Source organism: Hemiscyllium ocellatum, chromosome 9 (assembly GCF_020745735.1).
Source record: "Hemiscyllium ocellatum isolate sHemOce1 chromosome 9, sHemOce1.pat.X.cur, whole genome shotgun sequence".
Classification (NCBI taxonomy): Eukaryota; Metazoa; Chordata; class Chondrichthyes; order Orectolobiformes; family Hemiscylliidae; genus Hemiscyllium; species Hemiscyllium ocellatum.
The window spans coordinates 39,342,610-39,414,698 of record NC_083409.1 but is presented as its reverse complement, the minus strand read 5'-3'; the positions used below and the strand labels follow the sequence as shown (position 1 = coordinate 39,414,698).

General features: G+C 40.2%; 1 protein-coding gene across 1 annotated transcript; it reads right to left on the bottom strand.

Annotated features, from left to right (window-relative positions):
* Positions 1-17,841: 17,841 nt before the first annotated feature.
* Positions 17,842-60,003, bottom strand: LOC132818973 (regulator of G-protein signaling 5-like). The gene is made up of 5 exons (XM_060830165.1): positions 59,871-60,003; positions 37,551-37,661; positions 24,989-25,050; positions 20,360-20,526; positions 17,842-18,232 (listed from the first exon to the last, which is right to left on the bottom strand). Exons 1-5 carry the CDS (start codon positions 59,912-59,914, stop codon positions 18,071-18,073), a joined length of 546 nt encoding a protein of 181 aa, XP_060686148.1. The 5' UTR covers positions 59,915-60,003; the 3' UTR covers positions 17,842-18,070.
* Between the last annotated feature and the right edge of the window lie 12,086 nt (positions 60,004-72,089).

Here is a 72,089-nt window from a genome sequence, read left to right as displayed (position 1 = left end):
ACAAACACGCTTTTGTCAAGGAAAGGAAAGAGGAAATCTCTTGATGGTACGCTGATGAATTGGTTGACCTATTATAAGACAATTAAAGGGCATAAATAACCTCAGGTGGGGTTGGTACATTTATTACTCTATTCAATTATGCTGACACGGCTGCCATCATTTTGGATAGGCTCTGAACACAGTGTCCCAGTCAACCATCCATTTCCAGCAACAGTCACTTCTCATTAATATTTTCTGCATTGCTCAGTTTTTAAATCTCTCTCCAGGCTGGTGGCAGACATCTGCTGGGGAATCTGCTCATCTGCTGGGGAAACTGAGTCCACATTTTACATCAGGTCCTCTACTGCTGCCTCTGGAGAAGTTGCAGAAGTTGCCAATTAGTGTGAGCAGAGGGCTAGAGATTCAGCTTCTGTCTCCCCAAACATTTTCTGCACCTCCAAGGCACGTCAGGGTCCACCCATCTGAATGAGTGCAGCTCCAACAGCATTGAAGAAGCTCAACCCACTTGATAGACATTTCACACGTCAGCGTGACTCCTTCAGTGTCTGGTCGCTAATAGCTGCTGTGTGTACCATCTCTTTGATGAACTGCAGCAACTCACCAAAGTGTCTTTCATAGTACCTACGCAATCCTGTCATCTACCATAGGATAAAGGTGGTCATAAAACAGGTATAAGGATTCATTAGCAGAAGTGCGCTGCTTTCTTTGCTGGCATAGATTTTGAACAGTGTAATCAGAGTTTAATTTGAAGTGGATTCAGTACTGTGTGAATACATCTTCACCCTCGGGCCTGCATGTAAGATGACGTCCAAGTCTCTTCAGACGATAAGAATGTGGATAGGAATTCATTGCTAAGCCAGAGAATCACGCACCATGAAACCATTTTTTAAAAATCCTTTCACATGAACCAATTAAATCTAAGTGAAATAAAAATGTACAAGCAAGAGTGGGTCATTCAATTCATCTGGTACTTCTCCATCATTCAGATGGCTCATGACTAATCATGCAGGTCAGGTGAATTAGCCGTGCTAAATTGCCCATGGCGCTAAGTGCATTAGTCAGAGGGAAATGGGTCTGGGTGGGTTACTCTTCAGAGGGTCAGTGTGGACCGGTTGAGCTGTTTCCGCACTGTAGGGAATCTACTTTGTCTCCATCAAAGACATTTTCCTGCACAATCTCCATATTCCTTGATGTCAACAATTTCCAGGATTTAATCAAATTCTGTCTTGAACATTCTCAGCGTTTTAGCTTCTACAATGCTCCAGCATAGAGAATTCTAAAGATATACCACATGTCAAGTCAAGAAATTCATTTCTATCTCAGGCCTATCTCTTATTGTGAGAAATGTCACCAGGTTCCAGACTCACCAGCTAGGGGGAGCATCCTATTTACATTCCTGAGGGAATACAGGCCAGGTCAGATCAGTCTCTCCTCACAAGATGACCACACTCTTCCAGGAATCAGTCTGGTAGCTCTGTTACACTCCCTCTATGGTAAGTATATCCTTTCATAGCAAGGAGATCAAAATTACATCCAGTATACTGGTATTGCTTTTACTTCTGTACTGAAAGGCCAACATGCCAATCACTTTCCTCACTGATTGTTGTATGTGCGTGCTAGCATTTTGTGAATTCTAATTTTGCTCTTTACTTCTCTAGCTTCTGTCACCACTTTTGCTTCATTCCTATTTGAACTCCTTCTCAGGTTCCCATCCTCTTGCCAATCTATTTAAAAACTGTAGCAAACCCTCCTGCAAGCATATTCATCCAAGGCCTCCTAAGATGCATTTATGCATCTTATACAGTTCTCAACTGTTCGGAACCAGCCCCAAAGTCTCAGAAATCTGATGCTTTCCCATCCTACACCAATTCTCCAGCCAAGTGTTCAATGCTCAGTTCTCCAGTTTCTATGCGCACCATCATATGGGACTGGAACTATCCTGAGACCACTGATTTTGCACTCTTTAAATCACCTACTGACACCAGGAAGTCAAGATGTCATCTTAGATTCATGTCTAATGCCACAGAAGTGCCTGTCTGTTCTTGAAATTAACAAATCCCTTACCATTATTGCTTTTCCCATGTCCTTGCTCCCCTGCTGTGCAGCTGAGCCATCGATGGTGCCATAGACTTGCCTGCCAGCATCCGTGAAACTATTGCCTCACCAGTTTTCAAAACAGGGAAACCAGCTCGGGAGTGAGATCATTTTCAGGGGCCTCTTGAAATATGTGTCAGCTTCTCCTGCTGCATTTTCTACATTTTAACAGTGACTATGATTCAAAACTACCTTCAAACTTGTAAAATACTGCAATATATTGTGAAGGATGCTTTCTTCATCCAAAACTAACTAATCACCTCCATCACCCAGCCTTACAGTTGGTAAGAAACATTGATCCTTTAGAATTATCCTTTCTGCTACTACCAGCACTTAGCTAATGAGATGGTGGAATGCCTTCTTTCTCTCTCTTTGGCAAATGCATCGGTGCACATAATATAAGCGTATTGCTAACAACATGGAAAATAAACTTTATTCATACAATTCATTTGTGTCCCATTGCGACAACAATGGCTCTTTATAAGGCAGAGTGATTTCTCAATAGATAGTGTCATGTTGATTGCCCAAAGAAACTTTATCAACACTTCACCGTTGAAAAAAGGAGTCAAGAATTTCCCAGGGCTATTTGCACATTATGTCGTGGGATCTGGTTCAGTTGGCCACTGTAAGCTGCTACTGCAGCAGCTGGGCAGCTGTGTTTGCCTGACTGATGTTCCAGATGTACTCCCTGTCATCCCGTATTTCAGTTGTTTTGGTAGCTCCCTGTGGGTTCACCCTTTCATCTTCATCACTTGCTTCAAAAACAAGGCATAGGATTACAGTTGAGAAGAGATGGGTGGGGAATCATTACTGATCTTGTGTGCTCTTCTGTTTCTGACAACCTTTTTTCGGAAACGCTTGCATTTATATAGCATCTTTTGCAACTTCGACATGTCCCAAGGTACTTTACAGCCAATGAATGGACAATAGGTGCAGGAGTAGGCCATTCTGCCCTTCAAGCCAGTACCACCATTCATTATGATCATGGCTGATCATCCTCAATCAGTATCGTGGTCCTGCCTTATCCCCATAACCCTTGTTTCCACTATCCTTAAGAGCTCTATCCAACTCTTTCTTGAAAGTATCCAGAGACTTGGCCTCCACAGCCTTCTGGGACAGAGCATTCCACACACCCACCACTCTCTGGGTGAAGTAGTTTCTCCTCAACTCTGTCCTAAGTGGCCTACCCCTTATTTTTAAGCTGTGTCCTCTGGTTCGGGACTCACTCATCAGCGGAAACATCCTGCCTCCAGAGTGTCCAATCCTTTAATAATCTTATACGTCTCAATCAGATCCCCTCTCAGCCTTCTAAACTCAAGCGTATACAAGCCCAGTCACTCCAATCTTTCAGCGTAAGGTAGTCCCGCCATTCTAGGAATTGACCTCGTGAACCTACGCTGCACTCCCTCAATAGCCAGAATGTCTTTCCTCAAATTTGGAGACCGAAACTGTGCACAATTTTCCAGGTGCTGTCTCACCAGGGCTCTGTACAGCTGCAGAAAGACCTCTTTGCTTCTATACTCAATTCCTCTTGTTATGAAGGTCAGCATGCTATTAACTTTCTTCACTGCCTGCTATATCTGCTTTCATTGACTGATGTACAAGAACACCTGGATCTTGTTGTACTGCCCCTTTACCTATCTTGACTCCATTTAGGTAGTAATCTGCCTTCCTGTTCTTGCCACCAAAGTGGATAGCCACACAATTATCCACATTAAACTGCATCTGCGTGGCAACAGTTGTAATGTGGAAAGCATGGCCCTGAATTTGTGCACAGCAATCTTCTCCATTCATCCATGGTTATTTACATAGGATTACGAGGTCTGAAGTGGGTAAAAGCTTCAGATATTGAGCATATGAACGAATGTGCTTGATTGACAGCTTTTTGTGAGATCATGAGAGCCAATATAATTCAATTGGAAATTGAATGCTTTTCGTTGTCGAGTTGATGGCTCTGGACTAAGCTTGCCCTATGGTTCCCAGCTCATCTGAGAGACTGGCAGACAAACCTACTGAGAGAGTGGGACTGACCACACACAAAAGTGCATGGGAGTTTGAACTGACCATCCCACGCTGGAACCAATTTAGGGTGAAGTGCAACATGTGAATTGGGTTAACCACACTCTGATTTCCGCTCCAGTAAAAATTGCAGGAAAAGGGAATGGGAAAAGAATACCAAAGCTCAGGCCCTTTCACTTTGTTTGAAATTGTAAGGGCTTTCGTGGTTATTAAATCATTTCAAAGTTTATGGGATTCAATAAGGATTATTCATCCACCAGTGTGGGATGTTGGAAATAGATTTTCTAGGATATTGCGCTGCTGTTTTTGTTCAGAGTGGGAAGTTTAGAAAGGCAAAACAATTATTACATTGAAGAGATTTGGAAACCAAGCAAGAGGACCTAGTACATAAAGGGTTCAGAGCCTCCGGCTTTTCCAAATGGTCATGCTCTGAACGTCCAGTTTGGGCTGATAGCGATAAATTGTGAGATTATTTTGTTGAAGCAGTTCTCACCAGAGTTTAGTCCCACAGGGCTTTTATCTAGCCAAGGGTAGATGGTAAATCATAATAAACACTCCACAACCTGAAGACAGCAAAAAAGAGAAAAGTCAATGAGCATATGTAGACCAGTGGGTGCACTAATTATAACATTTTACATGATAGTCAATCCAAGCTACATTTAACTCCACAGCTTCAGGAGTTAATACTGCAATGTTTCCTCAAAACATTACTAATCAAGGTTTCATTATCATCTTATGATTTCCCGTTCTCTTCGTTTCTGGTAGTGTTAAAATATTCTCTTTCTGCACATCTGAGAAAGAAGAATCAAACCAGTCTCTGACTGCAGGGATTTAACACTGTGCTTTAGTCATTTATTTCCATGATCTTTGGCACATGTCTTCCTCTCTCAACTGTATCAATAAACCATTTCAGCAGCTTCAGAGAATTGCAGTGACTTTTTCACAATGATTAAATCGGTTTAGTTTACTACTGCAATAAATATCCTAAATGTCATACCCACGTCTATTGCGCACACACATCATGCGGCAGCTCATGATGCTCTCACTGTAAACCAGGAGGAATAAATCAATAAAGGAATTGTCTTTCATTCCGTTTGTGTTTATTTTCTTCAGAATTAGCCAGCTGTTCACTTTCTGAAAACACAAATTTCCATTTGTGATGTCATGTTTTATCAGCTTGAGTCAAAAAATGACACATTGGTGACTAAGAACTTGACAATGAGGTACTGATGATTTGGAGGGAGCCTAGACCCAGCATGAAGAATAACACAAAGGTTTAAGCTTCATGAAAGAGCTTAACTACAGTTGTTTTCATTAGTGCATGGAAAAGTGAGATGGTACACATTGATAGAAATGGTGAAAACAAATAATACACATTCCAGTGGCTCAGTGGTTAGCACACCTATCTTCCAGCACCAGGGACCCGGGTTCAGTTCCACTTTTGGGTGCCTGTGTGGTGTTTGGACATTCTCCCTATATCTGTGTGGGCATCCTCACACAGTCCAAAGGTGTGCAGGTTAGGTGGATTAGTCACGGGAAATTGTCCAGGGAGGTGGAGTTAGATAGAGTTCTCCATGGGAAATGCAGAGGTAGGCGTTTGGGTCTGAATAGGATATCCTTTGGAGGGTTGGTGTGGACTTGATGGGTTAAATGGCCTGTTCCACACTGTAGGGATTCTACAAGAATTATACTGTAGGACGAAAGGAATAAAAGCCACAAAAGCTGATATTTCCAAAACCAAAGGTGGTAAAGGACATGGACAGCAATAGATAAGTGGATTATGCAGCAGCAGATTATATTGACTTCAGTAGAACTGACTATCAGTCGGAGTCTAGAATTGGTCATTTTTCGTTTGCTTTTATGTCATCGCTATTACTTTTACCACAGGCAAGATAACCACACGCCAGACATCTTGAGAGAGAGAGTTATATTCTGTGTTTATTAACATCTTTAAAAATGAGAGCAGTGATTACCTACCTTACAGCTGGCATGAGTGTTACAAGTAAGAATTTATGTACAGCAATACCAGGGGTGGTTTGGTGATGGGAAAAAAGAACAACTGTGCAGTTGTGTGCGAGAATTCTGAATAGAGAAAAAAACAATAAACATCAAGGGAAGTGGGTCAGTAATGGTGCAGTGGCAGTGTCCCTTCCTCTAGTCCAAAACTAGGTTCAAGTTCCAACTGCCCCAGAAAGTGTGTCATAGCATCTAACATACAGGGGGTGTTTCTCAATGATTAAATTTTAAAATTCTTCATTCTGTTTAATATCAGTTGTTTGTGCTGTTTGACCAATGCAGCATTAAATTATATGATAGGTGTTGCACAAAAGGCAGTCATTCCCCATCCTGCCATCCCAACGATGCCAAGCTGATTGTTAGTGACAGCAATTCAGCCTGTCCCATAGTCTCACCTTTTCACAATAGCCTTGCAATCCTCAGGTGTTCATCTAATTCATTTTGAAAACGACATGTAATTCTGTGCTCACTCCACTTTCTGGCAGCAGATTCAAAATTCTAGTTACTTGCTACATTAAAACAAATAATTTCCCCTGTAGCCTTTGGTTTTTTTTGCCAACTACTTTAAATCTGTTCCTTCTGTTTCTCAGCATCTCTGCCAAAGGTAATGACTTCTCGGTCTACACTGTCTACATGGTGTAGTACACGTTCCTTCCCACGGCACTCCCTTGGATCATGGGTTAAACATCTAGCACACCCTCAATCATCGTCCCTGTCCCCCAACTATCTTCCAGACTATCTTCCAGGCCTCTATCTATCACCAACTACCCCCTAGACCTCCAACAGCTACCTTCCTTACCTTGGCTACCACCGCAATGCCCTATCTTGCTTCCCTGAGCTCTGGTATGTCTTATTTGTATATTTGTTTCCCTTTTTCTACAAACCCAGTCTCTAGAAGTGACATACACTTTTAAACATTTAACATTTGTTTGATCAAGCTGGTTATTGTTTGTAATTCTAAAGCTTTTTTGTTTCACATTGCTGATATTGAGTCTTAGTATCTGCAATTTTGCCTAATCTTTATGTTGGCTTGTCACATGAGCCTAAACGGTGTTGGCTGGTCTGCTGTGGTTAGGTTTCTCTTCACTGCTCAGGATTTGGCAATGAGTCTGTTTTGAGTATAATTTGTATTGCTTTCTCCAAAATCAAAGCTTCATTTAAAAAGTAAATTTGGAAAGAGCTTGTCATTATACCTTCAACAATTTTGTCTTTGATGAATTCTGATTTCAAAAATCCACAGTCACGTTCTCTGCTACTCTGTGAAAATTATTAATCATCAATGGATTTCCCTGATGCTGTATACTTCCTTTTATTCTTACCTGTTGAAACATTTTATTTGTTCCCAGGTTGAAGTAATCTGCTAGAACATTGTCAAAAGTACCTGTCTTCTTTTAAATGTTCATGATTTTCTCAAGGTATCTGGTGTAGAACCTATAACCATAATAGTGTATTTGCTAGCTCTGCTTAGCATTTTGATTTGAAATAGTTCTATATTTTAATAGTTTTCTCCAAGATGTCCAATCTTGTGTTCTGTTTGGCCCCTTTCTGTCAACAAATCTCAAATAAGAAATATCACTTTTCCTTTCGTTTTGTCTTGGGTTGGTTATCTATTCTTATTACTTTAAAGATATTTTAAAATCTGTAGCAACTCAATATTGTTTGTCTCATTTTCCACCAATATGGAATGATTTTACAACAGATAAATGCTGATAGCTTTCAGGATATTTTTTATTAATCATTCTTGGAATGTGGAAATTACTGGCAGGCCTGTATTTTCTGCCCATCCATAATTGATCTGGAGATGGTATTGAACTGTCCTTTTGACCTGTCACAGTCCTTGGACCATACAACGTTTAGGAAGAGTGAGCCTGGATTTTATGACAATGAAGGAATAATGATGTAATTTGAAATCAGAATGGTGTGTGGCTGGATGGTGTTTTGCTAGTGGTGCCATTTCCATACATCTGCTGTCCGTATCCTTCTAGGTAGGAGAGGTTATAGTCTAGAAAGTGCAGTTGAAGGACCTTGGTGAATTGTTGCAGTGCATTATTCAGAAGATAGACAGCATTATCACTGTGCATCAGTGTTGAGGGTGGTGGATGAAGTGCATTCAAGCAGATTGCTTTGATATGGAAGGTGGTCAACTCCATGAGTTTTTTTGGAAGCTGGTGGAGAGAATTGCATCCAACTCCTCTCACACATCATGGGGAGACTTTGGGGAGATATAATGGATTGCCTTTCACCAGCTGTTATTGTTCTTGTTTTTCTATGGTATAGGTCACTACTTTGCAAGTGTCACTTGATAGCACTGCCAATGACCCCTTCCATTGCATAGTTGCCAATAAAGATGGGTGGAACATGACCAGGACATACTGGACAAAGCATTAATGGAATGTTGCCAGAGTGCGTTGCCTTTGCAGTATCCAATGTCTTTAGGTGGTTTTTGATATAACATGGAGTGAATTGAATTGGTTGAAGATTGTCATCTGTGATGCAGGGGGCCTCAGGAGGGATCAAGATGTTTCATCCATTCAGCACTTCTAGCTGACAATGGATGCTGAGGTACTGGACGCCCCATCATTGAGAATGGGAGTCTTTGTGGACCATCCATCTTCAGTTCATCCTTCGATAGTGCACCATCTTCCATAAATCAATGTGGCAGTAATGCTGAGCTTAGATCCATTGGTTGTGGAGTCATTTAGCTCTGCTTACTGTATGCTGCTTTTACTGTTTGGCACGCAAGTAGTCCTGTGTTGTAGCTACTCCGGGTTGAAACTGTTTGGTATGTCTGGAATTACTCCTGGCATATCTTCATTGGACTCTTCATTGAACCAAGTTTGGCATTCAGCTTGATAATGATGGTAGAGTAGGAGATACGGTATGAGGTTGCAGGCTACAATTGAATTCAACTCTTTTGCTACTGATGGCCCAGAAATGCCTCATGGATGCCCAACTTTGTGTTGCTTATATTCAATCTATACCCAGATATTATGTACACTTGTCACCTTGTGTGCTTGCTCCAATTCATTAGCCAAGGAGGTTGGTAGGTAGCAATCAGCATGATGAATTTTTGTTCATGTTAAACCTGATGCTATGAAATTTCATGAGACCTGGTCTCCCACGGCAACTGTGTCCCGCTTCTTTACCTCCATGTTGCCACCTCTGCTGGGTCTGGTCTGCCAGTGGGACAGCACATATACAGAGATGGTGATGGTGCTATTTGTGCCATTTTCTGTGAAGTATTATGCTGTGAGTATGACTATGAACAAAGAACAAAGGAAATTTACAGCCCAGAAACAAGCCCTTCGGCCCTCCAAGCCTGAGCAGATTGAAATCCACTGTCTAAAAATGTCGCCCAATTCCGAAGCATCTGTATCCCTCTGTTCCCCACATACTCATGCTTCTGTCCAGATGCATCTTAAATGAATCTACTGTGCCTGCCTCTACTACCTCTACTGGTAACGTGTTCCAGGCACCTACCACCCTCTGTGTAAAGTACTTGCCGCATGTATTCCCCTTAAACTTTTCACCTCTCACCTTGAAAACATGACGTCTCGTTACTGAATCCTTCACCTCTATCTACCCTGTCTATACTCTTCGTGATTTTGTAGAACTCAATCAGATCCCCCCTCAATCTCCTTTTTTCTAATGAAAACAATTCTAATCCACATGGCCTCTCTTCATAGCTAGCACCTTCCATACCAGATAACGTCCTTGTAAAACTTCTCTGCACCCTCTCTAAAGCATCCACATCTTTTTGGTAATGTGGCGACCAGAACTGTACACAGTATTTTAAATGCGACCGAACCAATGTCTTGTACGATCTTATCATGACCTGCCAGCTCTTATACTCAATAAACTGTCCGATAAAGGCAAGCAAACCATATGCCTTCTTGACCACTCTATCCACCTGTGCAGCAACATTCATGGTACAGTGGACCTGAACTCCCAGATCTCTCTGCTCATCAACTTTTCCCAAGGATCTTCTGTTTACTGTATAATTCGCTCTAGAATTAGACTTCCCAAAATGCAGCACCTCACATTTGCCTGGATTAAACTCCATTTGCCACTTCTCTGCCCAACTCTCCAGTCTATTTATATTATCTATATTTTATCCTGTATTCTTTGACAGTCCTCTATGCTTTCTGCTCCTCCACCAATCTTCGTCATCTGCAAACTTGCTGATAATACCAACAGCGTCCTCTTCCAGATCATTTATGTATATCACAAACAACAGTGGCCCCAGCACTGATCCCTGTGGAACACCACTGGTCACCTTTTTCCATTTTGAGAAACTCCCTTCCACTATGGTCGAGAGTGTGATGCAGGAAAAGCACAGCAGGTCAGGCAGCATCCGAGGAGCAGGAAAATCGATGTTTTGCACATAAGCCCTTCATCAGAATTCTCCTGTTCCTCAGATGCTGCCTGACTTGCTCTGCTTTTGGAGCACCACACTCTATACTCTGATCTTCAGCATCTGCAATCCTCACTTTCTCCCTGTACACATGACTATGTCATGCTGTTTGCTTGGTTCATCTGTGCATGGGCGGAGATGTCTTCAATATCTATGCAGTCGTGAGTGGTACTGAACACTGTACATTCTTCGGTAAGCATCCCCACTTTAGACCATCTGACGGAGGGGAGATCATTAATGAAGCCATGTTTTCCACCTGTGGAAATTACCCCTCTAAACATTTCCTGTCCATATACCCATCCAGATGCCTTTTAAATGTTGTAATTGTACCAGCCTCCACCACTTCCTCTGGCTGTACATTCCATACGCACACCACCCTCTGCATGCAAGAGTTACTCCTTAGGTTCATTTATGGGCGGCACGGTGGCACAGTGGTTAACACTGCTGCCTCACAGCGCCAGAGACCTAGGTTCAATTCCCGCCTCAGGCAACTGTCTGTGTGGAGTTTGCACATTCTCCCCGTGTCTGTGCGGGTTTCCTTCGGGTGCTCCAGTTTCCTCCCACAGTCTAAAAATGTGCAGGTTAGGCGAATTGGCCATGCTAAATTGCCAATAGTGTTAGGTGAAGGAGTAAATGTGGGGGAATGAGTCTGGGTGGGTTACTCTTCAGAGGGTCGGTGTGGACTTGTTGGGCCGAAGGGCCTGTTTCCACACTATAAGTAATCTAATCTAAATCTTTTCCCCTCACCCTAAACCTATGCTCTCTAAATTTGGATTTCCCCTTCCCTGGGAAAAGATCTTGTCTATCTCCCCTATCCATACCCCTCATGATTTTGTAACCTCTATAAGATCATCCTGCAGCTGTGAACTCTCTGAATCCTTTCAAGTTTCACAACATCCTTCCTTTCGCAGGGAGACTAGATTTGCATGCAGTATTCCAAAGGTGGCTGAACCAATATCCTGTACAGCTCCAATATGACCTCCCAACTCCTATACTTAATGCACTGACCAATAAAAGCAAGCATACTAAATACTATCTTCTCTATCCTATCTACCTGCAACTCCACTTTCAGGGATCTATGAACCTGGACTTCCAGGTTTCTTTTTGTCAGCAACACTACCCCAGGACCTTACCATTAAATGGGTGAGTCCTGCTCAAATTTGCCTCACCAAAATGTAGCACCTTGCATCTGTGTAAATTAAACTCCATCTGCCTCTCGTCAGCCCATCGGCCTATCTGAGGTATCCTATTTCGCTGTCCACTACACTTCCAATTTTGCCATCATCTACAAACTACGAGCCAAACTTGGCCCTGGGGTTGTTGCTGGGTACCTAGTCCACACTTGACTGGTTGCTTGGAGTGCACAGAACACTCCAGTGATGGCTGTCTTGATTTTTTTTTCATTCTCTAGGTGGAGATATGTTTGCCAACAATACAGTTAGGATTTGAGTTTTTTGATGAGGTAACAGAGAAGATTTATGAGGATCATGTGGATGATGCAGTGCCCATGGAATTTCAAAAGGCAGTTAACAAAACATCACATAATCAGTGTGCCAGCAAAGCTAAAGTTCATGGAATAAAAGGGTCAGTGCAACATTGAAATAGCGTTGCCTGAATGGCAGGAATGGAAGACGTTTTTTGAACTAGAGGAAACTGAGTAATTGTATTTTCCAAGGATTGGTGTTCAGGCCATTGTTTTTCTGGATTTGTTTTATTAACCTAGAACTGGACATAAAGGGTACAGTTTCAAAACTTGCAGGCAACACTAACCTTGGAAAATTGTGCGGACAATAGTGAAAGACTTTGAAAAGAAACAGGCAGAAGACAACTTTTTATACTGTTAGGTGGTTGGGATTTGCAATGCATCACTCTTTCACAATAGTGAAAGACTTTGAAAAGAAACAGGCAGAAGACAACTTTTTATACTGTTAGGTGGTTGGGATTTGCAATGCACCACAAAGCAACACTTGATCATTTTCTGAAGCAGAGAAAAGTTACAGGCCTATGGGAATGGGCAGGGAATAGGACTTGCCTGCTAAATTGCCCTTATAGAAAGTAAACGCTGACTCAATGAAATATTTGCAATTGTTCTGTAAAGGTTTCAAGGCATGTTTGAGTGATCAGGTTCTTAAACACAAAAACATTAGCTGCTTTTCCCCTTGTTCTTGTCCTTCAGTCTCCAAGTGTTGCCCAGTTTTAGACCACTTGAGGTAGATTTCTATGCAATGGCTTACAAACAAAAAGCAAGATTTCAAAGGGTTGCATAAATGCTTTTGATTTTACAATGCTCCTTTAATTCTTTACTGAATACCACTGATTCATAATGGATTCAATTTCTGTCTTTGTTCTTTGTCCCAAGTGGTGAAGTGCCTGGAAACTGAAGATTGTGGGTCAGAATAAATCTAGAAGAGAGCTTTATACGTTACACTTGACATTGGAAGAAATATATTTCCTGCTGTGTGACTTCAATTCTTTATTTTCCATTCAAACACAAAGAAAGTCAATCTTGTCCTTTGAGATTACATCATAACTTAAGCTTTATTTCTAAAAATAACGGTTGTTTGTAAACTTGATTAATTTTTGGGTATGCCAGACCTGATAGAGGCAGTGGGGTCAATTTGTCAACCTTTCAGATATGGCTCCTCAGTGAGTGAGTGCCATTGGTGATTTGTGTGTTGAAAATATTGACAGAACCGACAACATCATATAAAGCCCGAATATCTGTTATTTCTCAATGTGTCATCAGTGTGTTGTTTATAAACCCATCATATTATTTGAAGTGTGTAGAAAATACTACAAAGTGATATTTATGTAATGTAGGGAGTGGGGAAAGCTAACCTTACCCCCTACCCTGTGTATAAAACAGATAGGGCAGCAACTCGAATTGCTCAGATTTAATTACCTTGTTCAGGAGATTACCAGGGTGAACAGTTGCCAATTTTGACCACAGCTACGGAGCAGATAGCAAAGATTGAAACCTGACTTGTCAGTGGTCTACTTTTCCACATGGATGCTGGATTTCTGGTGACACCATTTGGAGCTAAATGCAATTATGACTCAAAGGTCTTCCCAGGAAAACCCCCAGCCTTTCCTAACAGGTAAAGGTGGTTGTATTATTTGCCTCATAGAGAGGTTCAAGGAGTTTACAAGGCTAACTTGTTTCTCTCCTTTGTGAACCCTATCCAAGGTGTCCTCTTGGATATATTCCTCACTTGTGGACTGTGTTCAGACTGACACACTCGAATCTGCAGCAAATGATGGATGCTGTGTGGGCCCCATCAAGTACTCAGCTGCTTGTCACCTGAACAGTTGTGAAGACTTAAGTGAAGGGGTTACAACAGACAGATTTCATTGCTGGATTATGCGGCATAATTTCAAACTCACCTGGCAACCATTGGCCACTGAGGCAAAACTGGGCTCCATGATTTTTAGTTCCCTCAAGAAACTCACTCTTCATTTTTCCTCCCTCCTGAATTTTAAAATGCACCACCATTTTGTTAGGGTACTGACAGCCGTCCACTGTCTTACTCAAGAAACCTTGCTTCTTGATTTAGCTCTCCAAACAGTGCTACCATCACAACATCCTGGTGCCCATCCACTCATAAACCTTCCAGCACAGGACAGTGGATTGTGATCAGCGGTCAGAATCATGGCGGAGTTCCCTCCCTTTACAACCCACCAATGTCCACCTTTCCAATCAAAATATTGCCTCTCCATGAGCTTCTGTTGTAAATAATGTAAGCATGAGAAAACCACACAAGAATATGGATTCATTTAGGGACTGCTTGAACCCATCTGGAGCAGTTTATGAGAACATCCATCAAGTTATGCAGAAAAGAAATAGGCGAGCTTTGGTAGAGTGATACATGTTTACTTCATTCGGTTCCGAACTCTTCCAGGATAAGACAGTATGCACGAAAAGGCCACTGCTGTCATTTTTTTTAGCTTTACCAGTACATTAATGTTCTGATAACAAAAGAGGGAAAAAAACGCAACACCCATATTACTTCAGATATTTCACTCCCGATGGCACACTTTATAAAATCAACATTTGGTTTTGATAGTTAATGGTTAAATGCTTGCTTCTGAGTTGGATTAAGATTGAAATAAAGCATTGTTTGCATTATTGCAGTTGCTGGGTTTAAAATCACCATTTAATAGTTAAAATTATTGCTAAGATGATACAATGCCTTGAGTAACATGTATGTAGTAGAGGGCTGCATTTCTCATCATGTTATGAATAAAATTTTGACTCTCTATAAATGAAGATGTTGATGCTATTTTTGTTCAGTTGGTTACTCAGATCAACGATTCCTCCATTTTTAGGGAAGAAAAGCATTATAAGGAGGAGAAGTGGCAATGATAGAATCAGTTTGGTCGTAATCACATTTGGACAAGCTCCAACGTCTTCCCTTTGAGCAAGCCAGTCATGGCATTATATCATCGATAGCAGCTGTCAGACCATGAAGAGTTCAAACCATTGGAAAGAATATATGTGATGCACAAAGCAGAATAATAATGAAAATGTTCACTTTTAATAATGAACAACACTTTGAATTTCAGTATCTGCTTCATTTAGGTGTTGAATTGAAATAGCACTTTGGTAACAACTTGACTTTTACCATTTGGTACCACAACCTCCAAACATGATTCTTTTATGATTTTGCCTTCAGAAAAAAATTCTGTCAGTTAAAATGTTAAAAGTTAATGCATTAATTTTGAAAGGCACAACTTTCTGATTTTACTGATCCAGCCCAGAACAAATGGATCCTCACCTTTAAGTGTCAAGCTAAATAATCAATCTGTATAATTATCAGTTAAAGTTATTTGTGACAAGGTGGCATCCATATTGAGTCAACTTATTCTTATTTCCCAAGACAAATGGAGGGAATAAAGCTGGCTTACAGTTGATTCGATAGAGCTTAGCATGATCTTTTGACCAAGAAAGGGAGTTATTAATATAGTTTAATCAGAAATGGAATTGTTTTCCTCAGGCAGGAATGACAGTATTTTGTATTAACGGCAAACCTTTAACTTGGCATTACTTAGTCACTGTTTCTCCATTGGATCCTCTCTGTTTAACCTTGGTAGTGTCCTGCACTGTGGGCTTTAGCCCTCACCTAGGTTTCTCACTGATTTCTTATGATAACAATAGAGGTCATGAAGCATTTACTGAGACTCTTGGTATGAAATTGTCTTTCAAGATAAGACTATGCACGCTCAACTAAGACTATTAACACTCATGCATTACATGGAATATATTTAATAATGTGCATGCACTGGTTATACAATTGGCAGTACAGGAACAATTCTTAAGCATTTACTTTAAATGTTTTGACTAATTTTAGAGACATAGTTTATGAGATGGGCAAGGAATACAATTCAGACAAATCATTCCATTTCAATTGTTTGAGCAAACAATTTTTCTAGGATTTTCGTTTATGGTTTAAGTATGTGTTTATGGTTTATCTTTTCTGTGACACTATATCATATGTTTTCATTATCAGGATTACACGAGGACAGTATAGAACCTCATTAGTACAGTGTATAAGCCTATATTAACTTGCAACAAAGAAAACTTAAGTCATTGTTAAGAAATTCATAGTTCTATATTGAAGCTCATCTAAGCATAATACTCCTTATTATGACAGTACAATCCCTCTTAAATTCAATCGACTTAGACAAATGATTGATGCACAAATTGAAATCATTCAATCAGACAGTTCTTGATAAGTGCTGCTATGTGGGCTAAGCAGCATTTCTATCAGATTGTTTGACTTCCTTCAGACCTTTCCTTTCTTAAAACGCTTCACTTATTCCAGCAAAATACAATACGTATCAAGTTGGTAAGTGCTACTCTCTATGGCTGTTTCACCTCCATCCTCTTTTGTTTTCCTTCAAGTCATCCAACACATTCCAGCCATTCTGTGACAGAGTTGGTATAATCTTGGCATCGCTAGCAGATGCCCATCATCTGATGGAGAAGTACCAATATTTCCAGGTAGAAAAGTGTAAGAGAAAAATAAGTGTCACAAGTCTCTGTGATGATGTTGAGGCTATTCTGTTTCATGCTATTGTCTGCTGACACCAGTAGATGACAGAAACAACACTCTTGTATAACTTTAAATTATATTTGGAAACTTTGGCACAAAACCATGTGGACCTATTGCATTATGTATAACCTGGATTTGTTAGTCAAGATTATAATTGGATATATCTCAGCATGAACTGTTTGGATCTTTTACAGTAGTGGAAAACCCATGAATTCAGGCACTTTCTGGTTTACTGAGTTATTTAATTTGAATGTAAAGTGTGTATTAAGGGCTTGTGTTTATGTTGAATTAACTGATTATAATAGTTATCATTTAGACATATTGTCCAAAATGTGTCTCAAGGTTCATCGTCCTTGCTTTCACGTATGTTTGAACTAAATCTATCTGACATGATATGGTTAAAAATCCACTACAGTAAAGTGCCTATGCTCACTCTGCTTCTGTCAGTGAAATATCTGTGATACAATGTTGTGTTGCCACTGAAATATCGTTAATTATTGAGGAATTAATGTGCACACTCTTACTGAACAATGTGCTAGTTATTGGAAGTTACTTTTCAGGTGAAAAAGGGAAATTTGTTTTTTATACCTAAATGCTTTAGTGCGATTAGATGAATGATCGTATGAACTTGTGCAAGTCTTTAACCGAGTGTACCAGTGCAGTCTACAATTTAGTTGGAATAACCACACCTCACCACAGTAAAGATGATGATCTGTATGAGCAACATAAACTGCCTGAATGAATGGTTTATAAAGACCCTTATCTACGTAAAGCTATGAAAATGTATGGGCTGCATCTGCTGATATATGTATTGCATACTCTGCCCACTGGTATGCTTCTGTAGGTTAAAGTAAACTCTCAAAATATTTACTGTAGATTAAAAGCGTACCCTTAGTGAAGTGTGATATATTCGTAGTGGGCTTCAATAGTAAGTATACAAACTTTGATAACCCCAATTAAAAACCTTCCTTAACATTTGTTCCCTAAACTGTTACAGAGATTCTGTTTTCTCAATATAGGAATGATGAAAGGTGCTTGCTTAGAGGAAGGTCTAGGATCTCTTTACTTTCTGTCTTTTATCTACAGGTGTTTTTTTTTCCCCAATTCTTGCCCTGATGGTGACAGTAATACTAAAGGAATGATTTGAATTGCCCAAAAATTTATTTGAAGCCACATGGTCATTTATCATTGGATATAATCTTTGGAAAAAATAAAGAAAAAAAAAGCACACATGAAAGACAAGCACAACATTAAAAGGTACACTTTCCCATAGATGGTACCTGTTTATTTCAGGGCTATGCAAAGACAAGTGTTAGATTTAATTGATGCCAGCATGGTGCCCAAAGCTTTAAAGAAATAACACTTGGAATATTTTGTTTTAGCTAACAGCAGTGAGAGAATATTCAGTTAGCGACTATGTGGGAGATATCAATGATTTTATTCCACCCTCCCTTTGCACAGCCCAGCTACATTGTTACTTTGTCAGCTCCAGATACAGTTCAGATTTCAGAAACCTGCTGAATGAATCCTTCTCCATCAAATTCAGCACTTTCTTCTGAGCCAGTTCAAAGGTTGAAGGTGAAGGATCAACAAGGCTCTTCAGGGTCATCTCCTTGGTGTAGTGATCAACATTGATCTGCAGAACAGGAGGCGAAAACTCATGATGTGTACTTGTTAGATTGTGAAGCATCATTTTTGGAACAGGAATGCTCATTAAGAATCTTTGGGTTAAAGTCAGATTTTTTTGTTGTGGTATTATTTTGTTTGATGCAGTGCTTTTGCCTGAAACATCGATTCTCCTGCTCCTCGGATGCTGCCCAACCACCTGATGATGCCTGCCACCTCTGCCAGTGTGTGGCACAGACTAGAAAAATTATTTGTAAAAGTTCACTCCCACGATTCCTCCTTTGTCTATATTGTGTCAAGCTGCTATCAAAAAATCAGTGGCCGAGCACAGACCACTAATGAGTGAGTCTAAGTAGAAAAGGTACATGGCCAATTAACAAGATGAAAATGTGTTGCTGGTTAAAGCACAGCAGGTTAGGCAGCATCCAAGGAATAGGAAATTCGACGTTTCAGGCATAAGCCCTTCATCAGCTTTCCTGATGAAGGGCTTATGCCCGAAACGTCGAATTTCCTATTCCTTGGATGCTGCCTAACCTGCTGTGCTTTAACCAGCAACACATTTTCAGCTGTGATCTCCAGCATCTGCAGACCTCATTTTTTACCCGAAGATAATTAACAAGATGGGTTGCTAAATGATATCAATCAGTACAGTCTACATTACTAGTCAGGCACTTTTGGGAATGGTACAGAATTACTAAGGACTTTTGGGAATGGTACAGAATACATCTGCTCCCTGCAAAGGTGAGCATAGGATTCCTGTCTTCATCCAAAGACTGCATGCAACATAATTAGATTGGTCAGAGTTACTGATCAGCTATGACTTTAGAGACTGATGGAGCAGGCTTAAAGAGTTGAAAGATTACTCCTGCTCCTAACTTTTACTTGGATAGTGCAACTTTAACATTCAGGACCATTAATCTATGGAACACTTGCTATAAAATCAAGTACATTTGGAAATTCAGCATGGTTAAAAATTGAATGTTTCATGTGATCTTTGCATTCAGAATATTTCTGAAGACATAGCTCTATAAGCAAACCTAGAAATGGAAAGTACTTCATGCATACTATCAACATTATCATGAGGATTATTTATTTCATGATAAGAAAGTTTATGGATGTTTATAAAGGCTATCCTGAAGTGGAATAAAGATTTTGTCTAGTTTTCCTATAAAGTATGAATTAATCATGTTATGAAAACATGTCCCGCATTCTTATTTGTAAGTAGAGAATTATTTTACGAGCAGAGTTTACAATGGATATCTTCATAATAACTGACCTCATAAACTTATAACATGTCAGCAAATGTCCCTTACACTGCCACTATGTTTCATAACTCTATCAATGTGGAGTGCCAATACATTCCAGATGTTATGATGTGCATGATGCCTGATCACCATTGACTAATCTTCTCTGGGGTTATGATATAATTTTAACATTACCTCTTGCAGAAAGGCCTTATTATTTCCCAAGGCAAATAAAACTTTTTGATCTTGGAACACTACAGATGAAAACAATACTTTAATAATGTCTAGTCTCTGTTACTGCTTTCCATGTTAGAACTAACTGATTTGTTTTTTGATAGTTTTATAATGAACCAGATCAATCACTGCAATGCATAGAAAAATGACATGAGCGTTCCAATTTCAAATCTGAAGCACAAAGCTATTAAATACTGATTAAATTGGATTCTTCACTAAAATGACTTCCTTGATGAAGTGAAAGCCAGCAATAACTGTGTGAAGGGAAATAATAATAGATTCCCCATGTTCAGTTAGAAAGAGAGAGTAGTTCCAACCATCCAGCTCAGTAACGTCCTCATGACCCATCCCATCTGTCCACCTTCCTTCCCAACTTCCGCTCTACCGCCCCCTCTGACCTATTACCTTCCCCCTACCTCCATCCACCTATTGCACTCTCAGCTATCTTTCCCCCAGCCCTACTCCCGTCCCATTTATCTCTCCACCCCCGAGGCTCCCAGCCTCATTCCTGATGAAGGGCTTTTGTCTGAAACGTCGATTTTCATGCTCCTCAGATGCTGCCTGACCTGCTGGGCTTTTCCAGCACCACACTCTCGACTGCTATATTTCCATGTCAAACAAAGGCACATTTACGCCTTCTCCTCTGTGGATTGACCAACCTCTTTTGGAGCCTCTTTTTCAATGAAATCCTCATAGATCTTCTTTGCCTTGGAAGCCAGCTTAATGGCTGATTTGGTTGCTTTGTAGTCCTCACAGGCCATCCAGAACTCAATGTTCTCCTCGCTATGTTCTGACTGGAGGAAAGCTTTGAAGGCAGCCTGCCCATCTGGAAACAAATCAGTGGAAAATATCTTTCTAAGTTTATCATGTTCACCACAGCCATCAGCTGGAATAGATTAAACGAGAAAATTTCATGATTTAATCACAAACACTTTCATTCTACTGTCGATTAAATCTGGCTACGGTGTTTGACATTCTTGGCCATGTGTGCTTGATACCATATATGAGAAAGTTTGGTAACTGTTTTGATATGGACCATTGCAGTGAAAAAAAGTTGTCCAGATGTCAGCAAAGGGCAAACAACACAAGAGATGACCAACCCGCGTCCCCTGATGTGAGCAATATTTGTGTTCAACTCTGCAGTTCAGATAACCACGGATTAAAATCTGTTTCTTGTGTTCAAAAGTTTTTATAAGACACATCATAAAATGTCATTTCAACAAAGGCCAATGTTTTGACATGTCTGGTTTCAGTGATCTTTTGAGCGCCAGAATGTTATCAATGTAAAATTAGGGGGAGGAATTCCATAAACCTGGATGGCAGGCAATTTTTTATGAGGTTTAATGGTCTGGGTGCCGTAGCTGAAGAAATAGCATAACCCTCTCGGCACTGCAATATGCATGCCACTGTGCCTCACTGAAGGCAATGGGAAGGAGCTACTGCTTGGCAGATAGGAGTAAAATGTCAGTGACAGGATGCTTTTGAAGAGAACCTCAGGAATGATCTCCATCTGTCTGTTTCCAAGAGGAGGGTATTTCAGAAGGGGCTTGCAATTGGCAGGATGAGCTTGTCTCAAGGAAGATCTGTGTGCTCTTCCCAAAATTTACCCTTTCTGACCTAATTGCTCACTTCAGGCTGTCATGACCCAGTGCACTCAAACCACTACTTAAAACAACAGTGGTGTGATTTGTTTTTCATTGCTAGAAATACTGAATATTACTTTGTTAAGCTTTTCTAAAAATTATGTACATTTACATAGAATTTACAGCACAGAAATAGACCATCTGGCTCAATGGTTTTTGTTTCAACAACCTACACAAGCCTTGGAGTACCTTATTTATGAATCCCTCTCAGTATATCATTCTATTCCTTTTTCTGATATGTATTTCCCTATCTTCCCAAATATATTTATACTATGCATGTCAACGGTGGTAGGACGTTCCACATTCTAACTGAGCAAATGCACTTTCCCCTTTTTTCCATACCAACTTATTAGTGGCTATTTTATATTTGTGGTTCCTGGTTTTACACAATTCACAAGTGGAAACACTTTTTGCAACATCCATCAACCCTCCATATAATTATAATGAGCTCCATCAGGTCATTCGACCAGTCTTCCATTTTCTAGAGAAATTAGCCTGCTCATCTTTCCTGCTAATTATAAATCCTTAGTTATGGGACAATTTATGTAAATTATTCTAACTTCTTCTGCAATGTCTCTATATTTTGTAACAAGAAGAGAAACACTGTGTACAGTATGCCATATGATCTAACTAATTAAGGTTCTTTATGTATTTCCCATAACATTTAAACTTTATCCCTATAAGCGTGAACCTGAATCCTTTGCATTTTGGGGAGCTAATAACTTTTGTGAATTGTGAATATGTACCCTCAAATTCCATTTGCTCCTTTGTCCCATTTGGAAACTTATTTTCCAAGGGCTATGTGATCTCCTTAATTTCCCTATCAAAATGCATCACGACACTTGTTTATAATAAATCCATTTATTATTTACATTCTCATCCCACAAGATTATTAGTACCTTAATTTATGAAAATGGTTCCAAAACACAAATTATGCCTCCCCAATTTATTATCATCCACATATTAAAATTGTACTTCCAAATACAGAAGATTCACATGTTCCTTTTAAATGGTAGAATGAATTTGGGGAGTCAGGCACGTAGTTAGATTCAGCAGAATTTCCAGCTTCTGATTTGCTCTCGTAGCCATAGTAACTGTACAGGTGGTCTACTTAATTTTCTGGTCAATGACTAAAATGTTTTAATGGGGCATTTGATGATAGTTGTTGAATGTCATGGGAAGGAAGTTAGACATATGTTACCAGATGCTTGCCTGGCATGAATATTATGTGCCAATTAGCTCCTCAAACTCAACTCTGGGTCTTGAACTGCTTCATTATCTGAAGAGTTGCCAGTGATATTGAACAATGTGCAATTATCAACATGCAATCCCACTTCTGAATTTAAGGTGGAAGGTAGGTCATTGGTGAAGCAGTCAAAAATAGTTTGGCACAGGACACTAGCTTTATGGACTCATATCATTGTGGCCTGGGGTTGAAACTTCCAGCAGTGAACTGCATGTAAGTTATTACTCCAGCCAGTGGAGGGTTTCTCCACACAGTCCCCATTAACTTTAATTTGACTAGGGCTCCTTGACATCACTTAGGAGAAAGTGAGGGCTGCAGATGCTGAGATCAGAATAAAAAAATGTGGCACTGGAAAAGCACAGTGGGTCAGGCAGCATCCAAGGAGAAGGAGAGTCAACATTTTGAGTATAAGCTCTTCAATAGGAATGTGGGGGGTCCTAAGGGGGCTGAGAGATAAATGATAAATAGGAGGAGCTGGGGCTGGGGGGAAAGGTACCTAGGAATATGATAACTAGGAATGGATGAAGGTGGGGGGGAGGGGAGGTGTGATGGTGATAGGTTGGAGTGGAAGGTGGAGTGGATACATGGGAAGGAAAATGCACAGGTGGTGTTGAATTGGCGGGTTGGATCTGGGATAGGGTGGGGGAAGGGAGATGACGAAACTGGTGAAATCAACATTGATTCTGTGTGGTTGGAGGGTCTCAAGGTGGAGGATGAGGTGTTCTTTCTCCAGTTGTCATTTGGCTAGGATTTGGCAGTGGAGGAGGCCCGTGACTTGCCTTTCCTTGGCAGAGTGGGAGGGGCAGTTGAAGTGATCAGCCACAGGGCAGTGGAGTTGTTTAGTATCCCAAAGATGTTCTCTGAAACATTTCGCAATTTGGTGTCCTGTCTCTCCAATGTAGAGGAGACCACATCGAGAGCAATGGACACAGTAGATAAGGTATTTGGAGGTGCAAGAAAATCTCTGCCAGATGTGAAAAGATCCTTTGGGGCCTTGGATGGAGGTGTGGATGCACCTTGACATCACACTTAGTCAAATATTGCCTTGATGTTAGTTATTCTCATCTCACCTTGGGATTTCAGCTCTTGTGCCTATATTTGGACAAAGGCTATAATAACATCTAGAACTGAATGGTTCTTGTGGAGTATTCAAACCTGAGCATTTGTGAGTGGTTTAGATTAGTTTACCTACAGTATGGAAACAGGCCCCTTGGCTCAACAAGTCCACACTGACCCACCGAAGAGTAACCCACCCAGATCCATTCCCCTACCCTATATTCACCCCTGAATGGGCAATTTAGCGTGGCCAATTCACCTGAACTGCACATCTTTGGATTTTGGGAGGAAACTGGAGCACCCGGCGGAAACCCACGCAGGCACGGGGGGAATGTGTAAACTCCACACAGACAGTCACCCGTGGCTGGAATTGAACCTGGGTCTGTGGTGCTGTGAGGCAGCACTGCTAACCAATGAGCTATTGTGCCGCCCTAAGTAAGTATGCCTATTCAACTGTCCAATTATTGCGCCATGAATCTGCTGATGATTGAGAACAGATTGGTGGTACAGTAATTGGTCAAATTGAATTTGTCCTACTGTTTGCAGACAGGATTCAGCCGGGCAATTTTCCATTCTGGATTGATGTCATTGTTGTAGTTGTACTGGAACAGCTTGATTAGGGGATTGCCCAGTTCAGGAGTCTAGGCCATCGGCACTGCAATCCGATTATTATCAGGCTCAGTGTCTACAGCCACTTCTTGATACCATGTAGAGTGAATTAAATCAGCTGAAGAGTGGATTCAGCTTAGGTGGAGCCTTTAGTAGTGAGTCAAGCCAGCTCATCGAATGGGCACTTCAGGCTGAATGTGGTAACCTTGTCTTTTGCACTGATAGGCTGAGTTCTGCAATCATTGAAGATGAACATATCCAAATCCATCCCCCTCCTCCTGTGGGTTGTACAATCATCTGTCGTCTTTCACAACTGGATGTGACAGGGCAAAGCTTTGATCTGATCTGTTTGTTATCAGATCATTTATCTCTGTCTACAGAGTGAGGCTTCCTTTTGAACGTGCATGCAACAGAGCTGTAGCTTCACCAGATTAGCCTTATATTTAGATACGCCTGATGTTACGTCTGACATAGTCTGCTGCCACCCTCATTGAACCAGGGTTGCTGCTTGGCTTGGGGGTCATGGTGGGGTGAAAGATATATAACCAGACCATAAAATTACAGATTGTGGTGGAATGGAATTCTGCTACTGGGTCATTTCGCTATCATAAAAGTGCTAAATGAAGACAAGATGTTGTTATTATGCTACACCAAGAAATCTATGTTCTGAAAGAAACATAAAGTGACTACATTTTTTGAGATTTTTAAAACAGATTATCAATAAGATTTCTTACAATTGTTCATCAGAAGCTTCTCCAGAGATTCACGCCACTTCAGTGCCTCTAGTTGGGAAGGCCTACAAAACAAAACAAAACAATGTATTATTTTAAGAAAGTAAGGACTTACATATTCAACCCACTTTCAAATGGCAGTCATTAGATTAACAGTATGACTGAATAAATGTAGAGATAAATTTACGAAATAGCTATTGTGGTTTATTGGATATTATGAATACCAGCAGGCGATGAATTTTATTTCCACATCTTGATATTATACTTCCCAGAACAATGGGGAGTGTCTCCCTCAAAAGAGCAGCTTGTATCTATACAGCTCTAGCAACATTCTCCTGGAGTGATTCACAGAGGCATACATCAAAATGGTTGCTAAGCTAAATACTAAAGAGGCATTTTGGCTCACCTTATTTGGGTTTTGTGTATTGCCACAGATATTAATGAAGTTGTTTTTTTGGCTTCTCTGTGCAGTTAAAATATACTTGGTATGTCTTGGTTTAGTTTAATTGAGCAGTCCTGCCCACCAGGAATTTCATACGCAGCAAACTTCAAAATGTTAGTTTCACTGCCTTCATTACAACATCTTTAGCATCAGTTTAACCATCAAAAATAACTGAAAGAACTGGGAATGCTGTAAATCAGAAACAAAAGCAGAAACTGCTGGAAAAGTCTAGCCAGTCTGGTAGCATCTGTAGAGAGAAAGCAGAGGTAATATTTTGGATCAACTAACCCTCCCTTGGAACTGATGGTAGCCAGGAAAATGTCAGTTTATGTACAGAAGATAGGGGCAATGGGTAAAGAGGAAACAATAGGTGAGAATAAAGCCCAAAGAGAGAGAAGAGTTGGAGTAGATAACAATCTGGCACAAGAGGGTGAATTATTAGTGTCAACAGTGTATTGTGTGTAATAGCAGACTATGTGATAACAAGACCCTGGTGTGTGGGGATTGGGGGAAGGACATGGGAGGGTTTAAGCACTAAAGTTATTGAACTTGATATTGAGTCCAGAAGGCTGCAGGGTCTCCAAGAGGAAAATGATGTGCTATTCGTCCAGCTTGATTTTCACTTTGCTGGAGTAGTGCAGCAAGCCTGAGATAGAGATCGTCAAACCATAAAACATAACCATCAAAAATATTGGGTTTGCGAGTGTTCCACACAGCAGTATTGAACAAGGCAAATATTTTGTGACATTACATAACGACCTCATTTCTCCAAACGAGACGGGCGAGGACTATTTTGTTTAGATAACTGATCATTTGGATTACTGATCTGATTGTAAACAAAGAAAGCATTTACGAGATTATGTTCGGATAATCCAAAATTCAGATAATTGATGTTTGGATAACCGAGGTTGTTCTGTATAATGCTCTTTCCTATCAGATTCTGATCATACTGTTTAATCTTACCAAAGTTCCAGCTTTTTAATTGTGAAATTCATAGCAAACGTTTATGGACCTGGAATTCTTCTGCCAGGAGCTAAAAGTAAGCTATTATTAAATTCTTGCAGGGCAGTTTGATTAATTATTGAATTCATAATTTAGGTGGAACTGAAAAGAGAGCCATTTCTTGCTTACAAGAATTTGACCTCTACAGTACATTTTGTTGGGTAGATGAATTTATTTGTTCAAGATAGTCCTTTTCCCTGTCTAGATATTGTGCCACACACCTGTAAAGGTCGTGGTGATTATTAACACATGGCTTGCTCCAGCAGATAAATGGGAATATCCTTAATACAAGGACTGTCAATGAAATCACCAGCATTTTTCTCTGCATTGTTGTTATTTATTTTATTCATATGCTCTGAATCTTTCCACACTTAGGCAAACAGGAATACTACCAATTACAAAACATACAAATTCGGCGGTATAGTGGTTAGCACTACTGCCCACCGCACAGGGACCCAGGTTCGACTCCAGGCTCGGGTAACTGTCTGTGTGGAGTTTGCACATTCTCCCTGTGTCTTCATGGGTTTCCTCTGGGTGCTCTGGTTTCTACCAACAATCTAAAGATGTACAGGTTAGGTGGATTGGCCATGCTAAATTACCCAGAGTGTTCAGGGATGTGTAGGTTAGGTACATTAGTTAGAGGTAAAGGTAGAGTAATAGGGTAAGGGAATGGGTCTGGGTGGGTTACTCTTCAGAGGGTTGGTGTGGACTTGTTGGGCTGAAAGGCCTGTTTCCACACTGTACGGATCCTATTTCACTTGCTCCAACGGTATGTAAACCAGAAAGCAAACAGTTTTCTCTCAATAATGATCTGGGACCCACTGGGAATGTATCCACAATTTTTGTAGTTTGTTCCCAAGATTTTCTATTTCCAGCATTTTATCATGTCATCGATATTCCTGCCACTGAGGTTAAAGGAATGGTCTTCACATCCTCGTAATTAATTTAAACCACTTTTTGCCTTTAGCTGAGAAAATTGTGGGTTTAAATCCAGCGCCAGAATTTGAATTTAAAATCTCTATTGAAAAATCTCTAGCTACATTGTTAAAATACAGTGGTTTAGATCAGACATGAAACTGGAGCATTAGTCAAATGAATCTAAAAGGTCTAATCATTTGAAGAGGAATTACTGGCTAATGTGCCTTCCGTAGCATCATCAAAAAGAGACTAGAAGGTCACTTATTGGAGATCTGTAGGATTTTGCAGACATAATGCAATGTAACATCCAATTTTTCATTCTTATGAAAATTACTTTCAAAGATGACATGTTGTATTTGGCATTTTGCACACATTTAACAGAAGAAATGCAAACAGTCAGAAATGAATTATCTTTATTTACATGAAATCTGTCAGCAGATAGCAGTCAATACTAAACCAGGATTACAAAGAACCTTTTTAGGTGTTGAGCAGGATGAATTATTCATTATTAAGGGCAGGTTAGTATTCCAAATACAAGGAGGTTTGAGATAATCTTCTCCTCTCAACTGCTGTTGTGTTTTGATTGAAACTGTGTTTTATCCAGAATCAATTTTACATGAAATACTGTCTCACCTTAGCATCCAGATTAAGTGGCATTCAGGTTAATTTAGAGGAAGTTGCTGCCTAGTTATTGTAGAGAGAAACACTCACTTCATGATCACCCACAGAATGATTTCCAAAGGCCCACAGTGCACAAGTCAGATTTTTTTCCCTCAAAGAATCACAGTCTCACGCAACATTGATTTTTGGATCATTAATCAGGATTATCCATTAGACAAGCAATTCTCAACAGTCCAAAATTTATTGTTCCAGACCAATGAACAGCGCACACTTAGGCTTACCCTTGTCTCTAATCTTGACAATATTCGGTGCCACAAGTTATTGGAAGTGGGACAAGGAAATGGTGCACTCCCTTTACAGGAAATCTGGAACTTGAGTGATCCAGACAACCCACTGTGGAGCTCTTTAAATAATGAGATTGAAGGACTGCGAAGTTATCAGCACAAGAACAAAGGAGGAAACATAAATCAGAGTGTTGAATTCAATATCGAATCAAAGTACAGAAAATGGAATAAAGAGAGGAAAAACAGATTAGATTAAGACAAGCAAGGAAAGAGACAGTATAAAAATGTTTTTCAAAAAGCATTTTCAATGATTAGAATCTAAAAGAACATGATTCTACACTTACCTTAGTTTTATTTTACTTATTTAACAGAAAAGTTGACTGGTGGTTATTAATACATGTCACAAGATTAAAACAGTACTTAACTGAAAATGAACAAGCCATGTGGTAAGTTTAGTTTGTATCTCCCATACACTTCATTATATTTTGATGCTGCATCAGACTGCACAATGTTATTTTCATAATGTTAATTACACATCAGCCCCTCTTCAGAACTTGCTGTGAAGCACTATTAACCTCACCGTTATTTTGGCAGCAATTTCTGGCCCGTTATCTACCCAGTGATCAACAAAATCCATTTAGTGAACTTATTTTGACCTGTTGTTATGAGAAGGATCAATCACATGAAGATAATGCGAGTGCTTAATTCCAGAAAAAAACTCTGCTGATGTCAGATTCAGTGATGTGTCAGATGTGATCAACAAAATGCTTGCTGATGATGCAAACTATAATCATGATGGAGATTTATATATTCACTTGAAATGTTTTGTCTCATTTGTTTGGACTGAAGCCTCAATAATTATCATTTATCCCATATGAAAAATAAACCAGAAATTAGCATTTTAAAAACTGGAAAAAATCAGTGGTCAATATATTACTAGATGTAGATGAAAGTTTAGAATTCCTCAAAAGAAAAGTGGCTGATCCTTTACATGTGAAATTTCTTTGAAAAAGAAACATATATTTCATAATGGGAAAGTGAGCATCAAAATGAGTTTGAGGAATGTGTTTCTTTCCCTGGAATCTGGTTCCAAATGTAACTGTCGAAGGATGAGGAGAAATTCCTCCATAAAGTTTCAGTTGTTACCGACCCTGAATCTGATAAGGCAATGAAAATACACCCTGCTTTCTCCTTAACTTTCTGACAACAAAAGCATAAAGTGCTTAACTTGCTTTGGCTCCATAGCTGTCCAGATTTTTAATATAAACTACACCCAAAGATGATTTTATTTTATTCAGTAGCTAACTCTAAAGTTGTACCTGCGTGATCAGAAGCTTGAATATAAGAACAACTGAAATACATAATGACACCAGATAACCACAGTGTAAGAAAAGAAAAAAAACCAAGTTCTCAGTCAATTCTTTGAACTTTTCTCTTTCTCACTATTCTATTTTATTTTCTGTTTCTTCATGCACCTTTTGTTTAATATGCTATTTTGTCTCTACCTGGCATCATTACTACAGTGTTTCCCCTTTTTTGTGTTGCATTCTTTTCTATATCTCACTTAATTATCTGTTTTTGCCCATCATTTTCCAACTTTGTTTTTCTTATCTTTCTCATTTGCCCAGATTCAATGAACTGAGCTAATAGACTCCATGCTACCCTGAAATAGATGCTCATCTGATGCATCAATGGTAACTGAGGTGGTGATGGTCGAGAGTGTCAAGTTCCTGGGAGTGATGTTCATCAACAATCTGTCCTGATCCACCCACATCGATGTGATGGTCAAGAAAGCACAACAAATGCCTCTACTTCATCAGGAGGCTAAGGAAATTCGACATGTCCACAAGGACTCCTACCAGTTTTTTAATAGTTGTACCGCAGAAAGCATTCTATCTGGATCTACGATGTGGTATGGCAACTACTCTTCCCAAGACCATAAAAAACTACAGAGAGTTGTAAATACAACCCATTCCATCACTCAAACCAACCTTCCATCCACTGATTCCATCTACAATTCTTGATGCCTTAGGAAAGCAGCAAATATAATGAAAGACCCTTCCCAATGTGGTTATACTGTCTTCCACCTTCTTCCATCAGGGAGAAGATATAAATGTTTGAACATACCTTTACACAGTTTCAAGAACAGCTTCTTCTCCACTATTACCAGACTTTTGAAAGGACCTCTCAAATGTTAATTCTGATCTCTCTCTCGTGTGTACCTTCTCTGCAGTTGTATTCTGTACTCTGTTCTGCTACTCGATAACTTTTTAAATGGAATAATCTACCTGTATAGTACGCAAAACATCACTTTCCACTGTTACTCAATATATGCAACAACAGTAGACCAACCAAAGCACCAACAGAATTAGGAATGGGAGTTCTTCATAATACCAAAAATGCAATTGTGCATTTCCCTCTGAAATCTGTGACATTCCTTTGGCATTCTGGAAAAGAAAAATGCTTTCAGAAATGGATTGCCAAAAAAAAAATGCATTCAGTTCAGGGTTACCTTAGAACGTTGGCATACCTCTGGACATGGGTAAGTTGTTCCCTTAGATGGGAATAAGCAGATGTACATTTATTTATTTTGTAGCAAATTTGCAGTTGTCATTTTGGAAATAAATTGGGCAAATGTTCACGCTCATTGGTCTTTCCGTTCAACAAATATTTAGTAGTAATTAGAACAGTCTGGTTAAGGATTATACAAAATCTGGAAATGAGAAAAGCATACGACAGCTATGAAGTACTTGTTAACTGAAAGAAATCAACTTTATTGTCTTCTGTGGCTTCCTAAAATGTAAACAGTTGTTACCAGCAGCCAACACTGCAATTTTGCTCAGAATTGCAATGTATTTGTAACATTGTCATAATATGTTTTCCCTGTGGAAATAAGGAATATTTCCACTGCATGTAAGTCAGCATTAATTAATTATACTTGTTGCTGGCTCCTCCAAGCTGGCTTTATCTGTCTGAATGTCTTTACAACCAATTAATTGGGGGAGGGATGGAAGGAAGGAGTGAGAAGGAAGAGAACAGATATTAAAAACAGAACACCTCTAATGGACTTGAATCAGTTGCACCACATAACTCAAAAAGCCTAGGTATGCAATAAATTTTCAAAAAAACACAGACAGCCAAAGCACAAGTGACATAATTGCATTTTAGAAGGGTTTTACAAGAAATTATGCTCTAAGTCCAATTGGCCCAAATATTTGCATCTTCCATTGATAATGTCTCTTGCTCACCCTTTTTTCTTAAAAATAAAATGATCTTTTTCTTTGCTTTAACTAACCCCAATTTGCTGCTTGTCTCCTGTTTCTTACTTTTAGGCATTCCAGCTTTCTACTTGTTTGTTCCATGATAATTGCTGATTACTGTAATGGCATGGATTGTTCTTGCTAATAAAAGGTACATTTTGCATAATGCTGTATACAGCAACAATGCAGCCTGCTTCCATGTTCAAACAACAGAGAAACAGGTTCATTAAAAAGGTGCAGATACAGAACTGTGGTTCTTTGGAAAGATCCTTAACTATTTTACTACATGTCATTAGATATTCATAAACGCTAAAAGATTGGAATCAATTTTTGTAACTTTAACAAGGATTATTTAAATTAATGCCAATTTCATAGAATCGACAGAAAAGTAGAAACAACGAGTATGGAAAACTGCAGCTTTGTGTCTGAGGATTTAGAAAGTAGTTCCTAATCAGGGTAAATCCATTTCACAAACTGGGGCTGATGCTGTTGAGACTACCATCCCAATATAGTTTAAGCCATATCTGTGAGGCAGTAAAAGATTTTCGATTGTTCATTCAACATGGTTCAATTCTAAAAGAAGAGTTACTTGCCTTATACCACAGCACAGCAATAGGCACAGTTTGCTTTTCAAGTGAGGTATAAATACTAAAGACTTTTGGAAACCACAGAATATATCGGCTTTCTTCAGGTATGTGTATAGGACTCAACTGTCCTCACCAAAGACTGTGTGATGCCAAGTGTTTGGCTGAAGCTCAATGTAAACATGTACATTAACTCCTTCAGAATCAATAACTTATTTGTGTGTTTTATTAGTGGAATAAAAGAAATGAACTTATTCGTTTGAAGGCAAGGCAAATTTCATTCCATGCAAAGGAGCAGATAGAAAAAAAACAATTGTTGGGTTCTTACTCAAATTCACTATTATTCTTCTTGTTGATTGTATTTGTAGCATTCTAACAACTACAATGCTTGCTTGTGCCTTCTAGTTATATATACGGGTTTATGTAAGCTCTTTGTAATGATCTAGGAGACAGATCTGTGGTATTCTCTGTAACTTGCAGCTTTATCTCAATGTGGCCTCCATCTAACATCAACAGATCATGTTAAATCATTGTCATTTGTTTTTCCATTATTTTGTATATGAAATAATCCATCACAGCAATGCCTAACCATTTAGAAAAAAAACAGGAGATGCAGCTCAGCAGTAATTCACTTAATCAAGTTGCTTCAGGGGATTGTTGTGAAAGCAATGTGGTTTTATTTGCTGTAATCTGTTAAAACACAAAGTGTTCCCTTCAGGCAACAGTGTTTGTGCCAAGCAACTGAAGACATTAGAATCTGTTTCGCTGCATCTCAGTCGTTTTATTTACATGTGTCAGGTTTGCTCACTGGGTTACACGCTCTCTTCTAAGCCAGAAATTCCTGGGTTCAAACCCCATTCTCAGACTTGAGTGATACTTTTGTACAGAGGAAGTATAGACTCAACAGGGGAACACCAATCACAGATGCAAGTTATATTTGAGAAAGGGCAAGAGCCTTTACCACGAAATCCTCAACTAAAACCAAGGAACCAAATATCTCTTCCATCCTCTCCCATCTTTCCTTATCATTGCACTTGTTCAAGTCACCAACTTTCCTGAGTTCTGATGGTTGGTCATCGACCTAAAACATGGGTGGAATTAAACATGGTCAGCAAGGGGCTCATAATCCACAATAAAATCTTGTGCTGCCCACGCTGACCTGACCACTGAATGTCCAGACATAAGGCTTCGGAGAGCTGCCAGCCACTGCCAACACTCTACTGGGATCTGGACAGAGAATTAGTCTTGGATCCCTCTGGAGAGAGCTAGGTGGAATGGGATGGAGTTTCCAGGGATCGATATGCTGACTGAGTTAGGGAGGAAGATCTAAAACAAAGCAGACAACTGACTTCCTTCAGTAACCTCTCTGCATTACACTCCCTCCCCCTCTTCTAGGGGTGTGGTTTCTTAAGTGGGCACGGAGCGCATTTCAACCAGGGCTACCACCACCACCAGGTGGCCTCCATGGATAATGTGACCTTCTCCCAGCCCAGCAAGATAAGGCCAGCAATGGGCCGCCAGGCAGGAAAGTGCCCAAAAGTCTTTCTGCCCAGAATTAATTGCAGTGAAGCTGGATGGCTGTGAGATCTCCACCACACCTTCCTGCTTAGATCAAACAGACCACTACCTCCGAACCTGCCTTTTGGGGTGCATTAAGTTCTGCCTGTTCAATTTTTTTCTTGCTCCATCAATGATACCTGAGCATTTCCAGCATTTTCTGTTTATAGATTATACAGCTGTCTATTTTATTGTCATTTTTGACACCTTGCTCTGTGCCATGTTTGCTGGCAAGTTTTCTTCACAAGTAACCCATTGGCTGCGATTGTGAAATGTTACAGTGGTGAAACTAATCAGCTTGTCTCAAAATGTTTTGTTATTGGGCATGAGTTTCCACATGATTGTTTAAAAGAGAGATCACGTAACATGCTCAATAAATATTTCATCAAAAGTTGACTCCCTGATTTTGTTTCGGCTACAATGGTGTGGCCAGGTGTTGAGAGAGTTTTCCGGTGGAATAGAAGAAACCTGGAGAACTTCCCTGTGGCTCGCTTTGGTTTGACTGGCGAAAGCTGCTTTCTTAAGATTCTAGTCTGTAGGAACATTCCAGAAGACCTGCAGTTTCTGGAATGCATGCTCCTGGCATATTATTCACCAAAGACTAGATGACCGCTAATGGATTTAACACGTCATATGCAACAACACTGCTTTGAACGGTTTCTGTTATTCTTTAATGGAATGTTCCAGAGTTTCTTAACATTAAAAGTAGCTAATTATTGCCATGCCAGCATTAGTTTTTGTTTGGCCAGTGAAGAAATCACACATGGCAAGGACAGATTATGTTCCGATATTAGGATAAAGCTTGAAGTTGAATTTGCATGATTCTTGGCAAAGTCCAAAACATCTCATTTCAGATTTCTGATAACCTAATCATCCGGAAAACATGCTCCATTCTGGATGTTATTCAGGAGGAAATTAAAGTTCTTGGAAGCCAAAAAAAAAAACTGTTCTAAACAGTAACATTAAGACAAAGATAGATAGATTTTTGAACAGTAAAGGAATTAAGGGTTATGGCGTGCAGATTGGTAAGTGGAGCTGAGTCCACGAGAAGATCAGCCATGACCTTATTGAATGGTGCAGCAGACTTGATGGGCCAAATGGCCAACTCCTGCTCTCATTCCTTATGTTCTTATATTCTTATTATTTACTGTTATTCTGAATGATCCAAATTGGCATGGTTAATAAAATTCAGTCAAGAATGGGCAAATTAAACAGACTACTTGGGGGTTAAATCCACTTAAAGTCTAAATAGATGTACAAAGCAACTGAAATATTTATAGGATAACATTCCCTGGAATGTATCTAGATAGGCCTGCAGTTACATTTCCAATTTTCAGCATTTTTTACCATAATTAGTTTCTGGCGACAGTCTAGGATAGAATGGTAAAGAAATGATTGTTGACTTCAAGACTGTGTCTATTAGCAAAATCAGATATAATCCAGTTCAAAGCAGCCAATGTCCCAAATCTCAAATTCAACATTCTTTTTGTAAATAATGGTGTATTCCTTGCACTCTGATTGTCATCCACTTAAATAAAAAATTATGACTGAACTGCATGGTGGAATTTCATACACTTGGAGGGATCTTCTATTAGGAGAGGCTAGCAAGGTTGGGATATCTTTTCCCTGAAGCACAGGACAATGAGATTTATAAAATCATGAGAGGCATAGAAAAGCTGAACAGCCAAGGTCTTTTTGGCGGGGTTAGGGAGTCCAAAACTAGATGGCATAGATTTAAAGGTGAGAGGGGAAAGATTTAAAAGACAGAAACAGAAATTATGGAAAAGCTCAGTAGGTCTAACAGCATCTGTGAAGAAAAATCAAAAGTCAATGTTTTAGGTTCAGTGACCCTTCCTCCGAACCAGTGGGGGCTTGCTCTGTGCCACATTTGTAGACAATTCTGAGGAAGGGTCACTGGACCTAAAACATTAACTTTGATTTCTCTCCACAGATGCTGCAAGACCTGCTGAGCTTTTCCAGCAATTTCTGTTTTTGTTTCTGATTTCCAGCATCCATGGTTCTTTCAGTTATTATTTAAGATTTAAATGGCGCCCGATCAGCAATTTTTTCAGCCAGATGGGATGTATATAGAACAAGCTGCCCGAGGAATTGGGAAAGATGGATTCAATCACAACATTTAAAAGACATTTGGACAGGTACCTGGATAGGAAAGGTTTAGAGGGATATAGGGGCCAGATGCAGGCAAATGGGACTAGTTCTGTTCAGTAAACCTGGTTAGCGCAGACGTGTTGGGCCGAAGGGTTTGGTTCCATGCTATATTACTCTTAAGTGCATGTATGTATCTCAATAATCCTGTCTTTGTGTGAAACCTGGGAACAAAATTGGAGTTAGTATAAAGGCCTTGCTGTTGGAGGTCCATAATTCTGATTTTCAGTTAACCTTCAGTTTACATAGCTAATCTCAAAAATAAACAGGGTCTTAAAATGCTTCCAAGTAATGGTTAAATACCATCAGAACCCCAGCATTACTTTTTGTTTGAACCTATCATATTCCTCATCCTGCTCATGGATGATGGGGAGATAGGCATTTTTAGCAGGGTTGAAATGGTGATCTGGAAGCAGATCTCGCAATCATGTTTTCCTTGTTTTGGAGAGTCAGGCAATATGCACCCCGATGCCTTCTGTTACTTTATAACTTTGCTACCGAGAGCTGTTGTGCCATTCCCTTTGCACTGCTGGTATGTGACGATTGTTGGATTTCAATCCAACCCCAAGTGTTCGGCTGCCTATTAGCAGTATGTTTAATGCTGACAGTTTGCCTAGTCCGAGCAAGTGAAAGCCAAGCAATAAAATGGTTTGCGTCTCCTTTCACCATCAAATAGGTTGACAACTCATCGTCTCACTGACTCAAACGTACCTTAAAGATGAAAAATGCCCCAAAATTTCCAATGGTGAGAGAGTCAGGGCCTGAATGGACCCAAAATCAGAAACAATATTTTGCAAAATAGACAGGGAAACTTTATGCATGCTGTCCACCACATTAGCTAATCTGTTAAAATTGCATTCAAATGGTAGTTTTTGGAAAGAATTAAACATCTTGTTTAAATCCTTAAATGGCCTGAGTAGGAACAATAACACTGAGCTTTTTAAAACGAGTTACCCTATTTTTTCATTGCTCCTGTTACCTTAATGCCACCTACCAGCCGTAGTTTCACAGTAGTGTGAGAGGGAACTCATATTGATTGCTTCAGTTTGCCATGGTGGAATCGGATAAGTCTAAGTTTGGTGCTTAAAGATTGATATTTGTACACACCCTGTGACAGTTAATAAAATTGTTCATGACTTCAACATAGAGTTTAGCTCTTTCCAAATACCAATAGTTTGGTAGATCACTAGAGTTTAAGTGTAACTTCTAGAAAATGTTTCAACTGAGTTTTATACTATTTTGCATAACCATCAGTCCAAGGCTAACCCTTCTGCATTTTGTAATAGCAATAATTTTTCTATGTATTTAAACTTTTCAACCAGTGTTAACATTATCAGTGGTGGTAAGGAAATAGCCAAATCTCTTCTAACCACGAGACTTGTTGATAGCAGTCTCAGAATAATTAGGCTTTGAAATTTTGACATTGTTTGCTCAGAATAATAAGTGTAATAAGTCAACTGCTTATTAGACATGTTCAGAACAGAATAGCCTAAAATCAACAAGAGGCTCAAGCCTTTCAGTTTCCTGTGGAAAAGTTATCAAGTTCACTTTTTAGCAAATGGTTTTGTTTTGGCAAAAAGTGAGCAATTGTTTCAACAACATTTGAAGAGATTTAATACAAGATGACAAATGTGGATTTATCAAACAATAACAAGTATACACCCATATTTAATGGATAGAAGAGTGTCTACTTGCTGATTATAATAAATGTTCTCGATTATCATCTATTACCTGTGGGGCTTGGCTGATTTCTCAGCTTTATCTGAGTACGGGATGATGTACTCAGAGATCATCTCCGGCTTCTGCAGCAATATGCCTAGCTTTGATTTTATTTCTTTGGCCCTGTAAGATAAAGCAGAAAAATTAATGTTGTTGGTTGTTTACTTCATGAAAGATTAGATTTCCAAATATTATATCAAACAGTTGGCGGATTGAAATTTGGACAGCTGTCTACTGTCATGTCTAAACTGAGACGATGTTGATGTTTATCTGGCTCTTCAACTCCCATGTAAAAATCATTCTTTCAACAAATTGAATCATCTCAAATCAATTTAGATGTCTACTTTTGTTTACTACAAAGCCTTATTTATAATCTCAAGCTTAAAATCTGGCTTTAAAAAAAAGCATTGAAAGAGTTAAAAGTCACTTACTCACTACAAAAGATGGAACGTGGAGTTCCACAAGGAACATTGCTGGACTACTGTTCTTTGTAATTTATATTGTTTTGAACATAAGCAATCAAAAGTACAATGTTTATATTTGTGGAGGACACTAATTTAGGTGGATGTAGTTGATACTGAGGAAGAAGTACAAGAAGAAAAGTAAACTTGCAGAATGGAAATGTATTTGAATATAGAGAATGGTGATGCAGTGCATGTTGGTAGGGAGCCACAAGTCCACATACTCCTTTGAATAAGAAGAATTAATAATGGTAAGGGAAATAGGACTGGAGAAAGCTGCTGCTCAGAAACAAGAGTGATGAACTTAGAGCATGGATCAGTACTTGGGGCTACGATGCTGTGGCCATAACGGAGACGCGAGTTTCACAGGGGCAGGAATGGTTGCTTGATGTTCCAGGGTTTAGAACGTTTAAAAAGAATAGTGAGGGTGGAAAAAAAAAGGAGGGGGTGTAGCATTGCTAATCAGAAAGTGCATCACAGCTTCAGAAATGAAGGTTGCTGAGGAAGGTTTGTTTACTGAGTCAGTATGGGTGGGAGTTAGGAACAGCAAGGGAACAGCCACCACATTGGGGGGTTTTCTACAGACCACTTAATAGCAGTAGAGAGATTGAAGAACTCCTAGGCCGGCAGATTCTGGAAAAAAGTGCAGATGTAGTAGGTTTGTTGTTATGGGGGATTTCAACTTTCCCAATATCGATTGGAACCTCCCAAGTGCAGATGGATTGGATGGAGCCATTTTTGTCAGGTGTTCAGGAGGGTTTCCTTACTTGGTATATAGACAGGCTGACGAGGGGAGAGGCCATTTTGGATTTGGTGCTTGGCAATGAGCCAGGACAGGTGTCAGATCTCGCAGTGGGAGAACATTTTGGTGACAGTGATCACAACAGCCTCACATTTACCAAAGCCTTGGAGAGGGAAAGCAGCTGTTATGGAGGGAAGATATTTAAACTGGGGAAAAGGAAATTATGACGCTATCACCAGGAATTGGAAAGTACAGATTGGGAGCAATTGTTCCCCAGAAAGGGCATAGCAGACATGTGGCGGCTATTTAAGGAGCAGTTGTTGCAAGTGATGCATGAATTTGTTCCTCTGAAACAAGTAAGAAGGGGTAAGATTAAGGAACCTTGGATGATAAGAACAGAGGAGCTTCTCATCAAAAGGAAGCAGGCAACTTACGTAAAGTGGAGGAAGCAAGGATCTAGCACAGCTTAAGAAGAACACAGGCTTGCTCAAAAGGAGCTCAGAAATGGACTGAGGAGAGCCAGGAGGAGGCATGAAAATGGCTTGTCAAGAAGGATTAGGGAGAACCCAAAGGCATTTTACTCATACGTGAGGAATAAGAGAATGATCAGGGATAGCGGAGGGAACTTGTGCGTGGAATCTGAGCAGATAGGGAAAGCCCTAAATGAGTTTTTTTGCTTTGGTTTTCACTAAGGAAAGGAACCTTGTTGTGAATGAAGACTTTGAGGAGCTAGGATACAGTCTTGACCAGATCAAGATTGATGAAGTTGATGTGCTGGAAATTTTGGAAAACATTAAGATTGATAAGTCCCCATGACCAGACCAGATTTATCCTAGGCTGCTTCAGGAAGCGAGAAAGGAGATTGCTAAGCGGCTGGCAAGGCTCTTTGCCTCCTCACTCTCGACAGGAGTCATACCAGAGGATTGGAAGGAGACAACGTTGTTCCTCTTTTCAAAAATGGCAATAGAGAAATTCCTGGCAATTACAGACCAGTCAGTCTTAGGTCTGTGGTCAGCAAGGTTTTGGAAAGAATTCTGAGGGATAGGATTTATGACTATTTGGAAAAGCAAAGTGTAATTAAAGGTAGTCAGCATGGCTTTATGAGGAGCAGGTCATGCCTCACAAACCTTATTGAGTTCTTTGAGGAGGTGACAAGACAGGTCGACGAAGGTCAAGCAGTGGATGTGGTGTATGTGGACTTCAGCCAGGCATTTGATAAGGTTCCCCATGGTAGGCTCATTCATAAAGTCAGGAAGTATGGGATACAGGGATATTTAGCTACCTGGATTCAGAATTGGCTGGCTGACAGAAGGCAGAGAATGGTTGTAGATGGATAATATTCTGCCTGGAGGTCAGTGATGAGTGTGTTCTTGGGCCTCTGCTCTTTTTAATTTTTATAAAAAGACTTTGATGAGGAGGTTGAGGGGTGGGTTAGTAAATTTGTAGATGACACAAAGATTGGAGATGTCGTTGATAGTATCGAGGGCTATTGCAGGCTGCAGTGTGACATTGACAGGATGCAGAGCTGGGCTGAGAAATGGCAGATGGAGTTCAACCTGGATAAATAGGAAGTGTTGCATTTTGGAAGGTCGAACTCAAATGCTGAATATAGGATTAAAGACAGGATTCTTGGCAGTGTGGAGGAACAGAGGGATCTGGATGTGCAAGTACATAGATCCCTCACAGTTGCCACCCAAGTGGATAGGGTTGTTAAGGAAGCATATGGTGTTTTGGCTTTCATCAACAGGGGGATCGAGTTTAAGAGCTGTGAGGTTTTGCTGCAGCTCTACAAGTCCCTGGTGAGACCACACTTGGAAAGATACAGAGGCTTTGGAGAGGATGCAAAGAAAGTTTATCAGGATGCTGCCTGGACTGGAGGGCTTGCCATATGAAGAAAGGTTGAATAAGCTCGGACGTTTCTCTTTGGAGAGAAGGAGGAAGAGAGGAGACCTGATCGAGGTATACAAGATAATGAGATGAATTGATAGAGTCAATAGTCAGAGACTCTTCTCCACAGCAGGATTGACTGGTACGAGGGGGTCATAGTTTTAAAATATTAGGAGAAAGGTATAGAGGAGACGTCAGGGGAAGGTTCTTTACGCAGAGAGTTGTGAATGCATGGAATGCGTTGCCAGCGGTGTTGGTGGAAGCAGAGTCATTAGGGACATTTAAGCGATGGCTGGACATGCACATGGATAGCAGTGAGTTGAGGGATGTGTAGGTTAAGTCATAATATTTTACATTAGGATTAAGTCTCAGCACAACATTGTGGGCCTAAGGGCCTGTTCTGAGCTGTACATTATGTTCTAACAGCTTTACTGACAGAGACCGTTTGGGTCAAATGACTTGTTTCTCCATATGCTCTTTTTAAAAAGATTCTGGTGGTAGGTATGTCAAAAGATGTACGTCAGCTCTTTGACTATTGAGTTACATCATTGCTTTGAAATCAATACAGATAACATTGACAAACATGGCTTTCTACCAATTAAGATAAGAAACTCAAATAGAACGTGAGAATGAAACTCCAGCTATGTAACAAAATTGCCTCCCTCACCTCCTTGTATTTAGGTTGTAAGTAGCCAATTGGACTGAAATCTAGTGAAAATCTTTATGGAGAAGGGGACTGTGGCCAAGTTCACAAGAAAGGAGATTTTTATCATATACCCGAGATGACGCAGTTTGTTGAAACCAGATATTAAATATACATATGTATGTTCTTTATTACAAGCCAGATGGAAAACAATACCAAACTATTGATGGTATTGTACTGAAGAGTGGCAATAATACTGAGAGCATGTTTTATCTACTTGGAGTTATATCTTTCTGACTGAGGATAATATTTTCCTTGGCAGTCAGAATCATGATACATACACGTGAGGATCATTTCATGCAATGGTTCTGGAATTCATTCAATGACATTGTTACTGATGACTGCTTTTGGCAAATAGACTACAATGGAACTGATGGGAAATTTCCCTTAAACTCCAGATGTAACATATATGATCCAAACCTTTTAAGAGGAAACTAGATAAATATGGGCAAGATAAACGAATACAAGGGTATTTTGGTTGGTTCAGATGACGAAGAGTGGGATGAGGTTCATAAAGGAGCATGAAAATTGCGATGAAGTTGTCAGGCTAAATTTCTTGTGTCTTGCTAGATGTGAGATGCTAATGAAGCAAAGATGATGGCTTCCAGGAAAGAAATAAAATGGATGTTATCAAGACTTGGAGGAGTAACAACCTCTGTAACAGCTTGGTGATCAGCAAATGATGAATGCTCCAGTTATACTGTATTATCCTGCACCACAGCTTTTTAACAGCCTGTGGTGAACAACCCATTCAGATCTTTGCTGTTTATCAGCCACTGTTAAACAGGTTCTGAACAAAAGCAGTTGACTGAAGTTGCTGGAAATCTGCAATAAAATCAAAAACACTGGAAAAACTGAGCAGGTCAGGCAGCAGCTATAGAAAAGGAAACAGGGTTAATGTTTCAAGTCAATGATCTTCTATTACTTCTATTCCTTGTTCCTCAGATGTTGCCTGATCCATTGCATGATTTCCAGCATGCTCTTATTGTTTTGAATTTCAGCTTTCTACAGCCAGCTTGGAACCCCTGAAGTGCAAACACTTATCATTAGCCAATTGAATTGGGCCATTAAATAATGGTACCCTCTGCTCCTGAGTCTCAAGTCAAGGTCTTGATGTTAATTCAGGAAGGATTTTAACATTAACTGAGCATACATCATCCAAATACGGAGGCATTTTAAGCCTGTGCTAGATTAATGTATACAATATAATGTGGTCTTTACTACCAGAGTTAAAGGATTAGCTTCCTTGTAATGCATTCAGAAAAATAATGAGCATTTTACGATTAATCGGCAGAACAGAAAGAAAAAGGAATACAAAAGCATGATTTATCACTTTGAACTGCTGTTGGTTGTGATAAAAAAAATGTGCATATTGTTCTTGGTGCAAACAACAATGGTACTACTCTTATATATGCCGCTATATACCTCTTGTCAACACATGGGGTTGGGTGCAAGAAAAACTTGGAGAATCTAATACATATTTCAGACAGGAATATGTCACATTGTCTGCCTGAAAAGGGCAACAGATGCAGGGTCATTGAATATTTTTAAAGCAGAGTTAGACAGACTCATGTTTGGAAAGGGAATCAGAGGTGGATTTGAACATAGAATTTGCAGCACAAACAGATAAACCATGACCTTACTGAATGGTGGAGCAGACTTGAAGGGCCAAATGGCCCATTTCTGCTCCTAAAGCATATGTTTGTAATATTCTGCTGACAGGTCACACCAGCAAAATAGACTTTGTGTTTGCACTTGTGATTTACCTGTGTTCCAAACGGATTTTAAATTGCAGCTCATTTTTAATTATGTGTAACAATTAAACAGTGAATGTTACAGGGAAACTTTAGACTACTTTGAGTGTCTGTACTGTCAGCCTCTATATCTATGGCTGTGCAACCTCCCCAAATGCTTAACAGAAAGATACAACTGTGCAGGGGGCCCTGTTTGACAGGCTGAATAAGCAAAATTACCTCTCGATTGTCATGGGAATTGGGGTAAAACATGATACAGTTTCCCAAAGTCAGTAATATTCTTGATGCCTGCTATTTGTTGGCTTTGGCAAAGTTTCCACTATGCTGGAAAAGATGTGTGTCCTGAGGGGCATTTGCTTATTTCCTACAGACGAATGCAGAATTGAGAAAGCACACTGTCTGAGCATCCTGTATAATCTACAGGTTTGAAATATTGACCGTGTGAGGGATTCTCCAGAGCATGGAAAATAAAGGCATGCAAAATGTAGCAGCAATATGTATGCACAGCTGGATCCTGATAAATGCATGGCAAGCTTGACAGGACGCTTTATGCGCACCTCATGATATTTTGTCAACTGGTTGTGAAAAACGTTGTCTGCAAATATTCCTCTATGAAGTTAATGGCATGAAAATTACAACTGGAAGCATGCTGCTTGGCCCAACTTGCTTGTGCTGGAGCCCTCCTGCTCTCAAGAGATTCTCTTAATAGCAGTCTTAATCTTGCGCACATTCGTAGTCCTCATGGGCTGTAGTTTATCGGGTGAGTGCAAAGTTGATACACCCTACAAACTGCTACATCCGCATCCTCTCCTCACCCCCAGTTATGGCATATTGTGAGTGGGCTAATGAAATTGAGAGAGTGTGAAATGTCTCTCGTTCATTAGGAGGAGATCCTACATTTGGGAGTTGCTGCCAAATGGATTAGTGTAGTCAATAGGCTTGCAAACAAATTTATTTATTGCTGATTCTGGCACACACTCCTTTACTTCCCACCTAGTGTATAATGGGAAGCAGACCATGGATGGTTCTGGAGAGGTTAGGCCTACCACCAGACCTGTTTTATGACCCGCTACCATCCACAGAATACACATCGTTCCAGGTCATGTCAAATCAAGCCCCATGTGCCTTCCCTGCTGCTTCCTTCGACCTGCTATACTTTTAAATGTTGACATGGGGCTGGATTTTCAATGTCTTTCCAATACTCAGATGAATTCAGGATATTGGACCCCTGCCTCAACTGCACTGCTCACACAAAACCACTTTTAAAATACTAATGCCCTAATTGAGTAGGAGCCAATCCTGATGAAGGGCTTTTGCCCGAAACATCAATTTCGCTGCTCCTTGGATGCTGCCTGAACTTCTGTGCTCTTCCAGCACCACTAATCCAGAATCTGGTTTCCAGCATCTGCAGTCATTGTTTTTACCTCATTGATGCCAATCCCTCTGCCCACTCAGTGGCACCAAGTGTATCCAGTGGGTGGGAGAAACCCAACTTCCCGATGCCAGTGAAAGAAGTGAAGTGCAGGCATGGCAGGACCTGGCACTACTTTGCTGAGGAAGCCAGACAGATCCTTGGAGAACTAGCAGCATTAAGGTATGGAATGGACAAAGTGGTCAAGCTGAAATAGTGAGCACAATCTAGCACTGGGCAATTGAAGACAAGATCATTTTAAAAACTAGAGAAAAAAAAAATCTTCCCCCAGCCAATCTCCAAGTTGTGCACTGATGCAATCAGGCTTTCTGAAATCTCCCAATTTTTAACAATTGTTAGGAATAAAATCTATTTTTGGGATGTTCACAAGTCCTTCTGTTATGCGTGAACTTAAATGAAACAAGGGTATCACATATAAGCCCATTCTCCAGACCCATTGAAACTCAATGTCTTTTCAAGAAAGGCATTCAATGGGCATTTGGATTGACTAGGAATTCAATTCAGAAAACTATCCATCTCAAAAGTAGTATGGATAGTTGACTAAAGGATGCGTAGGCCAACCCAGCACTAATTTTGACAGGACATCTTTGGGCTTGTAATATGTTACATGGTAAAAACAGCCACAGTTTAGCCTACTTTTAAAAGTAACAGAAGATGCTGTTCAATCACAGACAGTAATGCCACAAGTGATACAATCTGATGATCACCTGAGAACCAGTCCAAAGACCATGGCCGGCATGGTGGCTCAGTGTCAGGGACCAACCTCAGGAGACTGTCTGTCTGTGTGGAGTTTGCACAATCGCCCTGTGTCTGTATGTGTTTCCTTCCACAGTCCAAAAACGTACAGGTGAGGTGGACTGGGAATGCGAAACTGCCCATTGTGTCCAGGGTGTGCAGGTTAGCTGAATGGGAAATGAAAGGTTACAGAGATGGCGTGGGTGGGAGTAGGATGCTCGGAGGGTCGTTGTGGACTTAACGGAGTGAATGGCTTGGTTCCACACTGTATGAATTCTATGAACAATGAAGCGGAAGTAAAATAGTTATACTTTGAAACAGGGAGAAGGAATATCCCTCAATCTATTCTAACTGTAAGTTCATCTGCTGATTCTTCAATCATGGCAACATAACTACAAGAAACCTCAGTTATAGAAAAACCATCTACTTCTATCACTCCTTCGTTCCAATTAAAACATCAATTCAGCTAAAGAAACTACAGGCTCACTGTGGAAGAGACTGAAGTATTTATAACTTGCAATGTTTCTTCAGTATTTCTTGAGTATACATGACCGGGTGCATGGAGGGTCAGGGTAAATAATCTCTAGGACATGTGTGTGATAATAGGAAATTTTTTATTTTACTTTGCCAATTCTGCTGAAATTTTTTTAATGTAGGAAATATCACTCCAAGAATCAGAAATTCCACAGATTTCACGCATAAGTAAACTGCGTATGGACAACGAAATACATATATTGTCCGTGATAGCATAATGTGGAAAAGTTTGAAACTATCCATGTTTTTGTAGGAAAAATAGAAAAGCATGATACACTTTAAAACAAAGGAACTAGGAACTTTAGGATTCAAAGGAATCTGATGGTCTTGGTCCACAAATCACAAAAGGTTAACAAGCAGGAATGACAAGCAATTAGGAAAGCAAATACTTTTGCCACGAATCCTTTGGGGCAATTGTAATGCCAAGTTGCACCACTTGTAATTTCAAGTACTCACACACCTATAGGACAAATGTCAACATAAACAAAATGATCTCATGCCATCCCTTAGCAAATTTGTTTAGGGACTATCAGAACCATTGGTTTCATAAGAATTGCATGTTGACACGATTATATTTTTATAATTAATGCATTTAGACTGCTAAATTTCTGAAAATACACTTGACAAAAGTGATTGAAGTTTATAGCACTTTATAAGGGTCTTCTATCAGTAGCTTTATTTTGCAGAAAAATATACCATGATTGTGTATATTCTAACTACAGAAAAGTGTATTTTTCTTAATAACTGACTTTTTAAAAAAAAAATTGTAACCTTTTAAAAAAAATTGTAATTGTCGGGTTGTGGATAATAAGTGGCAATATATTAATAACTTGTAGAAAGTTTTAGCTTTGTCCTTTCCTCGGTCCACAAAATATCAGCATAATTAAGATAAACCTGTCATAGTAAACCGATCATCTTAGTCTGGAATGTCAATGTACAAATTACTTAACTGGAAAATAAACTGCTGTCTAATACAATGAGATATGTCCCTCCTTGACATTTAAATGCTGGAACCATTTGTGAGATGATAAAATCACTGTTTATTTGATAGTTTTGTTTAAGTTATTATTTCCCATTACGTGCTCAATTTTCTAGGGCAGGTTTTTGATCTGCTATCAGGAGTGCCAGGGGATTTCAGAACAATCTTTCCTTATCTTAGTCACTTTAAAAAAGATAGTGGTTCTTTGGTTTCCAACAACATTAACAGAAATGAATTTGATTGCTGGTATTTTTTGTTGTCCTTTTAGTTACAAAATGTCTTCAAAAAGTAACAAAGTTAGTTTTGTTAAAAAAAAGTATTTAATATTAAAGTTGAAAAAGATATTTCAACTAACAGACTTCTTAACTCAATTATATTTAAGTCTTTTGTCCCTTTGGGCATTTGGAGAAATGTGGTTGCACTGATCATTCAGAATCGTAGAATCCCTATAGTGTGGGAAGAGGTCATTCAGCTCATCAAGTCTGCACTAACCCTCCAAAGAGTATTGGCTCAGACCCTTTGCCTCACTCTATCCCCATAACCCCACATTTATCATGGCTGATCCACCAAGGTTACACATCCCTGGACTCTATGGGCCATTTAGCATGGCCAATCCACTAAACCTGCACATCTGTGGGAGGGAACCTGAGCACCCAGCAGAAACCCACTCAAGCATGCGGAGAATGTGCAAACTTCACACAGATAATCACCTGGGGCTGGAATCAAACCCAGCTCCCTGGCACTGTGAGGCAACAGTACTAACCACTGTGCCACCCCTTATTTATTTTATGCTGAATTTCACGAGAACAATTAATGAAAATCAATGTACTACCAAGGTGGGCAGAAAGAGAAAAGGTCTCAGTGATACTTAGGAAATAAATTAACAGCTATAAATTAAGTTCTCCAAACTAACTGTACAGCAAGTCAGCTGTAGTTTGATTTGTTTCTATATAGATATTGTAATGACAGTGTCAATTATGTATTTGTCAAAGCCTGCCAATGGTATAAACAAAAGCCAGTTGAATCAGTCTGTGCTATAATTAGAGAAGGCAGTGTGCAGATTGTAGCAATCAAATTGTGGGAAATATCAGTACTTCAGGATCAGGCCCCCCAAGGGCAGTTAAAGTCAAACAGATTGCTGTGGGTCTTGGGTTACATGTGGAGCATACCAGATAAAGATGGAAAATTTCTCTCCCTAAAAGGTCATCTGTGAACCAAATGGCTTTTTATGACAATTGACAACAGTTACATGGACTCCATTTGGATAGCTTTTCATTCCAGACTTTTATTGAATTGAAATTTCACCATGGAATTCCGATACATGTCCCCAGAACATTGGTGTGGGTTCTGCGTTACTGGCTTAAAGACATCACCACAAAACCATTTCCTCTCCCAGTTGGTCAATCAAGTCTGGCCCTGTCTCTGGACATTCTCCATATCACTGCACTTCTTTTTCAAGGATTCATAATACATTATTGCCATTGAGTCTGTATTGACCTTACAGACAGAGCATCCCAAATCTTAATGTTAAACCTAACTCTTTGCCTCAGCAAGTCTCTGATCATTGGTCTCTATTTTTCTGCCTCACTTTATCAACCCCTCAATCATTGGAAGTAGTTTTGAATTATTAGCAGTATGTCATTATTTCTTAATTTTGATCAAACCCCCTCTTAACTTTCTCTGCTGTAAAAAAGGAGAAAAATTCCAACTCCTCCAGCTTACGTTCTAATCCAGCCTTAAATAAGGGAATATGCAATAAAGTGACATCTCCCAAAGTTTGGATTAGCTAAATGATAGCAACGAACAAATTGGAGTTAACGTTTCGGGTCCAATGACCCATCTTCAGAATTCTGAGGAAGAGTCACTGGACCAAAAACATTAACTTTGCTTTCTCCCCTAGATAGGATGGGCTCATCAAGGGCAGGTCATGCTTAAATAAATCTTTTGGAATTCTATTAAGTCATTACAAGCAAAGTGGACAACAGGGACCCAATGGATGTGGTGTACCTGGATTTCCAAAAGGCTTTTGACAAGGTGCAACGCAAGAGGATGCTGCACAAGATAAAATGCATGGTGTTACAGGTAAGGTATTAGCATGGATAGAGGATTGGTGGACTAACAGGAAGCAAAGAGTGGGGATAAATATGTGCTATTCAGCTGGCAATCAATAATTAGTGGTGTGCCTCAGGGGTCCATGTTGGGACCGCAATTATTTACAATTTCTACAGATGATTTGGAGTTGGGCACCACATGTGATGTGGCACTTTGCAGATGATACTAAGATGAACAGCAGAGCAAAGTGTGCAGAGGACTGGGAAACTTTCAGAAGAACATAGATACTTTCAGTGAGTAGGCAAAGGTCTGGCAGATGGAATTCCTGATAAAGGGCTTTTGCCTGAAATGCCGATTTTCTTGCACCTCGGATGCTGCCTGACCTGCTGTGCTTTTCCAGCACTACTTTAATTTTGACTCTGATCGTCAGCATCTGCAGTACTTACTTTCGCCTAGATGGAATACAAATGTTAATAAATGTGAAGTCATCCATTTTGGTAGAAGCAACAGTAAAAAGGATTATTACTTGAATGGTAAAATTTGCTGAATGCTGTTATGCAGAGGGACCTGGGTGACCTTGTGCATGAATCACAGAAGGTTGGTCTGCAGATACAACAAGTAATTAGGAAGGCAAATGGAATTTTGTCCTTCATTGCTGAAGGGATTGAGTTTAAAAGCAGGGAGTTAATGTTGCAGCTGTACAGGGTGCTGGTGAGGCCACGTCTGGAGTACTGCACGAGGTTTTGGTCTCCTTACTTAAGCATGTACTGGCACTACAGTGGGTGGAGAGGAGGTTCACTACTTTGATTCTGGAGTTGAGGGGGTTGGCTTATGAGGAGAGGCAGAGTTGATTTGGATTATATTCATTGGAATTTAGAGGAATGAGAGGGGATTTTATAGAAACATAAAATTATGAAGGGAATAGATACGATAGAAGTAGAGAGGAGGTTTCCACTGACAGGTGAAACTAGACAAGAGGCTATAGCCTCAAGGTTAGAGGGAGCAGAGTTAGGACTGAATTGAGAAGGAACTTCTTCACCCAGAGCATTGTTAATCTATGGAATTCCTTGCCCAGGGAAGTAGTTGACGCTACTTCAGTAAACATTTTTAAAGCTAAGATAGATAATATTTTGCACAAAGAATTAAGAGTTACTGTGAGAGTGTGGGTAAGTGGAGCTGAGGCCATGAATAGAAGAGCCATGATCTTATTGAATGGTGGTGCAGGCTCAAAGGGCCAGATGGCCTACTCCGAGTTCTTATATTATGCTCTTATGTTCATCACAGATGCTGCCAGACCTGCTGAGTTTTCCAGCAATTTCTGTTTTTGCATCTAATTTCCAGGTTTTTGTTGTTTACTGAGAAAAGTTAAAAAAAGTTGATCTAACGAATATCAAGAAATCTTTGAAGAAATCTCACTACCACATGCCAATCATTGAAGACATTTTGCCACAATTTCCCAAGGCAGGCAAAGATCTTTACTAAACCTGACGCTTACTGGCAGGTGAAGCTGGATGAAAGTAACAGCTTTCTAATCCATTCTGAATGCCATCTGGGATAAACAGATGGCTGCACATATCTGTTTGGCATGTGATTAGTATGAGTATTCATGTAGACAGCATGAGTTTGAAATAACTCCAGAGGCCAGTAACCCATCACCAAGTCATCCTTTATTTACATGTGGAGGGTCCTTGACACTGATCCAGCTCCCTCAGAACCAGCTCTCAGGAGTGTCAGAGTTTCTGTTCACTCTATGTATATCTGTCAGCCAGAGCTCCCTAACTGGGGCTGTTAATCTGGTCCAAACAGGGAATTCATGTTCTATGAGGTGCACCCTATTACAACAGTACATCCTACCCCCTGAGTCTGAGGACAGACTAATTTTTTTTATAATTAAGCTCCTCCTGGGGCATCTTAGCACTGAGTCAGGTTCTTCCAACTCGGCCTCTGATACAGGCCAAGTGAAATGCACAGGAGCTCACCTCTTGTGCCAGGAGTATCTCGGAAGAAATTCATTCTCTTCTTCAGACGGCAAAAGGTATTGAGGTGGCAACATCCATCATGTCCATCTCAGACTTGGAGGTATCTTCAACGCTTGACAGAGGGAAAATCCATGGTCTCCAGAACACAGTCAGAAAGGCTGTTAAGGAGCCTGGCACATTTTGTTCCTGCACCTGTTTGTGAGTTTGCAGCTTCCATATGGTCTGTGTGCTTATTCAGAACCATCGCACCAACCCAAACTTTATACATCACCTGACCTGACCCATCACATAAGACCATAAGACATAGGAGTGGAAGTAAGGCCATTTGGCCCATCAAGTCCACTCCACCATTCAATCTGGGCTGATGGGCATTTCAATGCCACTTACCCGCACTCTCCCCGTATTCCTTAAATTCTTGATCTCGCAAGGAATTATCTCTGCCTTGAAGACATTTAACGTTCTGACCTCCACTGCACTCCGTGGCAATGAATTATACAGGCTCATCATTCTCTGGCTGAAGAAATGTCTCCTCATTTCTGTTTTAAATTGACTCCCTCTAATACTAAGGCTGTGCCTATGGGCCCTAGTATCTCTGCCTGACAGAAACAAACTCCCAGCATCCACCCTTTCTAAGCCATGCATTATATTGTAAGTTTCTGTTAGATCTCCCCTCAACCTTCTAAACTCTAATGAATACAATCCCAGGATCTTGAGCTGTTCATCGTATGTTAAGCCTACCATTCCAGGGATCATCCGTGTGAATCTTTGCTGGACACTCTCCAGTGCCAGTATGTCCTTTCTGAGGTATGGGGCCCAAAACTGGACACAGTGGGGCCTAACCAGAGCTTTATAAAGTCTCAGTAGCATATTGTTGTTTGTACATTCCAACCCTCGAGACAAATGACAACATTACATTTGCTTTCTTAACCACAGACTCAACCTGCAAAAGTTAACCTTTAGCGAATCCTGGACTAGCATTCACAGGTCCCTTTGTACTTTGGCTTTAGGAATTTTTTCACTGTTTAGAAAATATTCCGTCCCTGTATTCTTTTTTCCAAAGTGCAAGACCTCACATTTGTTCACATTGAAATTCATCAGCCATTTCTTGGACCACTCTCCTAAACTGTCTAAATATTTCTGCAGCCTCCCCACCACCTCAGAACGACCTGCTTGTCCGCCTAACATTTTATCAATCGGTGAACTCCGCCAGAATGCCCCCAGTCCCTTCATCCAGATCATTAATATATAGAGTGAACAGCTGTGGCCCCAACACCGAACTCTGTGGGACACCACTTATCACTAGCTGCCATTCCAAAAAAAAAACTTTTATCCCAATTCTCTGCCTTCTGTCAGACAGCCAATCCTCAATCCCTGCCAGTAGCTCACCTTGAACACCATGGGCCCTCATCTTATTCAGAAGCCTCCCAGGAGGCACCTTATCAAAGCCATTTTGGAAGCCTAGATAGATAATATCCACTGGGTTTTCCTGCTCTAAAATTTAATTGCTGCCTCTTCAAAGAATTTATACCTCAAATCGACCTTGCCTCTTATCCATGGCAGGGCCATTCCTGTGGTTCCTACATCAAAAAAAATTGTTTCCTGAAGCAAGTGGCCTCTCTCGCTTAGCAGAGTCTTCTGTCTGCCATTGCTGTTCCTGATACCTTTCACCTTCCCTTCTAGAGGTTCGGCAAGATCAGATTTAACCATTAGTAACTCTGGAGTTATTCCTGTAATTGCATGAGGGGGTGGTCATGTAATCAAATAGGAACTAGGACAGTTGGTATCTAGAGAAGCTGTAGGCTGTTACTTTAAGCCTGCCTTTAAAGTTTGGACTGTTCTTTCTGCCAGACCATTGGATGATGGATGAGGGATGATGGTCTGGAACTGCCCTTAAAAATGATGATTGCCATTCAACTTTTGGAAATACTCAAAATTCCCTGCTGGCAAACAATGGCCCGTTATCTATAGCTAACACTTCCGGGAGTCCGTGTATTGCAGGAGATGTGCACAGTATTTCTTTTGTTGTTCCCATGTTTGACGAACTAACTGGAAGCATGTCCAGCCATTTTGAGTGGGCATCCACCATCACTAAGAACATTTAATCCATGAAAGGATCTGCACAGTCAACATGTAACTGAAACCACATTCCCCATAAATGTAGCTATGTCTGCAACCAATCCTGGCCATCAGACATAACCTCACTCCTACATTTTCATTTTGCAAACCCCTGGATGACTCTGGAGTGAACTTTGTTCAGGACAATCACTCTTGTTCCTCCTGATAATATGCCATTTTCTACAATGATCTGGTCTCTCAGAGTCCAAAAAGGTTTCAATTCTGGTTGAAACAGCTTTTTCGTTTGCCCCATCACCACCAGCTGTTTCAGTTTTGCCACAACTGGATCTTACCACATCCCAAGTCTGATACTGTCAGCAGTAACTGGAAGTGTGTCCAGAAAATTGCATCCACTTTTACTACTTGGCCTCCCGGATGGTATTCCAACTTGAAATTATACACAGTTATTATTAGAGCTCACCGCTGAATTCAGCCTGAAGTTATGGATGGTGCTGCTTTGTCTTTAAGTAGACCTAGCAGGGGTTTGTGGCCCATTGTTATTACAAATTTATGACTAACACACAGACTCCAAATATAACTGCCAAACCTTCCTTCTCTATTTGCGCACATTTACTTCTGGATTACCATAGTCCTGGATGCATATGCTTTTGTGTGATCCTCAGCATTGAGCTCCCTATGTGCAAATGCTGCTTTGGTGTTATATGGGGAGGCATCGTATGTCTATACCAGATCTCACTTGAGATCATAATGTGAAAACACCTGAGAGGATGACAGCTGTTTCTTCATTTCCTGGAAAGCTACAGCTTGGCTACACAACTATTTCAAAGGCTGACCTTTTTTTTTAAACAAAAAAGAGTTGATGCAGAGGTGCCAGAGTGGAGACCAGGTTATATGTGAACTTTCCATAATAGAGCATCAGCCCAAGGAAAGACCTAAGCTCTGGTCCAGACATGGGAGCTGGGGCACTTTTACATCCATTGGAAGATAAAGTGAAGGTGATTAACTTAGTCTTGTCAACAGTTTAGTCCAAGTTCACTTTGGGTGCCTGGAATACACAGTTTTTTTTCTTCTAAGGTGTACACCCACCAGGGAGGGACATCTAAAGACCATGTCCTAGTTCTCCAATTGCTCCTTATTGTCTTCCCTGCTGTTAATACAACATCTAGATACATGGTAACCCAGGGTAGACCTTGTAAAATGTTCTTCATCATCTGCTGAAAAATTGCATAAGATGATACCCCAAATGGCTGTCTTGTATATTGGTACAAAACCTTCTGGATATTAATTATAGCATCCTGTGAACCTGCATCTAACTGCAATTGGAAATATGCGTGGCTCATGTCTGGATTTGTGATGACAGTCCCCCTGCCAGCTCTCCGCATAAATTATTTATCCAGCTGTGAAAAGCCATTCACCATTTGTTTAAAATCCCGAGGAAAAGTTAGTCGACCCATCGGGCTTTACAACCAGTACAACTGGTGCTGCCATTTCACAAAATGGTTTGATGACTCCTCTTTCCAGCCTTCTGATCTTTGCCTGTAAGGCAAATGGCACGCGGCAGGCCTTCTTTATGGAATTCCTTCCTGGTCAGTATGCAAGTTGGCCTTGGATCCTTTGATTGTCCCTAGAGCTTTCTGAAGTACTTCCAGATCTTTAATTAGGAAGTCACTCAGCCAGCCATTTTTGAATTGAAATATGATGAGCCAAAGTGAATCTTTTTCAACCAATTTCACCCCCACTGGCTTCGGCCCCAAGTCTTTTACAAATATCAGTGATAACTGAAACAGCTGCTTCTCAAAGACCTGCACTGGAGTTGTACTCTTAGTCTGTAATAATTCCTTGGTATATGTTCCTAGTCTAGCTGAGGTCTTGCTAGAGTGTAAGGGTTACTGGTCTAGAGCAGATTTTGTTAAAGACTGGTTCTGTGATCACTAAAATGGCCTCGCTGGTATCAACCTCCATTAGTACCAGGTGACCATTTAACCAGATATTTATTTTGTCCTTCTGACTTGGACCTTGCTAAGAAATTTAATTGTTCTGAATTTGAAGTTGTAGACTTTCCAGGGTGTGCACGCTCCCAGATAGTGGACTATGAGTGCTCTTACTCCGTTTCGGTCTAGTGGAACTGTTTTGCTGTCTTGGGTCCACATGCTGGCAGTAACTACAGTGGCTTGCTGACCCTGATCCTGATGAAATTTTAAACCGTTTGGTCGAACCTTGCTTTTGTTTTGAGATTTTACTATGGACTGATCTAGAGTCCCTCTATTCAGGATATGTCCTGGAGTGAGGCAGTGCAATTGCCTTCATTCAAGTGATGTTCCTCAAGATTGGTCAGACTGGTGAGAGTGTCCGCTTCCATCAGCATACCCTGCAACACATATGCTCTATTGCTGCATTTTCTAATAATAAAGTCATTTATAGTGCTTATTTGAAGTCCAGCTGAGCTTCAGTATGAGGCACTTTTGCATGGTTACATCATTAATCCCATATACAAAACAGGTCACTCAGCATCTCATTAAATGTTAAACCAAAGTTGCATACCTCTGCCACTTATCTTAACCTAGTTAAAAATCCTCCAACACTGCTTGTTTTTTTTATTAAAAAAACTTTACAAGAAAAGAAAACAGTTAACATTTACAGCTGTATACAATTTTACAAGAGACAGAATCAGCAAAGCCAGGCCCTATTCAACCAGTTTACAGAGAGATGAGGACAAACCTCAAATCCCAGTTTCATATGACAAGATAGCAACACTCCTGCTTGTATCTGCAAGCCAGGACTTCTTGACTGGACCAGATTAACAGCTCCAAAATCAGGGAGTTCATACTCTATGACAACCACCTGGCCGATTCATTACAACCACTACAGAGATCGTTATTTACCTTCCCTGATTGGAAGCTACTGTAGATGACCTGCTAGTCTATGGTCTTGGAGACAAAATGTAAGAAGCCATTGCAGATTACAATCAGAATTTTGCTTGACAGCTGGCGAGAGCTCACCAGATGAAACTGAACAAAAAAAATACAATTGAAGAATTCTGTAGTCAAATACAGTCAGTTCTGTTATAATGTGTCTTTCTTCAACACAAATTGACTTTAACATGATTGAAGGATTTAGGCTGTATTTGTAGACTGAACTTTCCTTACCTGTATTGGCAAAAACGTGATTCTGGTCCCATTGTTTTAAATGGTACGGCTATTACACAATTTTCTTACAACGCTAGATCGAACGAGAACCATGCTATTACAGGCTGTATACTAACAAAAGACTCTACCTAGATCCTGACAAGGTGAGAGCTGTAGCAGAGGTGCATTGATCATTGGATATGAAAATTGTGCCACAATTTGTTATGTGTGAAATATTTAGCAAAGTTCTTGGTTGATTTATCATTGAATGTGAGCCTCCAAGCAAGCTCTTGCGAATGATGTACTGTGTTATCGGGACATGAATAAGAAGCAGCTTTTCCCCAGAATCAAACAAACAGTCAGCAATTCTAACAATGCAGAGATACTGAGATATTAGTGTGGAAATCACCTTGCATGGGAATGTCACTGAGAAAGTACTTTGTAGCAAGGATCGAGCAGTTACATTTGTATCCAGGATATTTAGTACAAACTGAACAAGGCTACACAAGTGTGCCTGCTATTGCCTCTTACTGTGAGCATTTTCATCAATACCTTTTTTGGGAAAGATAAAGTTACAGTAGTGTCCAACCACTAGCTACTTGAATGTATCTTCCTCAACTTACTTTTATTTGGTTTAAAGCATCTGCAAAGAATGTTACTTTGCATAGATATCATCTCAAGATCAGACTAAGCAAAGGAAATAAATGTACATTGGTAACATGCTGTCCAGAGCAGCATATCGTTATGAAGAAAGTTGAGGATACAAATATAAATTGTGAAACTTCCCAAATTAACAGGAGCACCATACTCTAGAAGTCATCAACCCAGCAGAACAGTGGAATCTGAAAGACAAACATCTTGCACAATTCAAGCAAACTGTACATTATGACGCAATACTGCAGGAAGCAAACGCAAGTTCTAATGAGCGAGTCACAAAAATTAATAGGATTGTGCAGCATCTGGGGTGGCCTGAGGTGTGTTCTAAATCTGTCAATATTATTTGCCCTTAACAAATCCCTGATGGACAATACGTGTTCATTTTGTTCCAGATCATGGTTTTTAAAAGCTTTCCTATTATCTATATTAAAATGGATTGGAAGATTATGGTTAGCACATCTGAAATTTCTGTTCATACATCCCTCAGCAGACTAGAGTGCATCTCAATCAGGTGAAAATGAGTATTGCAGATGCTAGAGATTAGATTCATAAGTGTGGTGCTGGAAAGGCACAGCAGGTCGAGCAGCTTTGAGGAGCAGGACACTCGATGTTTCAGGCAAAAACCTTTGATCAGGAATTAGGGCTTTTGCCCCCAAAAAGTCGATTTTCCTGCTCTGCATCTCAGACTGGGTGACTTATCCACATTAACTACTTTGACTTAATTCAGTTTTTCACCAATTTAATTGATTGCTCTCAGGTTCAAAAGCTCTCTACCCTAGCATTTTGACTTTTGTTTAAAGTCCTCCAGAATGGAGAATTACAAAGATTCACAACTCTTCAAAAAAAAGTTAATTTCTCTTGATGTCAGTCTTATGTTGTCAATTCATTGCCCTGAGAATGGGAGTCTCTAACTCTTGCAGTCTGTACTCAAGTAGGCACCCCTCAGAATCTTTTTAAGTTTAAAGAATAGTACTTTTGATTCTTCTACATTCACTTAGAAGCTTCTATTTTCTGCGACACATGCTGTGTATTAAAAATCCTCTTTCAGGGTGCTTAGTGATCAGTTGGGACTTGAGCCCAGACAACCTGGTTCAGAAGTAGGTACCCTACCAAAGTTTATTCTTTTTAGAGATGTTCTTACACAAATCTGGATTTCTCTCTTCTTTAACCACCAAATCATCAGTGTTACAAATTAAATGTTCAACAACCCGCACCAGGAGCAGTGCAACATGACTGCTGTTTTATTTTAGAAACACTGATTTTGAGGGAGATTTTAAGTCAATGAAGTGAAGAGCCCAACTCACAGGTTTTTTTTTAAAAAACCACTTATTCAGGATGTTATTACATACCTCTGAAGCTAGTAGAGCTTAAACTGTGGTCTCCTGGGTCAGAGGTATGGACACTACCACTACACCACAAGAGCCCAAAAATCCTTGGACGTTTACACAGCTCTAGAGACTGAATTAGAACTTGTGTTATATTTAGTACCTGTCACCTGAGTACCATTGACAATTAATAGATAGCTGAGAGGGTTTATTAAAACTTGGTGAGATTGGGTGAAATATCAGTTCAGTTCCCAGTAATAAATTGCTCCTAGATTTTCATGCCAGTGATAATCTGATATCATACCATTTACATTAACTTTTCCCCTGGTTTTCTGGACATTTGTGTCTAATTGATTGACCTTTTGTCCTGAATTACAATCCCACCTGATAGGGGCTGACGATGAGGTATAAAGGAGGATATTACTAAATTGGAGAGGGTTCAGAAAAGGTTTTCCAGGATGTTGCTGGGAGTGGGGGTTTGAGTTATAAAAATAAGCTGGATAGACTGGGACTTTCTTTCACTGGAGGGTCGGAGGATCTTATAGAGATTATAAAATCATGAGAAGTATAAAATAAAGGTGAGTAGTAAATGTCTTTTCTCTCTGGTGGGGGAGTCCAAATGTAGGGGGCATATTTTTAAGGAGAGAGGAGAGTTTTTAAAAAAGGACATGAGGAGTAATCACTTCACACAAAAAGGGAGTGGAATGATCTATCAGAAGTAGTAGTGGATGAATCTACAAATACAAATTTAAAAGACATTTGGATAAGTACATGAATCAGAAAGGTTTGGAGCGAGATAGGCCAAATGCAGGCAGGTGGGACTAGTTTAGTTTAGGAACATGGTCAGAGTGGACTAGTTGGTTCAAGGGTCTGTTTCAATGCTGGCTGACTATGATTCTGAGATACTATTTCTTCCAAATCCTTTTATCGTGAGCTGTACCTTTTGCTGCCTCAACTTGAAAGATTGTTTGAAATTCTTTGTTTTTGAAAGACCCTGTCAATGAGCTTATCATTTTTAATGATATAATAAAAATAAGTGTGGTGGCATAGACTATTAGTGGTGTAAATGTGATTATATTAGAAGTTGAAGTGAAGTAGGGAGAAAACATTGGACTGTAATCAAATAAACATTTTCTGAAGTAGCTGAAGATATATTTTTTCCATAGAAGATGGATCAAACAGGCAATTGCACATCAAATGTAGTAAACACAAGCTGCAGATTATTTCATTCATCAGATTTGATCTTACATTGAAAAGCACATAACTCCTTTTCAGAACAAGTTCTGCTCAATTAATATTTACTGGTCATCAATGGATCCTTGTGTCACTGTTAAGATGTACATATACCTAATTTCAAAATATGTTCCATAACAGTTTTGGCAAAAGAAACGGTTATACTAATCTCAGGTGTGAGTTGCATTTTGTAAGTGATGATTAATTATACACTTTACTTGGCTGGATTCAATTTGTTGATCTTTACTCCCCATCACCTATATTTAATGCATGCTTTTCCCCAGTTGATCAACTTACTTTGTACTGGGCTCCAGATAAGCAATCAGACCCAATGCAACCAATTGCTTGATTTTACACACTTAATAATAAATTATTGCCTAAGTCTGAGACTGTTGTATTGAAAATGCAAGGCAATAAAAGGCAACAAGCCATTTGATGCAATGACTTGCCATAGTTATAGGTATTTAAATACAATAATGATAAGCTTACAAAAATAAGTTCTGGATATTGTTTTGTATAAGTCCCAGATTCTAGCTAATTTGTGAAAAATTAAACATAACATTCATAACAATTCAAAAATGAAGTATAAGAACACAGATATAAATAAATTAAATTCTTGGTCAATAACTTAAGCCAATGTTGTAGTTAATTCGCTCACCTTTCGAGGCATGTTGCTGGTAACGCAGCCAATCCTTTGCACATTTTGGCAGATCCTTTGCTTTGGTGTCCCTCAGCAAGATAAAATTGCTCTGAACTTGAGCTTCTTCTTCTGCTGCTTGCTGCTGTGCCATGTAGATTATATACAGACTTCCCTCCCTTGAGTGACGCTGGCTGGTCAGCCAATTAAATCTTTCAAAAGTGATTATAGTCCAGGGATCGCATGAGTGCCTCACTCTAAGGAGGGATCTGCAGACTACAGCCTCCAGCAGTGTGCATAGAAAGGTCAATCAGTGTTCCATAAAAAAAAACATATCTTCCCTGTAGAAAAACTATTCGCAGATGTCTGTAACATTTCATAGAGTGAAGTCTTAAGCTGACTTAATTCTTGTAACATGTTCATTTTGCTTTGTCTAAACAGATCTTCAGCATAAATCTACTGTACTTCATGATTTGCATACTTTGAATTTAAAATAGCACTAAACAATGAGTTTTTTCCATGTTAATGAAAGCAAACTGCTGAAAGAATTTCCAAAGACAAAGAAGGCATGCTGAAACCAGACAACTTGTATGTGGTAGACAAAACTCGTTGATGGCAAAGGAAGTTGTAACTTGAAAATTATTTGTGAATTTTCCCAGACAACAATATCCTCACAGCAGGTTGTTAGCTAGCTGTGGGACAGAAGTAAATTGTTCAGCATTCAGCACAGAAGGGAGAACCTAATTTTGTAAGTGCAGCCCTTCATCAGAAAAGTACACAGTTATCAGTAACATCTGCTGCTTAGCAGAGTACAGCAAAAACAACAAAAAAAAAGAGTTTTTCCCCCAGTTTTTGCAGTGGTTGAGTAGAATGGGTGCTGGAATGTTTGTGGTTCTTTTCATTATAGATTTTGACAGTGTAGAGTTGGGGCTTATTATACTGAGATTCTCATCTCCGTGTTGCAGAGATGTATTTGAATATTGCAGAGACGTACACTAGAGTGTAAAATGGTTACTTTACAAACTTCATTTCAAAACTTTATTTTCCGGCGGAAAATGTTTTGGAATGTATGCTGAACAATGTTGTAAAATTGGCTGTTATTCCTTTTTACTAAATGTGTTTCTTTAACAGTGTTTCACCTGTTACATTTCTGAACAGATGTACTCCAACTTGGGCTCCTCCAACTTAATTGGACCAAAAGGTAATTCACTACAAATAGGAGAAATGTAGAATCAAGCTCATCTTCCCATTCACACAATCAGTGATGATAATGTGATTTCTTTTGTTCTGAAATATTGCCTTACATTTACAGATTCAGGTGTCTATCAGCATCCTGCTGTGGTAAATCTCTCTCTTTCCTTTGGCTTATCTACTCTCTCTAAATTGTCAGACTAGTTATCTGACATCCAGTTTCACTTGAGTTGAGATTTCCTTCAACTAAATATTGGGAAGACTGAAGTCATTGTTTTTGGTTTCCACGCCACTCTGTTCCTTAACTACAGACTCCAGGAGATGGAGGAAGACTGAGAGTTGGAGCTCAGATTCTACAAGATAGTGATTGCCATGCCAGACTACAACAGTGTGTCCCTTTATCAGCACTACATTTCACTCTTCATTCCTTCCCCTCCTTCCCAGAATAACAATGGGCTTTGCTTTTGTCCTAACTTTCCTCTCCAACAGTCTCTACATTTGAAGGAGCATCCTTTGCCATTTCTAATACCTCCAGCAGGATGCCAATACTAAACACACCTTCTCTTGTCAACATTCTATTGGGACTATTCCCTCTGGTGGTACCGGTCCTCTCCTCCACCACTTCTAACACTTCTTCTCTTCCCATGGTACATTCCCATTCAATCGCACAACGTTTAACACTTGCCTGTTCATCTCCACAATTCTCAAGGTCCAATACACTTACCAGATGAATCAGTATTTCACTTGCACTTCTTTCAATATAGTTTACTGCATTATCCCCATCTCACAATTTATTCTCCTTTACATAGGCAAGGACAAGCACAGACTGGGAGACTGCTTTGTGGAAAGCCTCCATTCTGCCTATAGGAATGACCCCATCATCTCAGTTGCTTGTCAGTTCGACAAACCATCTTGTTCTCATTCTTGCTACAGTGTTCCAGTGTAGGCCTGGCCTACAATGCCATTGAGAAGGAAGATCCAGGATTTTGACCCAGCGACAATGATGGTGATATGGTGATATTTTTAAAGTCAGGATGGTGAGTCAATAGGAGAAATTGGAAATTGTGGTATTCCCATGTGTCTGCTGCCCACCTCATTGTAGACTGTAGTGATCAGAGGTTTGCAAGTTGCTGTCAAAGGAGCTTTGGTGAATTTCTGCAGCATGTTTTGTAGATAGTACACAGCTACTACTGAGTATTGGGGCAGAGGGAAATCAGTGATTGTAGATGCGGCACCAATAAAGTGGACAGTTTTGTTCTGAATGATGTCTTGGGTATTGTTGGAGATGCACTCATTAAGCAAGTGAGGAGTATTCCATCATATTCCTGATTTGTAGATGATGGACAGGCTTTGGGGAGTCAGGAGGTGAGTCAGATATGCCAGGATTCCTAGCCTTTGATCTGCTTTTGTGGTCGCAACATTTATATGGCTAGTCTAATTCAGATTCTTGTCAATGATAACCACTTGTGAAGAATTCAGTGATGGTGGTGCCATTGAATGGTCAAGAGGCAATTCTTAGATTATCTTTTGATGAGATGGTCATTGCTTGGCATTTGTGTGATGCGAATGTTACTTACCATGTGTTAGCGTAAATCTGGATATTGTCCAGGTCTTGCTGTATTTGAACATGGACTGCTTCAGTATCTGAGGGGTCATGAATGGTGCTGAAGGTTTTGCACTTATCAGTGAACATCCCCACTTCTGACCTTATCATCGGTGGGAGGTCATTGATGAAACAGCTGAAAATGACTGGCCTGAGGACATTCACCCCAAGGGACTCCTGCAAATATATCCTCAGGCTGAGATTATTGATCCCTACCACCCACCCTCCATTTCTGCTAAATGCCACTCCAATCAGAGGAGAGTGTTTTTCTCTGATGCCCATTAACTCTGGTTTTGCTCAGGCTCCTATTACCAAATTTGGTTAAATGCGGCCTTGATGTCAAGGGCAGTCACTCACACCTCACCTCAATTCTGGAATTCACTCTTCTGTCCATGTTCAAAACAAGGTTGAGATGATGCCAGGAGCTGAGTGGCCCTGGTGAAACCCAAACAGCATCAGTGAGCAGATCATTGCCAACCTCGAACCACCAGCTACCTGCTCTGAGTTTTATGTAGAGATTTGTCCACATCGGACTTCTCAGTGTTATGTGGAACAATAGGAAACTCTACATTAGTGAAGTAGGAAAAAAAAGTATAAATATATGTAAATAAGTGCATTGTCTCGCAATTCAAACCTTGTTTACACAGTTAACTTCCTTTTGCTCAGTGTTGAAATCTCATTTTTGAAATTTCACCATATTTTCCCATTTAGCAGCTGGGAAACATCAGCCCAATATTTCTGTTTAAACCGTGTGTGCTAAAACTGGGGCATAATTATTTAAAGAGTCTTATTTTAATTCCACAAGGATATCATTGCAGTTATGTGGAGTGGTCATATTTGAATACTTTAAATAAAGTTATGTCGTGAATTCAATTCCCATTTGGTTTGGTTGGCTGGCAGAACAAATTTGACTAGATGTGAAGGACTGTAAAAGAGCCACAATTAGCTTCAGGCTGGAGATGAAACAATTCTTTTCTGTAACTCTTTTATGTAACAAGAAAGTTCATGATAGAAGTTGAAAAGAGCCTTGCTTCTCCGAGTGATTAAGAGCAGATAATGTAAGGCGGGACTTGGTCTTGAACCTCATGACCTCCTACTTGGGCGTCCATCTGTCTACCATAGAAATTGCTGGGCCCCTCCCCCCCACAGTTATGATCTGGATTAAAAATGTAATTGTACTGGAGATGAGATTCCGAAAGTTTAAATGCTGTGACGCCCTGCAAGAACATCCTGTTTTTCCAAGTAGAAAACAATCCTAGAAACAGGAAGTTCTTTCCAAGATGACTGTGCATTCTTTAAAGTAACAGTGCATCAATTAACCATCTGAGCACAGCTTACAATTTAATATAGATGCGGACTACAGCCTAATTTTGTTTTATCTCTTTGGATGGAGACTGTGCTGTTGGTTTTTCATTGGAAATGCAGGGAGGTCGAACTTCATTAGTGCTAAAGTAGTTTCTCATGAGTCACCATACTAACTGCGTGGTGTGGTTGATTTTGTTAGACAAAGCATGTAGAATAGATATGTATCATCACCAAGGTGAATATGTAGCTCTACATATATTCTACATTCATTACAAAGGCATTTCTTTCACAGTAACTTTGTTATTAGAGTTTTAATTCTTGGCTTAAAATTATCAAAATTCTGATGAAAGATGAAAACCTGAAAGGTTAATTCTGTTGTCCTCTCTAAAGATGCTGCCAGAGTTGTGCAACAGATCCATCATTTTCTGTTCCTATTTCAGCATGTAAGTAGTTTCTATAGCACTGCACATAAGCCGGGAGATACAGGAGTGTTTCTCTTAGGTTCCTCTTATAAATATTTGCTGTAATCCACCAATTTCCCTCGATCAGGTCTATGATTCTCCCTCTCTGCCTAGTGGTCATTCTGATATTGATTCCCTAGCCATTATCCTGATCTGTTTTTAAGGTGAACATTTGAAAACAAAGCGATTTTTTAAATTTAAAGAGTTGTTAATTTATGGAACTCACTATCAAAGGAAATGTCTCAGGTAAATACCTTAGATACTTACTAAATAGAAGCAGACAAGGACATGACAGAGAAGTAAATACACCATATACAGAAAAGCTGATTGATTGGGAATTGATGTGTGTATACTGTTACAGTTATGAGGTTTACAAGATTATAATGTTTTGAAACTGTGTGTTGAATTTAAGGTAAAGTGATTGGGATCAATTGACCTGTTCTGAAGTCTGCACAGCAGCAAGTTTGGGATGTTGGTTGTTAAAGATTAAAGGGGTTTCAAATCATTTCACTGGGAAGAAATTGTTTACACTTGGAGACAATGACACTTGGAGGCTGTGGCTAATAGTAGATATGTGATGAGTTTTGAAAGTCCCAGAAAAATGTTAAGAGTGCTAGGTTGTAAACAGTTGTGCTTTAAACTGCCTATGTGTATCTAAGATAGAGAGTTGAGGTCTCAAGGAAAGCTAATCAGCATATCTGTCTGGATATAAAGCCCCAGTGATTCATATTATAATTGAAATGAGCTTTGAGATGTGAGTGATTTCTTAAATACCTTAGAACATTCCAGGAGATGGATAGCAGTTATGGGCAGCAAGATGCTTTGGTATGCCCAAAAAACAAAGGTGGAGAAAATATCCTATCAGGTCAAACTAGCAACTGTCATAAAAATAGATAGTAAGAGCTTCTTTAACGATGTGAAAAGGAAGAGAAGGGCAATAGTGAGCATATGTCCCTTAGAAAAGGAGACTGGGGAAATAATAACGATAAGCAAAGCCTTGGGAACCAAACTTGCACCCCAAGATATGCCAACAGTTTCATGCACAAGTTTGAACAAGACTTCTTTGCTGCACGGGACTTCCAACCAGCACTATACACCAGATATATGGATGACATTTTCTTCCTCTGGACCCATGGTGAGGAGACACTGAAACAATGGCACAATGATATGAACAAGTTTCATCCAACCATCAGACTTATCATGGGCTACTCTTTAGCATCTGTCTCATTCTTGGACACACACATGTCAATCAAGGACGGTCACCTCAGTACTTCACTGTACCGCCAACCCATGGATAACGTTGCACTGCTTCACTTCTCTAGCTTTCACCCTTAACGTATTAAAACAGCCATCCCCTGTGGAGAAGCCCTACGTATACACAGGATTTGTTCAGATGAAGAGAATCGTGACGGACACCTGAAGGTGTTGAAGGACACCTTCATAATCACAGGGTACGATGCTCAACTCATTGATCGCCAACTTCGATGTGCCACAGCGAGAAATGATAATAACCACCTCAGGAGACAGGCATAGGATGCAACTCATATGGTACCCTTCTTTGTCAATATTTCTCAGGGGCAGAGAAACTACACAGTGTTCTTCGCAGCCTGCAACACATTATCGATGAGGATGAGCATCTCACCTAGACCTTCCCTACGCCTCCATTTCTTGCTTTAAACAACTACAAAGCCTTAAACAGGCCATTGTTTGCAGAAAATTGTCCAGCCTTCAGGACGACATCAACCACAACACCGTACAATCCTGTCACATCAACTACTGCAAGACGTGTCAGAGTGGCAACATGGATACCACCATTACAGGTGGGGACACCACCCACCATGTACACGGCAGGTACTCACGTGACTCAGCAACATTGTCTATCTCATACACTGCAGGCAACAATGCCCCAAGGCGTGGTACATTGGCGAGACCAAGCAGACACTACAACGGATGATTGGACACCTTTGTGCAACAATCGTCAGCCAGAAGTGTTCTCTCCCAGTTGAGGAACACTTCAGTGGTCAGAGACATTCGGCCTTAGATTGTCAGGTGACCATCCTCCAAGGTGGACTTTGGGATATGCAATAGTATAGAGTGGCCGAGCAGAGGCTGATAGCCAAGTTCGGTTCTCATGGGGAAGGCCTCAACCAGGACCTTGGGTTCATGTCACACTACAGGTGACCCATTACACTATACACTCTCACACACACATACAAGCACACACACTTACATACTCACACACCCATGCAGACGCTCTCTCATACACATATTCTCTCTCAGACACACACGCATACACCCCCTACACTCACACCAACACACATCCTCTTACAGGCTTATATTCCATCACACTCATGCACACACTCTACCAAGCACACAAACACAAACACACCCTCTCTCATGAGCACCTACACTCGCATATACTCACACACTCTCTCTCCCTTACATGCGCGCGCACGAACACACACACACACACACACACATACATCTAAGGGGTGAATTTGCATTTGCAGACTTGTATTTGCAGATACATTCTATTTTTGCTCAAAACACACACAACCTGCAGGTAATCAATGCAGGCAATCAATCCATTTAACATTTTATAAACTATTACTTTGGAAATAGAACTGGTCTGACTCAAGATCGGTATACAGACAGATTCTAACCTCGCACCTTCAATGCATTGTCTGTGCTGAGATGTCACCTTTTCTTATAAAACCTTAAATTATCTCAAGAATGTAACTTACAAGAAGTTCTGAGATTTACATATTAATGAACCAAAACCTGCAACCCATTCAAAAGATGAAAGACTTCACAGCAATCTAGGTTTGTTCAATATATCATTTCAGTTGCAGGACACTGTGATGTTTTACTCTAAATTCTGTATCATATGATCCTCTTCCACAGCTACCTGATGAAGGAACAGTGCTCTGAAAGCTACTGCTTCCAAATAAACCTGTTGGACTATAACCTGTTGTGTGATTTTTAACTTTGTCCACCCCAGTCCAACACCGGCACCTCCACATCAGAACAAATAGATGGCAGGGGACTTGAGCAAATACTTTGCGCCAACATTGAAGGTAGAGGACACTGATAGCATTACAAAAGTACACAATTATCAAGAGGCTAAAGGTGGGGAGAAAATAAGCATTGTAACAACCAATTGAGAAAAACTACTAGGTAAACAGCTGGGGCTAAAGACTGATAAGTCTTTTGAAATTGATCAGTTGTTACAGAATAGAGGGATTTAGGAGTCCTTTTGTAGAAGTCACAAAAGGCTAGCACACAAGTCCATCAGAGAATAGGGAGGGCAAATGGAACATTGGCTTTTATTTCAAAAGGAAATATAAAAGAGCATAAAAATAGTGATACCCTGTGAAAACTATAAAAGCACTGAAGTGACCACAGCTGAAACACAGTGTACTGTTTTACTTCCCTTATGTAAGGAAAGATATATTGACATTGGAGGCAGTCCGGGCAAAGTATATTAGGTTGATTCGGGTATGGAGGGATTATCTTAATGAGGTAGGGTTGAATAGATTGGGCTTGTACTCATTGGAGTTTAGGACAATGAGAATGGTCTTTATTGAAACCTATAAAATTCTTCAGGGGATTGACAGCCTCAAATGTAAAGACATTGTTTCCACTTATGGAAGAGTCGAGGACATAATCTCAGAGAAAGGAATTTAAAACAGAGATTAGGAAGATTTTTTTCCCTCATAGAGTGATGAATCTGTGAAATTCTTAACTTCACAGGGCTATCAAAACTGGAACATTGAGAATCTTCAAGGTTGAGATAGGCAGATTCTTTTTTATTAATAAGGGACTCAAAATTAATAGGGTAAAGGCATAAAGGCAGCCTTTAGCAATGTCAAATCAGCCATGAACTCATTGAAAGATGGAGCAGACTCAATGGGCTTAATGGTCTACTTCTGCTCCTGTATCACATGGTCTTGTGATCTTATGATTTCTATGATGAATCAATATTGTACTTATTTGGTTTACAAGTGGTTAATCTGCTGACTGTTCATCATCAACACAATCATATTAGTGATCTACAATGTAAATTTCATCCTATCTTCCAACCAACAGCTGCCTCACTTAAGCATCTACATCAGTCTACATGATGCTTGTTAAATATAGTTCTTACTAGGCTGAGAGAATGGAAGTAATACTGATTACATCTTAAGCGACATCCACAGCCATACAGTGGAGGTAACCAGGATCAGCCACTTGATGAAGAGCTATTGAGAGACCTATATCTTCTTTTTCAGGGATGCCCTATCAAGTCATCCCCAGGATCAAGGACCCTGGAAGTGGAAGTCACATCCACTTACAGTTTCTGGCCAATCAGAAGCCTACAGATCTCAATGTTCATCAGTGTCAAAGAGGTTTATTGGCATTGTATGGATGAGGCCTAAAATCAGTGTTGGAACCGAGGTCAACAACTGAGTGATACCAGGAAGAAGCCCCCAAGAAAGGATCATGGAAGCTGAGGGTGAGGGTGTTGGTAGCAAGGCTGGCTCTCTGTAAGATCGCCCCCTTTCCAATTCTTCAATCAGGCTTTGGGTCCCTGACACTGAAGAACCCAGCTCCCTCACCAGAAGCCCGAAAGCAAACTGCCAGTGCTTTCTATACAGGCCCCATCTGTGGTACAGGACTGCCCACTTCTGGATTATCATTAGGGTGAGGCCCTTAAGTGAACATCGTTGTATGGGGCAGATGGTGCCAGTGGGGTTGGCTGGCGTCATAAGGTAAGCTCTGCTATTTAAGGTACAAAGGACTATTTTTGGAAGCAGGTAACCAACATTTGTTAGCAGTCAGTTCAGGTTACTTAATGTGCTGAATCCATGCAGTTAACAGTAATATGTCCAGCCTGATGTCTCACAAGAAACAATCACACAATTCAGATGAAATGTCACTAGCTATTAAGATGTACATAATATTGTTATTACTTTCATCAAGAACGAGCCTTCCTTCTGCTGACGACTTTGTATGGACATCCTTCCCTTGGTATCAGGAACTCAGACTAATGCCAATAGGATGGCATTTCAGATACTTCTGGTGGACACGGGCATAATATATCCCATGTTTACAATGGTGGGGTTTTGTAATATATAACAAGCATTAGCTCCTTATCTAAGGGCATCAGTTAGTGGAAGAATGGGACTGAACTTTGGCAGAAGCTGGAAAGTGGTAAGGTACTCATGTACCACCCTCCAGCTTGATCTCTTCCTGCCACCAAACCTGTCTAAAGTGCAGGCATTAAATTCTAGCACCATTGAGACTTCTTATTTTAAAAACAGTTCATTGATGGAACCAAATGCATTGTCTTATTCTATTTGTTCTGATGCCTTCCCATCTCATTAGATTAATCATAAACAATACTACTTGGAAAATGTAAAACCAGTTAGGGGACAAAGAAAGATCATTTGGAAAATCTCAAAAACCGTAGCAAGGATCTTGAGTTTAATAGTACCACATATGATTTTCCTCACTGCAATATTGACTTTAACTACCTTGGACCTGAGCACTGAAACTTCTTTGCCATAAATCTCTTGACTTCACCACACAAGGGTGGCATGGTGGCTCAGTGATTAGCACTACCGTCTCACAGCACCAGGGACTTGAGTTCTATTCAACCCTTGGATAATTGTGTTTGTAGAGTTTGCACATTCTCCCTGTGTCTGCATAGGGTTGCTCCCCTACATTGGGGAGACAGGCCGCCTACTTGCGGAACATTTCAGAGAACACCTCTGGGACACCCGCACTAACCAACCGAACCGCCCCGTAACTGAACACTTTAACACCCCCTCCCACTCCGCCAAGGACATGCAGGTTCTTGGCCTCCTCCATCGCCAGACCATGGAAACACGACGCCTGGAGGAAGAGCGCCTCATCTTCCGCTTAGGAACCCTCCAAGCTCAAGGGTCGAATGCAGATTTCTCCAGCTTCCTCATTTCCCCTCCCCCCACCTTATCTCAGCCCTAACCCTTGGACTCAGCACCGCCTTCTTGACCTGCAATCTTCTTCCCGACCTCTCCGCTCCCACCCCTTCTCCGGCCTATCACCCTCACCGTAACCTCCTTCCACCTACAATCGAGCCTGTTGGCATTGGTATATTGTGTGGATAGCCCTGGGGATCAATTGTGGCTAGAGGGCCTAGACACTTTAAATGTGTCTTGCCCAGTGCAGCTTCACCCTCCTCAGCTTCAATGCTGACATAGTTGGGTTTGCAGGCAGGGTGGGAGTGGAGGGATCATCTGGACTGTCCTGAGAGATACTTAGCATCATAGAGTCATAGAGATGTACAGCATGGAAACAGACCCTTTGGTCCAACTTGTCCATGCCAACCAATATCCTGAATTAATCTAGTCCCATTTGCCTGCACTTGGCCCCTATCCCTCAAAATCCTTCCTGTTCATATCCCCATCCAGATGCCTTTTAAATGTTGCAATTGTACCAGCCTCCACCACTTCCCCTGGCAAGTCATTCCATACAAGCACTACCCTCTTCATGCAAGAGTTACTCCTTCGGTCCCTTTTAAATCTTTTTCCCTCATCCTAAACTTGTGCCCTCTAGTTTTGAACTCCCCTATCCCAGGATAGAGATCTTGTCTATTTACCCTATCCATGTCCCACATGATTTATTAACCTCCATAAGGACACCCTGCTTCCTATGACACTCCAGGGAAAACAGCGCCAGCCTAATTAGCCACTCCCTCTAAATCAAACCCTCTAAGCCTGGCAACACCCTGGTAAACCTTTCCTGAACCCTTTCAAATTTCACAACATTCTTCCGATAGGAGGAAGACCAGAATTGCACACAGTATTCTGTAATTAAGTCGCTTTTTTTTGTTTTCTTCTTTACTGCCGAGCTCCACGAAAAGCATTTTATTTTGATGGGAATTACGAAATTGGGATTCCTATGAGAGCTCATGTATGTTTCTGCAATTTCAAAGTCAATTAATCAAATTTGGGTGTTGCCTGTAGAAAGAATATCATTATTCATAAAGTCTACATAAACTATCATTGGATAGCTTCGCTTCCCTTGCTAGTGCTGCATTTACTAAACAAACAATGAGTTTCTCAATGTGATTTGGCATTTAGACTCAATCCCTCAGGAATTTTGGCTGGTTAAGGATTGAGTACGAATAATTAGCAGATTTTTCTAAATGAAAAATATAAATATTTCATGTATTAATAACAACACTACTTTTTTTTAAAAGTAGTGTTTATTATTACCAGTAAGGTATATTAAACCTTAATAAAGTTTTTGTGTGGAATCCCTCTTCCAGCTAGATGCCAAGTGGCCCCACCCGGTCTCTGGACTGGGTGATTGGAGTGAGGTCACCACAATTGAGTGAAGATCTTGCAAACAATAGCCGGGGTGGTAGACCATGAGCTATGGTGGCAGGTGAGTGCAGTAGCAGAAATGGAGTGAGTGTGAAATAACAGAGAGAAGAAGGTGTCACTTAGCCTGGAAGAATGCATAAGGTCATCAACCTTCTTCCTGTACTGCTGCTTGTTCCTTTAGACAATGGACACCACACGGCCCATGTGCCAACATTGGTATAGGCTGGCAGGATCTGGTGCCATGGTCTACTCTGCCAGTCTACATCCCCTTCACTAAGATCACCAAGGCAGCCAACTCGCCTGTGTCAGCAATCTCCAGGGCAAATTT

Excerpts from the sequence above, each read along its gene's own strand:
- LOC132818973 (XM_060830165.1), bottom strand. The coding sequence starts at position 59,914 with ATGTGCAAAGGATTGGCTGCGTTACCAGCAACATGCCTCGAAAG. Across the intron at positions 20,527-24,988 it reads GAAGCTTCTGATGAACAATT|ATGGGCAGGCTGCCTTCAAA; the intron begins GTAAGAAATCTT and ends ATTTGTTTCCAG. Across the intron at positions 18,233-20,359 it reads AAAAAGAGGCTCCAAAAGAG|ATCAATGTTGATCACTACAC; the intron begins GTTGGTCAATCC and ends CCTGTTCTGCAG.